The sequence below is a fragment of the Pan troglodytes genome, chromosome X (genome assembly GCF_028858775.2).
Source record: "Pan troglodytes isolate AG18354 chromosome X, NHGRI_mPanTro3-v2.0_pri, whole genome shotgun sequence".
NCBI lineage: Eukaryota > Metazoa > Chordata > Mammalia > Primates > Hominidae > Pan > Pan troglodytes.
Window position 1 is genome coordinate 153,121,945 of NC_072421.2, and position 72,089 is coordinate 153,194,033.

The following is a 72,089-nucleotide window of genomic DNA, read 5'->3' on the forward strand; positions in this document are numbered from 1 at the left end:
TTGCTACTACCTATTCCAACAATGGAAACCATACAGTTCTACCTTCTGCATGGCTTCAATTCTGAATCAGTCTCATGTCAGGGCATCTTACTGGTAGAACATAAGTCATATTCCTACATTGTAGTTTCAACACAGAAGTTTGAGTTTTGACTTCTACATTTAAGAGGTAAATATTATAATGTAAGAATTTTTTCCAAATATAGCAAGGCTATACATGATATGTTGGTCAGACACAAATATGACAAATGTTTACTATATAGATTTTTAAAATTAAAAATACAATTGCCAAAATATTTTCCCCTTACTAAAGGGGTGACTAGTGGTATGTACACAACTGAAAACAGAATTACTTAGTTGAAGATTGGACATAGTGATTCTGCCAGGATGCAATATAAAAAAAGGAAATTGTATGAAAAAAGTAAGAGACATATAGATATTTATGAGAATCCCAATATCTGTTTAATGAGAGTTGGAAAGAAAAGGAAAGCAAGGGAAGGGAAATAAAATAAAATAAAATAAAAGAAAGGAAAGGAAAGGAAAAGGAAAGGAGGGGGTGAAGAAATCAAATAATGGACTAAAATTTCCTTAAATTGAAAAAGGATTTAAGTGTTCAGATTGAAAGTCTCAAGTAGCAACAATGGGAAGAATGACACATGTCTAGACAGATTCTGGTAAAAATTTTAAACTATAAAGTCAAAGTGAATATCCTCTTCCAGGCACCTTGGTGTAGCACATAAGCTACATATCCCTATGGGGTAGCTCTATTGGATCGCTAACTCACCCCTTCACCAAAATTAACTCAAATGGATCAAAGAGCTATCAAAAAATATGAAATCATCAAAAGATAAGAAACACTAAAAAAAAAAGCACAAGGAGATAAGGCACAAAACCTAGATGCTATAATTCCATAATGGAAAACATGATCGATGAGTTTGACTGCATAACAATTTAAAACATTTGCAAAGCATGGAGTATTATAAGTTAATTAAAAAGACCAATGGCAAAGTGATAAAAAAGTAATGTTTATGCTAGAGGTTTAATGTCTTGATATATATATATATAACTATTGATATTTAAATGTATCTATTAAGTTCTTACAGATCCATAATAAGAAAAAATAGAAAAAATGGACAAAGAACAAGAAAATACAGTTCTCAAAATGAGACATATAAATAGCCAATATTTATATTTAAAAGTATTGAATCTCACTCAAATTTTTTAAAACTCAAGATATCATTTTTTACTTCTCAGATAGAAAAAGGTTGAGAAATTTGATAATATACTTGGTTGGCAAGAGTGTGAGAAAATGAGCATTCTCCTAAACTCCTTACCAGTAAGCTTTTTGGAGAGCAATTTGGCAATATTAATCAACATTTCAAAACGTATTTGTCCCAGCATTTTCTCTTTAGAAATTTGTGCTATAGATATATTAGCACAAATATCCAAAATACATGTAAAAGATATTTATTGCAGCATTTTTGTAATACCAAAAGTCTGAAAACAATCTAAATATTTATTAGTTAGAGACAGGTACTTCTGGCAAAGAGAAGAGTCAAATATAACAGGAGTCTGTTTGCATGAGGAGTAAACAGTCTCCCAAATGTATTCTTTAAAAAACAGCTTTATTGAAACATAATTCACATGCAATAAGTCACCCATGTAATGTGCACAATTTAATAGTTTTTAGTATATTCTCAACGTTGTACAACTATCACCACTATCTTATACCATAATGTTTTCATCAACCCAAAAAGAAACCCTGTACCCATTAGAAGTCACTCACAATTTCTCCTTTCCCTCAGTCCCTGAAACCACAAATTGACTTTTCTTTGTGGATTTGCATTTTCTGGACATTTCACATAAATTGAATATTATAATATATGACCTTTTGTGTCTGGCTTCTTTCATTTATTGTGATGTTTTCAAGGTTCATTCATATTGTAGGATGTATCAGTGCTTCGTCCTTTTGTGTCTAGAAAATATTCCATTGTATGGATAGGTCACGTTTTGTTTAGCCTGTCCTACTGAACAATCTTTCAACAATTATTCTGAATAATCCTATTGAACATTCATGTACATGTTTTTGTATAGACACATGTTTTCAACTTTTTTGGTTATATATCTAGGAATGGAATTACTAGATCATATGATAACTTCATGTTTAACATTTCAAGAAAATTCCAAACTGTCTTCCAAAGTGGCTGCACCACTCACAATCTCACCAGCAGTGTATGAGGCTTCCAATTTCTTCACATCCTCACTACCACGTGTGATTGTCTGTTGTTTTGATTTTGGCCATTCTAGTGGGTATTAAGTTGTATCTAATTTTGTTTCTGCTTTGCATTCCCCTAATGACTGATGTTATTGAGCATGTTTTCATGCACATATTGGCCATTTGTGTGTCTTTGAAGAGATGTCTATTCAAATCCTTTGCCCATTTTTCTATTTGTTTCTTTGTTTTAGTTGTTGAGTTGAAGATCTTTATCTATTGTGGATACAAGTTCCTTATCAGATATATGACTGGTAAACATTTTCTCCTATTCTGTGGGTTGCATTTTCACATTATTGATTATATTTTTGGCAGGAAAAAAAGGTTTTGATTTTGAAGAAACGTAATTTATCTATTTCTTCTTTTGTCACTTGTGCTTTTCTTGTTGCGTCTAGGAATACTATGCCTAATCCAAGGTCACAAATATTTACTCCTATGTTTTATTCTAAGAGTTTTGTAGTTTTGGCTCATACATTTATGTCTATGATTTTGAGTTAATTTTTTGTACAGCATATGATTTGAAGTAGGGGCCCAACTTCATTCTTTTGCATGTGGCTATTCAGTTGTTCCAGCACCATTTGTTGAAGAGATTATTCTTTCTCCATTAAATTGTGCTGACTCCCTTGTAGAAAATCAATGGATCATAAACGTAAGGTTTTATTTCTGGACTCTCAATTATATTACATTTGACTATATGTATATCCTTATTCCAGTACTATACCATCTTGATTACTGTAGTATTGTAGTAAGCTTTGAAGTCAGAAAGATTTAATACTTTTATTTTGTTCTTCCTTTTCAAGATTGTTTTGACTATTCTGTACCCCTTGCATTTCCATATGAATTTTAGGGTTCATTCATGAATTTTTGCAAAAAAATCTGGCTGGGACTTTGATAGGGATTATGTTTTCTGTAGATCACTTTGGAGAGTATTTCCATCTTAACAATATTAAATCTTTCAATCTACGAATATGGAGTGTCTTTCCATTTATATAGGTCTGCTTTAACTTCTTTCAACAATGTTCTGTAGTTTTCAGTGTATGTCTTGTATTTTTTTGTTAAATGTATTCCTATTTTATTCTTTTAGATGCTATTGTAAATGGAGTTGTTTTCTTAATTGCATTTTCAGGTTGTTCATTGCTAGTGTATAGATATACAGCTTACTTTTGTATATTGATTAATCTTGTATATTGCCATGTAGCTGAACTTGTGTGTGTGTGTGTATTTTAAATAGAGAATTTGCTATGGAAGTTTGTTACAAATATATACAATTGCAAAAATAATTTTGTGTGCATACTCACACGTGCGCGCGCACACACACACACACCCTGCAGGCTGTTGGGTAACAGCAGTGGAAAAAATAAGTCATTTGTATTGTTGAGTAGTAATCCATTGTATGGATATAACCACTCTACCATTTGCCCCTATAACAGTGCAGAATTTGCAATATATCTACAAAAATTGTAAAAATTGTTTGAGTCCTGGTGAAGTCACATAGTCTAACTGGAGAGTAATGAGATTACTAGTGCCTAAATCTCAGAATTCTTAGTCAAAACTTGCAGTAAAAAGTGAAAGTGAACACATCCCAGTTTAATCTTTTACCCCAATGTCTTTAAATTGCTTCGCATTTTACTTTATTAAAAGCAAAAGTTAATCTTCTTTATCAGCTCAGAGCTATTTTAGATGCTTCCCAATCTTCAGTCTTCCTTCCCCTGTAAGTACTCCCTCTTTATTTAGAAGGCATACAATAGACATTAACCCTAATGTAGAGAAGTAGTGTGGCATGGGAGTTGAGGGTATGGGCTCTGGAGTTAAACTGCTTGGGTTCAAATCTCATTTATGCTATATATTTGCTGTTTTGCCTAAAACGTACCTTTACCTCTCTTGGCCTCGGTTGCCCCATTCTAAAATGTGGGTTATTTTGGCACCTTCCTTAGAGGATTTTTGTGAGATTATGTATATAAAATACCTGAAACAATACACTGTAAATGCTCAATAAATGCAAGGATGTCATTAATATTACATGTCAACCAGTTGGCATATAAGGAGATCTGTCTCCAGCCTGGGAAGATTTTAAAATAAGCAAACAAAGCATCTTATTTTTAGCCTTTGGGCATCTGCTTTTCCTTGGCTTGTTGGAGAGAGTGTTCCTAAGGGATTCCCTTTTTAAAAGTTGGGGGCACGAAGAAGAAAGTGCCAGAGGGAGATAGTGAAAGACTCCAAGAAAGCAGAGAAGACAAATAGAAAGGAGAAGAAAGTTAGAAGGAGGAGAAACCAAAGAGGCCAGGGAGAGGAAAGTAGGTGGCTGGGGAGAGAAAGTATAACAAGAATAAAGTTCATGAAGGTAGGATGGTTGGGGGAGACCTTGTAATACAGAGCTAAGAACTTTATTGAAGTTTAACAGAAAAGAAACCCTTGTTTGAAAGGAAGAGATTGGCTATATTTAGTACTGGGTAGGATGTCAGTTCTGAAAATAAACTGCTCCCAGAACTGAAAGCAATCCTCTGCACTGTTGTCACCTGCAGCATGCTGGCCTCCCTTATAGAGGAGAGTGGAACATGGTCATATCAGCTACCTGAGAGTTTCTGACATTCACAAGGACTTGCCCCACTTTGTCTCCTTGTCCCATTCCTAAGTTTTAAAACTTCTGATTAATGAGAAAATAATTTATACAGCTGAGAAAAGTGAAGTATATGTTGGTGTGTATGTGGAGCAGGGAAGTATCCTGCTAAGTTAATACAGGAATCTAAACACCATGTGGCCAGGTGCTTAATGCAATATTCACCACATCCATGGTACACATCTGGCATACCACTGTAGACACAGGGACCTAGTCAGAAGTATGACAGGCCATATATAAAGATATATTTGAAGCATCCGATAGGTGTCATAGAGGTAAGTTCTCTATGGAGATGTCATGCTTGTGTGACTTAGGGAACTCACATAGGGCATGCAGATAGGCTCAGGTTAGGATACATTAGGAAAAGACAGAGAATTCATGATTTGAGCCATCAAAAACAGAATGCATGTGGAGGAGGATGGAAATGAGGAGAAAGTTTTCCTTTTCCAGTAGGAATAAATATAATTGTGTTCATAAGTACAATGCCATCTACTGCTCCTTTACAAGACACAGAGACTTACAGGTACATTTAGATACATACACACACAAATACAAACAACATATGTTGTGTTGGGAAAATATAGGTGATGCCTTTCACTGAATGAGAAAAAAAAACTAGAAAATGGGTATTTTGATGGAACAAAATATAACTAGAATTCTAACTTCTAACTTTAATTCATCACTTCCACTATTACCACTCTCTCATCTAGACAGTTGCGATAGCTCCCTAATTGTTTTCCTGCTTCCAACATAAACCCCTCTTCTGAATATATACTCTACAGGGCAGCCAGAGAGATCTTTTTAAAATCACAAGTCATATTCTGTCATTCCTCTGCACAAAACCCTACAATATCTTCTCAGCCCACCCTGAGTAAAATGCAAAATATTTAACATGGTCTGCAAGACTCCACGTGATGTAACCCTCTGATACCTCTCTGGTTTCATTTGTTACTAATCTTCCCTCACCCTTCCCACTCTAGGCATAGGCGTGCTGATCTCTTCGCTCCTCCTAGAACACATCAAGTACATTCTGGCCTCAGGGATTTGCATTTACTGTTTCCTCTCTGTGGGAGAAGCCTTCCCCATATAGCTGGATGGCTTGCTCCCTCACTTTGAGAGTCACCTCAAATGTCACTTAGTGAGGGAGACTTTCCATAACCATCATATATAAAATAGCAATTCTCCTCACCCTTTGTCATGTTTGATGGAGAAAGGAAGATAACGAGTACAGCTGTCTGATAGGTAGTTGGATATGTGGGTCTAGAGTTCAGCTAGAGGTCTGAGCCAGAGATGTAGATTTGGTATTTTCCATCACCCCAGGCAAGGAGAATAATGCTTGTAATGGTCTGGAGGTGATGGATGTATCATGCTTTCTGCATGATACATCCAAGGATCATTTGGGACTTTTTGAAAATGCAGCTTCTCTGGGTCTCATTCAAGATCTCTGAACAAAAAATCTCTGCAGGCAAGGTTTAGGAGTATGTAGCTTGATAAAGTTCCATATATAATTCTGACGTGCAGCCCTGCCTGAGAATCACACTCTAAAAAGAAACACGCACCTCCACCAAATTTACTAGTAATCTTCAAATTGCCAAATCCAGTGGATACTTTATGTATCTCATGTGACCACTCTGTTGGAATTAATAGTTAATCATTCTTAACTTCATATTCTACTGCCTTGGCTTCCAGGTACCACACACATGATTCTCCTGCCAGCTTTCTTCCTATTCCTTCTCAGTATATTTTATGGGCTTTGTTCCTGCCAACTCCTTAAATATAGGTGCTCTCCAAGGTTTCAACCTCTACCTTTCTATCACTGTAACATTTTACACACTCTGTCTGGCTAGGGTGATCCATTCACATGGCTTAAATATGTACCCTACTGATGTCCATATTTCTATTCCTGATCCAGATCCTCTTCTAAGCTCAGAAGCCATGTATAATATTGCCTATATTACCATCTAGACATTACATGGGCACCTGAAACCCAGTGTACCCGAAGCTTTCTTATATTTCCTCCATATCTCAGTAAATGGAACTACTAACACCCCACATAAGTCATTAAATCTTGTTTATTCTACCTTCTACCAATCATCAACTTTTCTTCATCCACACAGTCCCTACAATGATTCAGGCCACAATCATCTCTGACTTGACTTATTGACAGATTCTATTGCAGTTTATGTGTTTATATAACTGTATTTCTCTTCAGTATTAGGCCATTTTGGCTAGCCCATCATTATTTAACCCCTCTGTTCTTCTATCCATTTGTTTTAGCAGACTGTGAGTAATGAGAGGATAAAACTATTCATTTATTCGTTCAACCAATATGTATTGATAACCTACTACATGGCATACCATGTCACATTCATTTCCGTATCTCACATATCAAGTATATTGCCTTACCTTAAGTATGTACTCCATATATGTTTGTTTTATATTCAAACTTACTGTGTCACAGATAAGGAAAATAGGGCCTAGAGATGAAGAATGACTTGCCAAAGCCACACAGCAGGTAAGTCCAGTTTTTTCTACATAGAACCACTTTGTCCCTCCCTCACACACTTCCATTATTGGTAACATTGCTCCTAAACTATTTGTCAGCTTCTGTGGCAAAGAAATAATTATCTCCATCCCCATAGGCTTTTCAGTTAAGAATCTATGTTCCCTTGGCATTGCTTACAATGCTGGTGTCACCACTGCTGAATCAGGATGTCCACAGATCAGCCTTTTATCTGGCACTTCTAAAGAGCTCCTGCTGACTTCAATAGAATATGGATAGAGCTGGCCTCCTATAGGAACTTTCAGGCTCTCAAATGGATTTGGGATGTGTCCTGGCAGAAAGAGAATGAGGAAAGACTTTCAGAATTTGTGTGGAAGCATGTGTTTTATAAAAACAAAACATGAGAAAATGAGTTATAAGAGAGAATTGATTGGGTTTATGGATGAAGTTCCTGATAATGATTACTTTTGACACTATATTGGACTATCACATAAAGTTGGTTCTTTATGTCTAATCTATTTCCACTTGCTACAATTTAGTAAAAACCTAAATAAGTTTAGTACATTCTAGGAATATAAATAAATCATGCAATGTGTAGCCTTCTAGAGAAAATTTCTGCTTCTAATTTGCTCAAGCTGAGTGTAAGGGACCCTCTTAGAATGGTTTAGAAACATGTTGTTTTGACATCTTTATATCTTTGTGCATGCCGTTTCTCTGCTCTCAATGGATCTTATTAATTCTTTTTTTTTTTTTTTTTTGACTCCTACACTGTTGCCCAGGCTGGAGTGCAGTGGCACAATCTCACTGCAACCTCTGCCTCCCGAGTAGCTGGGATTACAAGCGCCCACCATCACGCCCGGCTAATTTTTGTATTTTTAGTAGAGACTGGGTTTTGCCATGTTGGCCAGGCTGGTCTCAAACTCCTGACCTCAAGTGATCCACCCACCTCGACCTCCCAAAATGCTGGGATTACAGGCATAAACCATCACACCTGGCCAAATTTATATTTAAATATCACTTTTTCTTGTAAGCATTTTATAATCTCCTCAATTACTGCATTAGGTATATTTCCTCTCTGCTCCTTTCCAAAACACATGTCACCCTTTATTACATTTGTCTATTGGCTAGCTTTCCTACTAAATTATGAGCCCCTTGAAAACAGGGATTCATTTATTAATTATATATTAACTAATAACATATCGCTATATATATCTATATTAATAACATGTAACAAATTCATTTATTATTGTATCTTAATTTATTACTGTATCACCAGAGCCTGGTACAAAGCTGTCCCTCAATATATGTTTGCTGATTGTTGAATGAATCAAGGAGCTCCTAATTTAGTAAAGGAAATAGGCATGGAATCATGTAAATTATATTACCATATGATGACGGCAAAAATAGAAGTATGTTTACCAGGTGAATTTATTTACTAATTCCTTTATTCCTCCATTCAACACACACAGAGGACTTCTGTCCCAAGTCTATTGGGAAACACAGAGAAGTAAGTAAGCCATTTAAATATAGTGCAGTACATGCTCTGACAACACTTAAGTACATCCTCTATGACTCAATTGAAAAAAATACTTCCTCCAGGAAGCCTTCCTTGACTTCTTCAGATAGAGTTTGATTTCTCTTGTCTTTATCTTTCATCTGTATCCCTAAACTTTATGTGCTTTCTTCAAATATAATGAATATTATGTTCTACATCTATTGTAATCACTGGTTTTAATGTGTTTGACTTTTCCACAAGCCAATGAGCCCCTTGAGGGCAGAGCCATTTTGATGCACACTGGAATAGAGTAGTAATCTCTCAGAAAATAATAGTAATGCCTACCATTTGTTGAGTGCCTATATTACTTATTACTTACATTATCTCAAGTCATTCTGTTTTCAACAAAGACTTTATTGTCCCTATTTTACAAATGAAGAAACTGAGGCTCAGAGGCTTAAGTAAGTTAACCAAGTATCACAAAACTAATTTATGGAACTGGTTGTAAGCCCAGGTCTGACTTCCAAGGCCTTAGCGTAAGGATTGGCTTAGCTTTGGAATTGTTTTCTATAGTTACTATTTATTTGAACCTTGAAGTACATTAAACTTAGGGGGACTCAGTTGGCAGATTCTTAACCAGGTTTCAGGTGCTTAGATCCTTTTTCAGCAGAGATAATTCCAGGTAAAACTGTAACAGGGACAAAGTTTGTGTCTTTCTTTGACTCTAAAGCAGAGATCCCTAAACTTTTTGGCACCAGGGACCGGTTTTGTGGAAGACAATTTTTCCACCACGGTGGTGGTAGGAGGGGATGGTTTGGAGATGAAACTTTTCTGCCTCAGATTGTCAGGCATTAGTTAGATTCTCATAAGGAGCATGCAACTTAGACCCCTCTCCTGTGCAGCTCACAATAGGGTTCACGCTCCTATGAAAATCTAATGCCACTGCTGATTTGACAGGAGGTGGAGCTCAGGTAGTCATGCTCCCTCAGGGGCCACTCACCTCTTGCTGTGTGGCCTGGTTCCTAACAGGCCGCCGACCCCTACCGGTCCATGGTCCGCGGGCTGGGGACCCATGCTTTAAAGTACATGCCACGATTTGGTCCAAAATGTCAATCCTTATACATTTTCCTGGAATTTGTCTCTAATATTGAATGCTTTTAAACTTCCTCCTTCATTTATTTTTTCCCACTGACTCCTTCCTTTCACTTGAAAATCCACTGGGTTATCCTGTGTTGAAATCTTATAACTCTGCCATGATTTTTTAGTTTCCTCTCAACATACTGAGATTTGACATTTTACCCCACCACCAAAACCATTTTCAATAAGTCACCAATACCCTATGGGGCTAAATTCATTGAATACTTTAAATTACCTATCCTAATTTCTCTTCACTATTAGCCCATTTTGACTACCCCATCTTTATTGAAACTCTCTCTGCTCTTCTGTGACAATGTGTATCCTGATTCCTTTCTAACATCTGCTTACTCCTTCTCTTGTTTCTTCACTGATTCTTCTTATTTTAATTTCAATTTCATTTTAGATTCAAAAAAACAGAATTTGTTCTTTTTCATGGCTGCATAGTATTCCATGGTGTATATGTGCCTTATTTTCTTTATCCAGTCTACCACTGATGGGCACCTAGGTTGATTCCATGTCTTTGCTATTGTGAATAGTACTGTGATGAACAGGCACATGCATGTGTCTTTTTGGTAGAACTATTTATTTTCCTTTGGTTATATACCCAATAGTGGGATTGCTGGGTCGAATGGTAGTTCTATTTTAAGCTTTTTGAGAAATCTCCAAACTGCTTTCCACAGTAGTTGAACTAATTTACATTCTCAACAACAGTGCATAAGTGTTCCCTTTTCTCTGCAGCCTTGCCAGCACCTATTTTTTTTTTTTAACTTTTTAATAGTAGCCATTCTGACTGGTGTGAGATGGTATCTCATTGTGGTTTTGATTTGCATTTTTCTGATTAGTGATATGGAGCATTTTTCATATGTTTGTTGGCTATATGATTCTTCTTTATCCTTTTGCTCTCTAACTGTTCCACATGGTAACACAGTCCTTTTCACTCTCCCTTTCCTCTACCTCAGCAATTTCATCCATTTTCAAAACTCCAATGATCTCTTTCGTGTTAACAAGCCTTAAAATTCCTCAAGTTCCTCTCCTGTCTTGTCACTCAAATTCTAGTACCATATCTCTAACTTTGTACCAAATATTCCTACTTGAAAATGTCTCATCTTTACCTCAAATTCAACGCTTCTAAAGAATAACTCAAAGATCTCATTATCTTCCCTATTTATGGTATAGTGAAAGGAATACTAGACCAAGTGTCAGGAGACTTGGATTCTACTCCTGGCTCTGCCACTAACTTGGTATTTCCTGGTTTTTCTCAACAAGAGTTTATCTTATGAAAATCACAGTAAACAGTACTTTGAAGGGGTCATATATGAATCTTCAAGGAGCTAATTCTAGTTGCAAAGACAAGATATATACATAAGTTACTACAGTACAAATTAAAAAGTGATAAATACCGTAAGAGAAGTATAACTACATTGTCATGAGAGTTCAGAGGTATTTCTGGATGATAAGACAATGAATTATATTGTAGAGAAAATAATATTTGATGTAGTCTTTGGACTATTTGGAGGCAGAAACAATAATACCTGATTCATTTATGAGTGGAGGCTAACAGAGAGAAAGGTTAAATAGATGCTAAAGCTTCAAACTTGTGTAACTAAAGCATTTGTGATGTCATCTCAAATAAAAGAGAAATCAGGATGAGCAGGTAGCTTGTGGTTTTGAATACAATTTTATAATTGAGGTTGGTCTCATACCTGTCCGAATGGCTATTATTAAGAAGTCAAAAATCAACAGATGTTGGCAAGGCTGCAGATAAAAGAGTATGCTTATACACTGTTGGTGGGAATATAAATATAAATTAGTTCAACCACTGTAGAAAGCAGTTTGGAGGTTTCTCAAAAAAAACTTAAAACAGAACCACCATTCAACCCAGCAATCCTAATATTGGGTATATATCCAAAGGAAAATAAATCATTCTACCAGAAAGACACATGCACTCATATGTTCTTTGCAGCACTATTCACAATGGCAAAGACATGGAATCAATCAACCTGGGTGCCCATCAGCAGTGGATTGGATAAAGAAAATATGGTACACCATGGAATACTATGCAGCCACAAAAAAGAACAAAATCATGTTCTTTGCTGCAACATGGATGCAGCTGGAGGCCATTTTCCTAAGTGAAATAATACAGGAACAACAAAAAAAACCCCTCATGTTCTCGCTTATAAGTGGGAGCTTAACATTGGTACTCATGGACATAAAGATGGCAACAACAGACACTGGGGACTGCTAGAGGAGGGAGGGAGGGAAAGGATAAAGAGTTGAAAAACTAATTGGGTAGCCTGCTTACTACCTGGGTGACAGGATTAATCATACCCCAGCCAAAGTTCTTTACAACTCTGATATCATATATTTATTCCTTTAAACTGACCTCCCCCTTCCAACTTCTCAGTATGCAATGGTATCATTGCCATTACCATATTCAACTGAAAACATCTCATCCTTACTTCCCATTCTCACTGTCAATTCCCTAACCAGGCCCTTATCATTTTCTGTTTAGATTACTCCAAAATACCCCAATTTGGCTGACCTGACTCTAGTGTCTCCCCACTCCTATATATCATGCCCAGTGTATCTTTCTTAAATGTGGCTTATTTTCATATTTTATTCCTTTGTTCTAAAATTTATTTCTAATTCCCAGAGCATTAAGTCTAAATTGCCTGTCATTCGAGTTATTCTCCAGCACTATATATTCCAATCCTCTCTTCAATATACCTCTTACATAAGACAGTTTGAATGTTTCACTCTTCGCAGACTGCATGCACATTGCTACCAATCCAGCTTTCCATGTGAATTCCTTCATGTGAATTATATATGGTTATTCATTTTCTGCCCAGATCTCAATTCCTCTTTGAATCCTTACCTATCTAATTTATTTCAACATTTGTAACTCCTTCATCACTTTCACCCATGCCCTAGTCTCTTTTTCAGTAAGCTCTGTTAGATATACTCTCCCTTCTTTCAATATGTTTTTGAGTTAACTGTCATATCAGAAATGATCTGAACAACCAGTTACTACAAAGCATGGAAAGGTGTATTTTATTCATTACAAAATCATAACTCAGAGGTTTCTAAAACAGACTTAGTAAAGAAGATATTTCCAAGGCAGGGTGACTTTTCTGGTGTCCTTCAAGGTTACTTATTTATTTATTGAAAATCAATGGCTTTCAGAAATAGATGTGTTGATCTGTGCTGAGACAATATATCCAAATTCAACTGGAATTGAATTAATGTCAGCAAGGTGCCTTAAAAAGAGAAAGAAGGCATTGGATTGGGAAACAGGAGACCTGTGTTCACTACTAGGCCCAATGCTGCCACTTACTAGCTGTATGATCTTGGACAACTCAATGAATCTGTCAAAATATGTTTTCTGAAGAGTACACCATTAACTAAGGAGCTAAGAAAACAAATTTTCTGAAGTGCACTGCTACAACAATCTAACAAGTTTGTAAAAGAAGCTGTCTGGCAATACATAGTGAGTTTTGTAATGTCTCAACATCAAATTTCTGTATATAATTGTACTATAGTGATAGCCTATCAAAAATCACGGAACTTCGAGTTGTCTTTTAGAAACAAAACAGCTTAAAGAACAAATAAAGATATTCATGTAGATTTCCAAAAATTGGTTATCCATTCATTCAATAAGTATTAATTTAGTGATCAGTATGCTAGGCCTTGGGGATGTGGCAGTGAAGACAAATATAATAAATATTATATCTGCCCTCAAAGAGATCACTGTCTAAATTGGGAGACAGACAATTATAATAAAGTGTGATAAGTTCTGCAATGATGGTAAGCACAAAGGGGGCCTCTGGAGCACAAAGAAGAGGACAAATCTGTTCTAAACTGGTCTTTTGAAGAGAGAGGTGATTAGGCAAGGCTTTTCCTGCAATAAGTGACTGCTAGGCCTATAGGATATTCAGGAATATTATCTTAGTCTTATTGGGCTACTGTAACAAAATGCCTTTGACTAGATAACTTATAAACAACAGAAATGTATTTCTTACAGTTGTAAAGGCTGGGAAGTCCAAGATTAAGGTGTTACCAGTGTCTGGGGGAGTCCGACTTCCTCATAGACAGCACCTTCTCACTGTGTCCTCACATGATGGAAGTGCCAAGGCAGGTCTTCGGGGCCTCTTTTATAAGACAACTAATCCCATTCATGAGGGCTCCACATACATTATTTAGTCACCTCCCAAAGGCCCCACCTCCTAATATTATCATATTGGTAGATAGGTTTCAACACAGGAATTTTGGAGAGACACAAATATTCAGACCATAGCATTTACCAAATAATTTTTAAAAGTTAGAACAAAAATCCCTGAAGGGATTTGCAGATGGTTGGATACTGTGGTATAGTGGTTAAAAGTACAAGCTCTGGAGTGAGTCAGCCTGAGTTAAAATCCTAGATCTGCAAATTGCCAACTGTGTAACCTTGGACAAGTTACTTAAGGTCTTTGGACCTTGGTTTCTCATTTTAAAAATCAGTATAATTCATTAATATACCTCATAGGTTTGTTGTGAGAATTAAATAGGTTAAAACATGTAAAATTCATAGAACAGCACCTGGCAAAGAGTAAACATGTCACCCTGCCCACTTGAATGTCAATTCCAGGAGCGCAGGAAATCTAGCTGTTGAATTACTAGCCTTTAGTGGGTGGCCCATAGCAGGCATGGTTGAATGAATGAATGATCATCAATTTAACTTTTTTTGTCATGGGTATCATCCTAAGAGGTAAGAAGGCTGAATAATCCCAATTGTTTTCATTGTTGCCTTAATATAGGCCCACAGAGTAAAGGAGGGAAAGGAATTAGGCAACCCAGCTATTCAACTTTAAAGCTGGACTTTAAAACATAAAAGGGCTTCAAATTGAAATCATCTCTTGCCTCTCCTATGGGTTACATTAGAGCAAGAACAATTTCTTAACATTCATAGCTACTATTCATGGGGTGCTTGCTATATGCCAGAGAGGTTAATTGAATTGCCTCAAGTGAGGTAGCTCCCAGGTTGAGGAGCAAAAATTTGAACCCTGATCTATTTGACCTGAATCTAGTTAGTACAGTGCTTGACACATAGTTAATGTGCAATAAATATTTGTTGAATAAGTGGGTGAAAAAATATATCAGCAAGTATATTTTCTTCTGTAGATGAACCTACAGTTTAGCTTTAAGGGTTTTCATGATCTTGATAAGTTCAAGCCAATGTTAAGAGTAAAGAAAAGGTGTGAATCACAAAAGAGAATTTACATAGGAAAATCTCCTGACTAGAAATTCCAAATGGGAAAAGAGAGCTGGATTTGTTTAGAAATTACACACACGCACATACACAGGCATGCACGCATGCACACACACATATACCTACATACATGTCATCACAACTGTTTGGAGCACCTTAAACACATACATACACACAGGAGCATGCAGACCCACACAGCCGTACTTTTTAAAATCTCATTATTTCTTTTGTCTTCTTAACACATCTGAGAGAGGGTAAATGACAGAGTGTCAGAGGTAGAAAGGACGTTAGCAATTACCTAATCAGATCCCCTCATGTTAATGTAAAAATTGACACTCTAGAGGGGAAGAAAATTGCTAAGGTCACACAAGGAGTCAGAATAAGATTAAGAATCTCAGTTTCCTGACTCACACTTTGTTTTACTCTGAACTGTCACCATTTACCATCTCAATTTTATAGATGAGGTAACCAAAGCATCCTAAGAATGCTGATGGCCAAGCTCCTGCCACTTGTCCATTGAAATAGGACTTGAAATCAGATCTCCTTTATTTTAAATATAAAGCTTGCTGTCATCCAAGTTCTTCTGTCTGGATGCCCAGAAGAAAGATCCTTTCCTATTGAATTAAATAGTGGACTGAGGGTAATTTACAGAAAGCTTTGTCCTTGGCTTTAAGAGAAAATGTCCAAGGCTGCTTTATTTTCAGTCCCAGGGAGGCTCCATGAAGGCAGGAATCCACAACACCTAGCACAAAGGAAGGTACTTAATAAATATTTGTTGTTGAATGCATGCCATGCTAAAGGGAAAGTAGGTTGGGTAATGGTTTCCCAGTGGCAATGGATGGACAATCATTAGGGCTGAAAAAGTGGGAACACATGAGGAAGAGGTGGGAGGAACCCTTAAACAAAGGAGAAGCTCTTTCTCTTCATCTTATTGAAGCTGCAATCACTCGGCACAGGCTGAGTAGATTGGTAGAAATGTGATTGGCAAAGATATTTAAATGAGACCTCCTTAAAATTGTTACTCTCCACCCCACCCCCACGTTCCTTTAAATTTTGTTTCAGTCATTACCCAGGGACCGGATACAGAGATTCCTATGGGGAGTTTTAATGGGTCGATTCAATTTCATCTGGATGACGCCACTTAGCCAAGCATTAAGAGCTACAGCTCCGGGAAAGCAAACGACACGCGGGGGGAGGGGGGAGAGAAAGAAATTATAACAAGGAGCAATAAATCCCTTCTTTCCCATCCTCCCCTATAACCCATTCACAAGACCTCCAGAAATCATCTACATTCACAAAACGGCTAAGCTGAACACACTGCCACCTCACTCCCTGCCCCCACTGCAGATTATATACCAACACACCCTGAGCCATATAAATAATCACACACTGGCGGTATCTATTGCTCCGTTGAGATACCCTGTGTCTACAACTGCAGTTTCTGCTGCTTCGGTTCATCTGTCAGATTGGAGGAGAGGGAGACCAAGGTGGAGGCGGAGGCGGAGGCAAAAGAGGAGGGGGAGGAGGTAAAGGAGGAAGAAGGGGAGGAGGGAAAGGGGAGGGCAAGAGGAGGGGAAGGAAAATACTGGAGGAGGAGGGGGAAAAGAAACAGGAGGAGGAGGAGAAGGGGGAGGAGAAAGAGGCGGAGGAGGAGGAGAAAGAAGAGGAGGAGGAGAAAGAGGAGGAGGTGAACAACTTACCCTGCTGAGCTTTCTTTGGGAAATACGTCCATCAAGATTTAGATCTGCCTGTAAAATCTATACAAAGTATATGCCACTACAGGTTTGACTCGCCCCCTCCCCCGTTTTTTTGTTTTGTTTTGTTTTGTTTTGTTTTGTTTTGTGTTTTCTCTGCTGTGTCAAAGAACAAGACAGAACTATCTCTGTTTCTGGCTCCACTGCGTGCCACTGAAGGAGTTTTCATTCAGACTTTCCGAAGAGAGGTGGAGAAACCTAAAGACTGAGGAGAAGAGATCCTTTGAGCCAGATGGGGCATTAGTTCTTCTGCTTTTCTCAGCATGGATAAACCCTTTCCTCAAGGTAAGCCATAGAAATTAGCTCTTTAAAAACCCAGAATTCTTTCTATGCAATGCACAGATTGCCATTCATTCCAGCCATCCTGTGCTGTCTCTGTGTGCGTGTGTGTGCGCGCGCGCTTGGGCGCGCGCGCGCAAGCGCATGGATAAAATAAAATGAAAACCCTTTAAATTATATTTAAATAAATCGGCTCTCGCAGAAAACTATCCACATTGGAAATGTGTAAATCCAAATAGAACTTCAAAATAATATTTTTCTAGGCGAATGTCAATTTAATTTCTAGCCTGTTAACCTTTAAATGCATTTTGGTACTTGCCTAAACCCCTCAAAACGCAGCCTAACCACCCAAGCTGAGGACAGAGAGAGAGCCCGTGCTAAGGCCAGTCTGGCTGCCCAGCGGGCATCCTGTCAGCATGGGGCTAGCCTGCTATTGGCTCACAAGTCTGGGCTGTGCATCGTTCAGATTTCATCACATCACCTTGCCCTGGGTAGACATGGCGCAAGCTGACACGGCATAACCCCCCACTTACATTGAGTCAGAGCAGTGATTTAGAAATCTCTGGATCCGTGCCTGGGTACGTGTGCACATGTCTCTGTGTGGCATATGGAAATTTTGTCAAAAGTGAGAACCTGTGAGCACGTCTAGTTAGCCAATAGGCATTTGATAGGACCTAGGGCAATGGTTTACTGCACACTCACTTCCATGAAGCTAATTATAATTATCATTCTTCACCTCTGCATGCTGCAAACCAAGTTGGATGAACAGAAAACAGACCTTGAACTCTTAAGCGCAGAAAATCTATTTTGAAATGGAAACTATTGTTGCTTTTCTGGGAATATTAAAACCTCACTGTATCATGATGTGTTATCACATGAATTTGGATATACGAGGTGTTAAATCATGTTCCCAAAAAGTCGGCTGCATTCATAAATGCAAATAAGGCACAGGCTAGCCATTTATCCACAATGAAATATTGGTCTTGCTCTCCTTGCCTCTAAACAAACATATACAAAGACATTACTATAACATTCTATATATTTGTCTCTTTGTGTTCTGTTTTTAGGTCTCTCTAGCTGTGAAACAGTCTAGATAGTGATCTGAGTGACTTAGATTTGAAGATATTTATTAAGAGTTGAGGAGTTGAGTAGTGAGGAAGTAAAGAACCTAAAGGAAAGGAGACTAATTCTTCCTTAAAAACTTTTGAAACAACAAACCCAACATAAAATTTAGAGCATCTGGACAAGAAAGGCCTTTAAAAACCCTCCTTTTATTTTGCAGATGAAGAAACTGAGGACCAGAACGGAGGTCATTTGCCTACAGCCACACAGCAAAGTAGAGCTACCATTAGGACTAGACCTTAAATTTCTTGTGTCATATAAAAGAATTTGAGTTTTTAAAAAGAATTCCTACTTCTTAGATGAACAACCAGCTTCTTCTTACATTTTTCCTCAGGATTAGATGTGAATTCATTTGGTATTACAACTTTTCCCTGTATCATTCATCACTAAAAGACCTATATCTTTTAACATTCAAGGTCTTAAAACTGCAAGACTCCCTGGTTTGAAATAAACTGCTATGAGTCTTAATGAAACCATTAAAGTAATGAATAGGACTAGGGTAGCAAAGTGACAAGTTAAGAGTTAAATGTGGTGAGAACCTGGCAGCTCCAACAAGATGTATGCGGTAGGAGGGAGGCCCAGTCAGTGGCAGAGAGGTTAGTAATGTAAACTATATACAACTTGGTATTTGTAAGGGGGGAGTGCTTTGATAGAGATGCAAATGCTTTTTGCACAGAGAGGGATTTTTAGAGAGCCGACTTTGGAACAGTAGAACTAAGAAAACATATAAAGCCAAAGCAGAAATTCCCCCTATGTTTGCTTTCAGTTATTCTGAGAAGGAGTGTATATAACAGCAGAGCATAGAAAAAAGCAACACACCTAAGAGCCGTTACACAGTAGGGTACAAAACAGCATTGAACCCGTGAGAGTGGGAGAAAACAAGAGCCAGGATCTCCTCTTCCTCACTCCACTCTTCTTTGAAATCAACATTGAGTCATACTGTATCGGAAAGGATTTACCATAGAAATCAGAACTGTCTTGCGGTGTTAGCATAGAAGGGCTTTAGATAGGAAAGTTTTCAACTTTATTCTCAACATGGCAGATTTTAGGTTCCAGGGAGAAAATACATTTTCTTTCATTAACAAACATTAGCATTTCTTGAATGGGCTTAGCTTTCTAGTCCCTAAATTGGCATAAGAAAAGAAATTTTTTTCAGGTTGAACATGGCAAATTCAGGGCTACAGAAAAACTGTTTAGAAAGCTATGAGCACCTGGCCAGAGAGACTGTGATGGGAGTGGGTTTACAATGCATCATTCATTACTGCAGAGGCACTACGTGACAAAAATCACTAGATCCCATCAATGTGCAGCCAAGACCTGTAATCACCTTTGCTCTTATTTAATAATATGTGATGTGTACATTCTCTCTCTCTCTCTCTCTCTCTCATTTGATAGACTATGGAATTGGCCAACTGCACAGTTTCTTAACTGTTGCTGCTCACAATGAATGGCTCTTTAGTGGGTGGATTTCTGAATCATAAACATTCATGTAGTGGTAGTTTTTCATCTAGCCTGTGTGCTACAGCAGTGTCTTGCCTGTTCCTTTCTCAACATATTTTTCCCTCTTACCTTCCTGTACAGTATCTATTTCAGTTCATCCTGTTAGCCAGATCAGATTCAGCATGTCCAGAATGGCAAACAATTTATTGTCATTCAATCCTTAAATCCTACTCAACACTCTGATTTTATTCAGGTCCTACTGTCCACTTACTGCAGGTCTCCCACATTAGATCCCAGAGTCCATTTGAATAAAAGATTCTACAGAGCAGGAAGAAACCTTCTAAGTTCATCCTGTCAGTTCCCTTACTTGTAGGCAAGACAGTGCATCATTATTTCAGACTGAAATAATGCCCACAGCTTCTTTTAATCATCCAACCAAGCATCTCAATTTATCAGTCTTGCAGAAATCTAATCAATATTGAAATACAGCTTTTCAACCTAAACACCATGTACCCTTCTGCTCCCCAGACAGGATCCCCTTTGAACATAATTCTCATTATTGTTTCTGAGTCATTTATATTATGACCTAGATTCCTCCCAGATTAGCTTTCAACCTTCTGGGCATGTCCCTGAGGTACCTAGTGACATCCCTAGAATCCTGTCTTTGGAATCTCACCTGTTTATCTCCTGTAACTTTGAGACCTTGTATAACTTCCTTTAAATTATTGCTTCCTGGAATTTTCAATATGTTTTGAGTCTAGTTTCCTTTGGGAAATCAATTAGTCTAAACCGCATTCAGCATGTATATTATTGTTCTTACAGTACAAAGGACTTGCAGGGCTCTACATATTCTTTAGCTGATCAATGGGACATAAATCTATTTCTCATAAATTTGTCAAAAGACTCCTCCCAGTCCCAAGTTCCTACATCTACATACCCTCCAAGCCAAATGAACAATGTGTCCTTTTTTATTTGGGTGTCTACATGAAAGCTGCCAGTTCCTTTCCAATGCTGAGACTATGAATCTATAAAGATACAGCAAAGGTAGAGGTGGCAGGTTGCATGAGCCTTTGAGTGCAAGTAAATAAAGGAAACATACATTTTGCTTTTGAATGCCCCAATAAATAAGGGCACATTGCCCACCTTACCCTCAAGGACTTGAAGATGTAGAAGATACGGATGAAAAGAAATATTTTATAAAATTGTGTAGTTATAGAAAGAAATACAGACCATAATGGCTCAAGGTCCTTCAAGATCACCTTGTTCACGTCACATATCCTTCAGTTTCACATAGATAGTGAAACTGAGGCCCAAAGAAAGCAAGTGATTTGACAAAAGTGACATAAATATTTGAGTCTGAGAGTTTCCATAATATTTATTTGCATTCTCTTATGCTGCATTTATTTAACACCAAAACAACTAGTTAAAAAGTGAAATTTTTGTCAGACTGGTTCTTTGATGTGATATGCCAAAAAGGTTATTTGTAACCAAATTAAATCTTTTCAAGTAATGAGCAGATGTAAATTCAGCTTATCAGGTTTGCATGAGGATATAGCCTCAAAAGTCAACTGAGTCTGCTCATATTATTAGCCACTGAGTCCTTTATGAACTGCATCCTTGTTTTTCCTGTTATTGAGCTTTGGGCCCATTTCAGTGTCATGTTTGCTTGCTTATGGAAACGTAATCAAGCGCCATCCTCTCTCACTTGTTCATTTCTATTACTCATTCAAGCTATCCATCACATACAGTAGTGTGAGTAATTGATCTATTTTGAGAAGGCCTGAAATCTGATGGATCTCAAATATATACTTTATTCATGCTAGTGTTTTGCTACGTCCTAATGCCTCCAGGATGTTTCCTGGATTTGTGTTTAGGTTTCTTCATGTACACCTTTTTGACTCTTCAGTCTTCTAGGTGGTGCAATACAGCAGTCTGCTATTTGTACAGTATTTTCCCCATGGTCATCATTATCAGTTCTAGGCTTGGTAAAATCCTTCAGGGAATGACCAACCACCTCTTCCTGACTGTAGTACAATGGAAATGCAAGCATATGCTTTCTAGACATTCAACTTAGCTTAAATATGGTATAAGAATATCACTTTCCTTTAAGAAAGTCAGTTTATTGTGTAAGGTAGTGATAGAGAAAAGAAGTCCAAGCAGATTCTGCTTGGTAAGTCTCATCAATATGGAGGTGACTTAGGATAGTAATAGGTATAATTACAGATGATTTTTGAAATAATTCAGGACTTGTCTTCTATAGTTCCTTGATCCCCAGTATTACTCCCACGTGTACAAAAGTTTGATTCTGGAGCCTCCATTCCATTTAAAAAGAATCACTTCCTTAGTAAGTTAAAGCAGCCAGTAAGGTGAAGAGAACTGCAAGATGATTAGTCTTGGTTTCCTTATACTCTTGGGAAGCCTTTTTTTTTCCTACTACACTGCAGACAGCTTAATTCTTACCTTCTGTGTGTTTGCTGTATCTCTGCCTTTATTGCATTCTCCTTGCTTGCCTGTATTCACTGAATCAAGTAATGTCCTTTCTTATCTGTTTATTTCTGCTTATCACAAATTCACACTGAAAAGATAATTTTGATTGGTTTTATATATGTGTGTATATATATATATATATATATGAGCAACTTCTCATGGGAGACTTTTGAGGCTTTCTCTTTTCCTTCAGCATTGCTTCAGAAAATAGCCTTTGCAGTTAATATTAGGTTCCATTTGTATTAGAATTCTGATGCCCAAGGCTTGGATGTCTCTGCTAGCAAATACCTGAATGAGCTAGCTGCTCCTATGAAACTAGGCATTTGATGGAATACAAAAAGAATCAACTATCTGATATTTGTTCCCAAACTTCTTTATAGTCTGGAGGGGATGATGAGATTTGCCTATAAAGAAGTAAGTGAGGTTAATTACAGAATAAAGGTGTAGCATGAAGATTACTGTAAAGTAATTGAAGGTAGTGGTGGTGATAGGGCCTGAGCTTTGTTGGTTTCTTGCAAAGTACTTATGCCTGTGTGTTCTCATTTACTGTTTTTATGCCTTCTCTCCTAGGATTTTCTCATGTGCCCTGAGATTCATGTAACTACAAGGGCTCCTCTTTATCACCATAAGTGCCACCCTGACTTAAAACCACTCAGAGCTAAAAAATCAAGGCAAAATGGATGCTGCGGTGACAGATGATTTTCAACAAATTCTGCCTATTGAACAGCTGCGCTCTACTCATGCTAGCAATGACTACGTGGAACGGCCTCCAGCCCCCTGTAAACAGGCCCTCTCCAGCCCTTCCCTTATTGTGCAAACCCACAAGTCTGATTGGTCTCTGGCTACCATGCCTACTTCTCTCCCCCGCAGTCTCAGCCAGTGCCATCAACTGCAGCCCTTGCCTCAGCATCTGAGCCAATCTAGCATTGCCAGCTCAATGTCCCATAGCACCACTGCCTCTGATCAAAGGCTCTTGGCCAGCATTACACCCTCACCTTCAGGCCAATCCATCATCCGAACCCAACCTGGAGCAGGGGTCCACCCAAAGGCTGATGGTGCTCTGAAGAGAGAAGCTGAGCAATCTGCAGGGCACCCTAGTGAGCACCTCTTCATCTGTGAGGAATGTGGGCGCTGCAAGTGTGTCCCCTGCACAGCAGCTCGCCCTCTCCCCTCCTGCTGGCTGTGCAACCAGCGCTGCCTTTGCTCTGCTGAGAGCCTCCTCGATTATGGCACTTGTCTCTGCTGTGTCAAGGGCCTCTTCTACCACTGCTCCACTGATGATGAAGACAACTGTGCTGATGAGCCCTGCTCTTGTGGGCCTAGTTCTTGCTTTGTCCGCTGGGCAGCCATGAGCCTCATCTCCCTCTTCCTACCCTGCCTGTGCTGCTACCTGCCTACCCGTGGATGCCTCCATCTGTGCCAACAGGGCTATGATAGCCTCCGGCGACCAGGCTGCCGCTGCAAGAGGCACACCAACACTGTGTGCAGAAAGATCTCTTCTGGTAGTGCACCCTTCCCCAAGGCCCAGGAAAAGTCTGTATGACCTTCCAACAAGGTGGATCCAGAGCTTTTCTCCTTCTAGTCCCCAACAGCAAAGCATAGGCCTCATCTTTGGAGAGGGGGAGGAGTGATAAACTAGCCAAAGTTAGGGCCTCTCTTTTGTTCCTGCAGTGTCAGGGGAATGACCAAGTACATCCTGGTGCAGGATGCCTTGTTCTTTCTCACAGTATCTATCCCACTCCTCTTCAGTCTTTACACCCCGCCAGCTCAGCCTTTATGGTTGTCATGGCAAATTCAGGTGATATATGGGTATGAGGTTTGAACACTGAGGACTGACAGGGCCAGCAACGTGGAGGTTTAGGGGCTCCCCAATGTAATACCTCTCGATGCAGGCTCTGATCGTCACTCTGTTTTCTGCTGTGCCTTTGGAAGCTTTCTTCTAAGATGGTTTTCACAGGTACATGTGGAACAGCGTTCAACCTTCCAGGGAATACGACCCCTTCTCCCTGTTACTGCCCTTCTCTTCTTTATTCCTCTCTCCTCTTTCATTATTCTGTTCTGTATTCCTTTCCCCTTCATTCTCACCCTGTCTGCTTTTACTTTTTCTCTTTCTTCCTCCCTTTCTCCTTCTCCCCTCCTTCTTTTTCAGACTGATCCTTTCTCTGCCTGTATTTCTATCTCATTTGATCTATATTTGTCTCTCTCTACCTGTCCCTCTTTCTCTAACATGTCCAAAAGTGCTGTTTTTCCATAGATGTTTCCTTAGACGCCAAACTTTGCTATGCTATACTATTTACTAATTTTTATTAAGGGAAATGGATTACTGTAATGAACTGATCACTAGCAATAGTGTGTATCCCGATGTGTGTGTGTGCTCACAACCACTCTCACCTGTTTGTGAGCGCATGAGGCGAAGTTATCTTATATTTCCAGGTTTAACTAGTTGGATTTTTTCTCCCTTTCTCAATAATCAACTTATAGTGCTGACAGATTCCACTAGCATGCTGAGTAGGATAGTAAATCAGGATGCTCATAACTTTGTATGTCTGACCCAAGTGCCAAAGGCAGACGTGCTTTATAGCTAAATGAACAAAGCGAAGGATACAGAGGTATGTTCTCTCTTAGAAGCTAACTTCCCTGAGACTGCATGGCTCAGGCGTTAATAATGGACATAAAAAGTCATAAAACGTTAGAGCTGGAAGGAATCTTAACTATTAATCTAGTTCAATGCCCTTATTTTACAGATGGGAAAACTGAGGCCTGGAGGTAGGAAGGGACTTGCCCCCAAGGCCGCACACTGAGTTAACAGCAGAATTGAGACTGGAATATAGGCCTTCTGACTCCTAGTTCAGTATTCTTACCCCTGTACCACATTGAGTCATGGGACTTTTTCCTAGGGCTCTATTAACAGTGACAGAAAGCCATTCCCATTCAATTACTTTTCAGGAACCATGCCTAGTTAGTGTGGTGGTCTTTCTGCAGTGCATGGTGGGTAGCTAATTAACTATCAGGTGTTGAGGCTGCCCCCAGTGGACATCACCTTTGGCTCTGTCACCTTGTAGAAGCTCAAGTGTGGAAAAGAAAAGCTTAAAGAAGCCCTAACCAAGCTGTATCTTCGCCATTGCATCTACTCTTTGCTGCACACACTGTGCTTGCTCCTGGCTTTGTCTGCAATGGCAGCTGCCTGAGAACTTAAATTTCAGCAACAGTGAAAAACTGAGATGAAAGATGTATAATTTAGAGAACTGACTTCTCTCTTAAAAAGTACAGAGAGCCTGTGCTGTGAACCCCCTTCAATGGGAAAAAGCTGCAGCGGTGATGGCAGGCTCCTAAAGACTGCTGCTAAAAGACACAAGAATTATACAGTTTCCCTCTATAAGTGAATCCAAAATTCACTGACGAATTCAGAGATTGAGGGCACTTGCTTGAAATCAAGGTGCTCCAACTTAGTTTAAGACCTCCAGACTCTAACTTTATAGATCATCTCTTCTAGAGTGTGCATGGATGTGTGTTGCAGGGTGGAGAAGTGGGGAGAAGTGTATAGTCGTACACGGGGGAAGAGGGGACCTCCATGTCCCTTTGTTGGATACATATTACAGAAATATGTGCCACTCACTTTTTGTTGGTTCTGAATCTTCCTGAAGTGTACTGACATTTGGGCTGCACAGAGCCCCACACCTTCACTTACACCTCCTCTTCTAGAATTGCTTTGCTCTATTTTTGTACATATAAATATGTTATGATGATTATTAATAATGTTAATGATATTGCTGCAAATGGTGCCATATATAAGGTTAGGCTTCTTGGAACATTTATAAACCCAAACCAATACCTGTAACCTCTTATGTTGCTTTCAGATCCTTCAATTTTAAGTAACTTTTTAATCTTACAAGTCTGCTTGATTGTACTTTACACTTATCTACCCTGAAAAGCTCTGCCCAGTTCTCTGGGTCAAGCTGGATGGTGATGAGTAGCAACACACACTTCTCTGCTTCTGCCTGAAATGTGCTTAGAGCTCAGTTATCTAAGGATTCTCTGACACTAGTGCATTGTTCCTGGAGCTAAATTATTCTATGGATGTTTGCTTATTAGTTTCAGGCCCCAAAATAACACGAGCCCCTCCTCCTTGATAGCTCCTTGATATCCCAATCTCGCAGTCCTAACTCAGGCAAATTGTGCACTGCCAGAGGGGCCCTGGGTTCTGCCATATACCCACAGGAGCCTTTCTCAGTGTGTTTCTAAATGGCCTTACACTTGGTAGAAGAAATTGAAGGGTTACTCAAATACAGTTGCAATCTGCAATCTGCTGTTGAGTCAGGGCTTTCACTTGTGTCCAAGTTGGCCTGATATGGACTGCATCTGCTTTACGTATAGATGGGTCCTGTTGGGATATGCGCATGGACGTGTGAGTGAGTGTGCATATGTATCCCTTCTGTGATTATATATATATATATATATATATGTAAATATATATTCACACATCTCTATATATTTTAATGTATTGCACATGTATATTTAAAATATATACGAAAGAACTCTAAATCCTGCAGGGAGGCTCTGTTTTCATTATTTTTCTACTTTGTGTCATGTCCTATATAAACAGGAATATTTAGAGGGTGTTTCCTGCTTAGCATTTTTTTGCAGTTAAATCATCTGTTAGCCCCTAACTCTACTGCCTTCCACATATTGGTTCCTTGATACATTTCATATGACATCAGCCAAGACTTTTCCTGTGGTTCCAGCCCATCTTCCCTAATCACAAAAGCAATAATAAATATAGTGAATACTTACATAGCGCTTACTATATGCTAAGCACTATTTTTAGCATATTATTTATATTAGCTCATTCATTCCTCACAATTCTACAACATAGGTATCATTCCAACCTCTGTTTTACAGATGAGAAAACTGAAGCACAGAGAAGTTAAGTGACTTGCCAAAAGGTAACAATTGTAAACAGTAGAGCTAAGATTTGAACCCAGGGTGTCTGACTCCCAGGTCCATGCTCCAGAGTCAGATATAGAAGGCTGGAGCACAATGTAAACCATTCTGGAGTAACAAGCCTCAAATGGTGAATAATTCTTTCCCTAACTCTGGTCCACCTGCAACCTAGGAGTTAAAATAAGTATCTTGCTATGTTAAGAGTAAAGCAATAGTTACAGGCATCATATATTAGCTGTCTTGCTCCCAAAATGGTGACATTACAAACTTTTCCACTATTCCCTTTGAAAACATGCTTGCAGCCAGTTACCATTTCTTAGCTTATGATGTAGAGCTATTAAGGGAGTATTTTCACTTGTGCCAAAGAGGGTAAGCGTTTATTAGCCTTATCTTTATTGGCCAGGGAAAACTAATTCAATTTTTTTTGAACAAAGTATAACTGAGACTATTTTTGGAGCTTAAGATTTGTTAGAGCTGTTAACATTCAACCTTATTGATTATATTGAGAGCGCTCTTCTGATTCAAATGTAAGCAAACCACTGATGACCACTGGTCCGTATAACACATTTTACCAACAGCTCCTTCACACTGAATCCTTTAACTTGGCCAAAGGACCCTTAAAGAACATCTAGTCCAATGTCAACATTTTATAGCTGGAGAAAGGGATGCACAGAGAGGGAAAATAACCTGTCCAAAGTCACACAGTTCTGAAAATTGAGTGGAATTATGACTTTATACCAGAGTTCCTAATTTCCAGGTATCTTAGCCTCAGTTTCTTAAAAAATAGAGTTTGAAGCAAAAGCTATGTACGATCCAGGGTAGTATGAGTAAGGAAAGGGTTAATGAGGGAGGGAAGAAAGAAGAACAAATAAAAAGCATGTCACTGAGTTGGCCACAGTCTGTTCCTTGGCAAGCTAATTTCGCAATTTTTTGTGACAGACCATATAAAACTACTACATCTCCATACAGCCCACGTGGTGGAGGAAAGGAGGTGAATTCATCTGCTAGCTCTCATCTCATTAGTCAAATTCTTCCCCATGTGATATTAACCCTTCTACATTTTTGGGTAGTGCGTGATGGGCACTTAAATATGTACCTTGGCATTTCATGCTTCAGCAATAATGGGAAGGATTGTGGCCCCACTATAAACAGTAAGGCAAGTATATGAATATAGGGAGATTAAATTTAAAGTGCTACACTAGGGTGGTGCTTTTACCTTATGTCTTTAATCACATTCCTTCGAAGTAAGTTAGAGATAACCTACCACCTTTAAAGTAAATAAAGCTTTATTGTGGCTCTTAGAACTGTACTATATTTGCCTTCCTGAACCTATTTATTCTCTAGCTTGCTTTAAAGGGCTTCTTTTTTATATGGAAATTAATTCCCTGTTCAATTAAAGGAGTAACAAACTCTCAAAATATCTTTCTTCTTAATATAAAAAGGAATTTCATATTATTGAACTCCTCAAAAAGCATGTCTAAGTCAAAATATGTATGTGAAGGCACATATGTTCTTTTAGGTTCCATGAGCATAATAGCAGGAAAACTGGTTAAGTCAATAAATGCTGGGGAAAAAATGGCTAAACAAGGTATTCTGTAACATGAAAATAAAGCAATGAGTTGGTTGGCTGGCTTTTTAAAAAATATTTCAGCCACTAATTATGACACAGACACATTATAAGAATTATGCTACCTTTTATTCACATATACAATAGTTCCCTGTGTCCTATAGATCATTGTCACATAAAGCAAAAGCATTAGTGCCCCCATTTGGACCTTTGGCTGAAGGTTTGATAAGATTTTGTAGGACTGAAATTCTTGGTCCCTTTATCCTAGTTTAGGCCCATATCCTTATTTTCACTCTCAAAGATAAGATCATGACACTACCAGTGTTGCTGCTGTTAAAGGCCAGGATAATAAGGAAAGACATTTTGGGAATGACACTGACTAATGTTAGGAATCTTGCTGTCATTACAATCCAAGTTATATATGTTTGCTCCCATATGTATTTGTTGGCCAATCTCCTGAAAAAGAAGAAGGTAATTCTAACTCACACATTGTCATTCCCAAACTAACCTGGCAATCCTTTTGACCATACCAGGTAATAGTCATCGAGGCTCTGGAAGCTGAACACAGAAGTGGTTCTCTTACTGTAACAAGATGGGGTTGACCATATGTGAACCCTGAAGAGTCATTTTGAACCTATGTCCTAAGGCCTAAAGTACTTTAATCCTCATCTTCAAAGTCTTACCACTCTGATAACAAAAAGAAACACTACAAAGAAACTGCAAGGAAAGGGACACTCATTTTTTTAATATCTACCAATTATTTAGTTATTCATATATGCATTTCTTTATATAGAAAATTATTTATATGAAGTTTCCAAAAGACTCTGATATTCAGCTTTATAGTCTTGGATAGAAAATCATGTGTCCTTGGATGGGGATTCACACACCAAGGCTTAACAGAATTAGTTTGGGGAATACTCATTTTTACTCTAGAGATTAGTTGGCTTAAACAACTTTACTCTGTGAATTTTTTTCTTAATGGTCCCCTTCCAATGGAGGTGAAGACCTCCCAAAGAGGAGAAGGCCCCAGGCCTTTCTTAATATATAAACCATATTGAAAGAAAGAAAGAAAAAAGTAATGGGAGGTAATAGTAAATGTGGATCCAGAAAGAAAAACAAAGGTTAAGAAAATGATGTATGTGAAAGGAAAAAAGCTCTATAATCAGTGTGTTTCTCTCACCTAAAACACCATTTACTAACTACTTGGTTCAGTTGTACCCTTTAACTCTATTTTGTCCTTGACTTATATCAACACTCTTCTTTTCCAAACTCCTATAGCTCTCCATCTGGAATGATTCTGGGTGGGGGGGGGGGAGGAGAAAGGGAGACAGCAGAAGAAAGAAAGAGAGAGAAAGATAGAGAGAGAGAGATGGGTGGAGACTTGGCCTCTCTCCTAGAGGTTCAAAGTTAGAATATGCCACTAACACTATCTGCCTTTCAAACTCCCTTCTAGGACATGCTCCATAGTACTTAGATCTTATATCAAATGACAAGGTGTCTCTCCTTCAGAGAGAAATACCAGACTGGATTTGTGGTTTCCCTGGATTGGTTTTTTCTGAGTCAAAGTGGTGTTGTAGAAATCACAGTACCCTGAGACCAATTAAATCAGAATCTTTGGAGGTGTTGAGGAATGGATTTTTAAAGTTCCCAGATGATTATAATATGCAAACAGATTTGAGAAAATCCAATCACTTTATTCCATAAATGCAGATAGTGAGCCTAAGAGAGGGAAAGTGACTTACTCATAACCACACCGTGAGTTAGTGACCAAGTCAGGATAAGAATCCAGGTCTGCAGACTCCTAGGCCAGAATTCTTGTCTTTATACTACACTGCTTCTATCTCTACCCTATTCCTCCTCTGAGCCTTTGCTTTTCTCATCTGTAAAATGACGATAATAAAGCCTAGAGAGTGTATGAGAATCATTAAAGCAGAAGCATTTTTCTTAATGTACAAGGTTCTATACAAATGCAAAGGAATTAATGTATAACATATATGTGGGGCTGAGTCTCTAAAACAACATAATAAAAGTTGTTTTTATTTTAGTCAATCATTTAGGTATTGTGTCTACCTGATAGCATGTAACAAGATTGAACACTTGTGTAGGTCGTATGTGCCTTTAAACTGAGGTTGGCCTCAGTGACAATCAAAATTAGCAGTTGAGGAAAAAGGTCATACATTTTTCTCTTGCCCTTGCTGGAATAGGGATCAAGAGGAATATAAAAGCAGTGGGCTATCTTGATTTCTTATACTCAGTCAACCACAACATGGCCTTAGTACTGAACTAGCCCAGGGTTTCAATGGAACTCGTAGATCTCATTCCCAAGGCTGGTCCTGGTTGAAGGGAGAAGGTCAAAAAAGGACGTGTCTTCTGAAAGCCAAGGGGGAGGGTTGCCCACTAGGAGGAGCTTCTTTTTTAGAAGCCAGAATGGAGGAAAGGGGCTTTCTGACTTGGAGCATCTGAGGAAATAGATTATTTGAGGATCTAGTACTCCCAGAATAATCTGTAACCACAAGAAACACATTTCTTGAACTCCAGCACCCCAGAACAGGATATCCATATCCAATCCCATCCTATCCATCCTGGATGTTATGAATTTCCAGAGAGGGCCACTTCTACCCCCCTAGGAGTCATACATCTGGCTACTTATTTGTTAAAAATAAAATTCTGTACCATTTATAAAATGGGCCTCTTATGTCTTCCTTATTTTGAAATTATAATATACTTTCCTAATTCATCATTCATTTTTGCCAATGATTTTTAAGTATTTATTTGAAAGTTATTTTTAAATACAAAAATATATGTATTTAATAAAGCACTTCTTTATCTTCTTATTTGAACCATACTAAAAAATGTAAAACATGCCATGATTAAACTAGGTAATTCTATATATCACATTACAAGTAAGTTTTAAAAATCTATTTGGTAAATATATTCTCATTTCATCTTGAAATACCTCCCTTTTAAGGGGAGGGTAGAGAGACAATGAATTACTGTAAATCAAGAGGCCTAAAAGTATAATGACAAATATTTATAATTCAGATTCATCTCAGGCAGGGGTTTCTTTTCAGGTAATTAAGAGGTGATGACCTATGTTCAGGAAAAATTGGGTTGTTTAGAGGCCATGTAGGGGCCTATGATTTCCTAGAAAATATAGACCCAAAGAGCTCCTTGCTGGTAATTACACTGCCGAAGAAGTTCTTATACTTTGCCTCACAACAATTAACACAAGAGCGTAGGTATGAGCTGCATAAAGTGCAGGTGAACAGAATGAAAAATCAGACTCAATATGTAGTTCTGAAGGAAGGGTCAAATTTGGTTGTGGTAGGTGTTAATAGTTGAAGAAACTGAAATCTATTTCAAGAGCACTTCAGATAAACAGGATGGAGACTGAAGCCAAGAAGGAGAATAAACAGTAATTACTGCATAAGAGGCTAGAGCATACCTGAAGTCCAAAAGCAGCACTGAATTTAGAATCAGAAGATATAGATAATATACAAGAGAGTGTGCAATGCAGGGAACCATGCTTGATGGGTTTCATCTAAAGGATTGTAGCTGGCTCCACCATGTGTTAAGCCACCTTTAGCAAGTTAGCTTTTCTGTGCCTAGTTTTGAACCCAGGAACCATGACTCTAAAGATTTTGTGCTCTTAACTACTTCAATCTTCTTTTCAGTACAAAAATGGCTACATTAATAGGATTATAATGCATCCTGATTTGCCCAGGACTGTCTCAGCTAATACCTGTTTCTAAAATATTTATTAATAGTGCCTCCTTACACTCTGAGAGCATATCTTGACATGACTTGTATATAATTTTTAATATGATGTTTAATCCCCAATTGTTTATTATCCATCATACCCCCAAACTCTGACCTCCCTTGTTACCCAGATTACATTCCCTCTTTCCCTCTAGCATACTTGCCTGACAAAATCTGAACCTTAAGTATAATCACTTGTTCCACATTTTCATCTAAACAGCTGAATGTGATTGGAGAAAAACACAAAACGGTACATTCAAGCGTGCCCTTAGTACCACCGGGTATTATTTATTTCTCTCTTCAGTTTATTTTCAAATCAACTCTTTAAAAGGACTGCTTCACACTTCTCTCTCATCACACCTCCAATACCCCACCTCCTCCATGCCTCCACTCCCATCCTATGACCTTGCAATATATCACTGGGAAAATAGCCTTTTCTTTTGAACTCACTCTAGCCAAGCTTTTAAACCAATGCTCCACCAAAATAGCTCTTTTCAATGTCACCAATGATCCTACCTTGCTAAATCCAATGGTCAATTCTCAGTCATCTTATTCAGTTTATCACTAGCATTTGTACCAGTCCATCGTGCCGTCTACATTAACAGCTACCCCCACCTGAGACAATGAGCCGCATGCAGTTAGTTTATTTGAGGGAAGTGATTCAGAAAACAGGAGAAGGGACTGAGAAAGGTGAGCCAGGAAAGGAAGGAACATCAGTCCAAGGGCATGTTATTGATCTGTTTACTACTATAGGCAACTGAGGATTATTTCCACTGAAGATTATTCCCACTGAGGACTCTCTAAGGAGCCATGTAGAATGCGCCCCAGAATTTTCCACCAGACATAGAAGAGGAGAGTGTTTTTCTATCAAATCTCATCTCCCATTAATTAAGTGTAATCCTAGAGGGTGCTTACTCACTGGCACTTGCAAGTTGGCACATGATTTGGACTCACTGAGCAGGGTCCTTCAGGTGATCCACATGGTGGTGGCAGAGAAGCCCCACAGCAGGAAGCAATAGTATGAGATAAAGCTGAATGAGGTAGCATCAAGCTACACCTACATGTAGTTACTGCAGCATGGCCTGAACAAAAAGGCGGTCCATATTGAAATATATTCTTTATTTGGCTTACAGCACACCACACTCTGCTGATTCTCCTCTCACCTCATTGATCGCTCCCTCTCCAAGCCGTTTGATAGTTCTTCCTCATTTTCCTGAACTGTAAATATTAGTGTGCCTGAAGTTTCAGTTCTTAGTCCTCTTCTCCATCTACACTCACTCTTGTGGTGATCTCATCTAGTATCCTGGATTTAAACACCATTTATGTACTCACAACTCCAAAATTTATAGCTCTAGCCCAATCTCTCCCCTGAATTCCAGACTGCTCACTTAAAATCTCTACCTACGAGCTTAATAATAATATAAAACAACATATTTAACAGATAAATCTTGATTTCTATGGCATTGAGTTTTCCCTCACCTCAGTAAATGATGATTCTATTCTTCAGAGACTCAAGCTGACCATTTGGAGGTATCCTTCACGTCTATCTTTTTCTCATGTCAATCGGTCAAGAAATCCTGTTGGCTCTACCCTCAAAATAGATCCAGAATTTGACTATTTCTCAGTATCATTACTGCTACTACCTGTTCTGATCTACCATTATCTCCTCCCTCGATAATTGCAGCAGCTCTCTGATTCCACTAATCCCAAAGTCTAATCCCAACAGAGAAACTGCGATGATTGTTCTGAAGATGAAGGCCAGATCTTGTCATTCTTCTGCATAAAATCTTCCAGTGATCTTCCAATTAACTTAGAACCAGACTCATCTAGTTATGACTATAAGGCCCTACATACTCTTCCCCTGCTATTTACATGGCCAGCTCTCTCACTTAATTCAGGAGTTCACTCAAATGTCACTTCCTCAAGGAGGCTTTCCCTGAATACCCTAAATCAGCATTGCTCATCATTTTATCCTCCTGTTTTGGTTCATTTTCCTTCATAGGAATTCTTACTACCTGATTATATTATATGTTACTATTGAATAAATAAGTTAATATGTGGGAGTTTAAATTGGAATGGTCTTTCTTAAAGTCAGCAAATATTGATCAAATGTCTCTTATGTGCCAGACAGACATTGCTGTATGTACTGCTCCAGTCTGTTCCTTCCCAAAACTCTTCTCTTGCCCCTGGAAACTCTACTTCTTTCATTTCTCCATTTTTGGAATTAACTGGGATTACAATGCTTCCCCTTCAGTACTCTCCAGTGGAGACTGTTCATTCTCCCATATATGGCTTCATTTCATTCCCAATGCAGCCTAGACTCCAGAGAGATGAAGATTTGAGTATCATCTTCATAGGAAGTGTTGGTTGAAATTGGAAATGTGTGATATCTCTCTCTGGCAGAAAGTATAAACTGGAGAAAAACAAAATACCAGCAGAATCTTTCCTCTAAAGTGATACCTATCATGATTAGAGAAACCATACAGTTATGCTAGCAAGAATGCCAATTATATAAGAAAGGCAAGTTCACTGGGTCTCTTTACTGTAAAAAATACTTCTAGAAGAATACATTTGGAAACAACTACCATATGAATATAAGAGATAACAATTATTGAGTTCCTACTATGTTTCAGGCATAAAATTAACATTTAATCCTCATGACAACTTTATGATATAGAAATTTTATCACTATTGACAATGGATGTGGAAACAGGGGCTTTGGAAAGTTAAGTTACTTGCATAAGGCAATGAAACTAACAAGTGAAAAGAAGTCCTAGGATTTAAAACCAGGTTTGTCTCAAACACCATGTTCTTTGCACTCTGCAATACCACCTTGTTTGCTAATTATATCAATTTAGAATGTGTGCATGGAAATTAAACATGCATTGTTAAAATTTTTACTAGATCTATCAGCAGCTTTCAACATAATTGACCCTTCCCTCCTTTAAGTTATTTCCTTTCCTGGCTTCAATTAAGCTACATTTTCCTGTTTTCCCTCCTAATTATGTGGTTACTTCCCAGTCTCTTTTTCTAGTTTTTTTTCCTTTATCTGGCCTTTAAATATTGAAGTACTCAGGACTCTTCCTGTCCCTTTTGTTTTACAAGTCTACACACTTTTCCCAAGAAATGTCATCCCAAAACTCTTCCCTGGCCCCCAAGAACCATTTCTTCATTTCTCTACTTCTGGAATTTACACTCTTATGACTTCAACTATACTGATGACTCCCACATTTGTATCTCTAGCACACACCATTTTTCTTTTTCTTTTTATTTATTTATTTATTTATTATTATTATACTTTAAGTTTTAGGGTACATGTGCACAATGTGCAGGTTAGTTACATATGTATACATGTGCCATGCTGGTGTGCTGCACCCACTAACTCGTCATCTAGCATTAGGTATATCTCCCAGTGCTATCCCTCCCCCGTCCCCCGACCCCACAACAGTCCCCAGAGTGTGATGTTCCCCTTCCTGTGTCCAAGTGTTCTCATTGTTCAATTCCCACCTATGAGTGAGAATATGCAGTGTTTGGTTTTTTGTTCTTGTGATAGTTTACTGAGAATGAGGATTTCCAATTTCATCCATGTCCCTACAAAGGACATGAACTCATCCTTTTTTATGGCTGCGTAGTATTCTATGGTGTATATGTGCCACATTTTCTTAATCCAGTCTATCATTGTTGGACATTTGGGTTGGTTCCAAGTCTTTGCTATCGTGAATAGTGCCACAATAAACATACGTGTGCATGTGTCTTTATAGCAGCATGATTTATAGTCCTTTGGGTATATACCCAGTAATGGGATGGCTGGGTCAAATGGTATTTCTAGTTCTAGATCCCTGAGGAATCGCCACACTGACTTCCTCAATGGTTGAACTAGTTTACAGTCCCACCAACAGTGTAAAAGTGTTCCTATTTCTCCACATCCTCTCCAGCACCTGTTGTTTCCTGACTTCTTAATGATCGCCATTCTAACTGGTGTGAGATGGTATCTCATTGTGGTTTTGATTTGCATTTCTCTGATGGCCAGTGATGGTGAGCATTTTTTCATGTGTCTTTTGGCTGCATAAATGTCTTCTTTTGAGAAGTGTCTGTTCATGTCCTTCGCCCACTTTTTGATGGGGTTGTTTGTTTTGTTTTGTTTTGTTTTTCTTTGAGACAGAGTCTCGCTCTGTCGCCCAGGCTGGAGTGCAGTGGCGCGATCTCGGCTCACAGCAAGCTCCGCCTCCCAGGTTCACGCCATTCTCCTGCCTCAGCCTCCCGAGTGGCTGGGACTACAGGCGCCCGCCACTACGCCAGGCTAATTTTTTTTTTTTGTATTTTTAATAGAGACGGCGTTTCACCGCGTTAGCCAGGATGGTCTCGATCTCCTGACCTCGTGATCCGCCCTCCTCGGCCTCCCAAAGTGCTGGGATTACAGGCCTGAGCCACCGCGCTCAGCCACACCCCATTTTTCTAAGCTCAGTGCTGTATCCAATTGCATAGTCTATATCTACATATATTATAGATACCTCAAGTTCAACACATTCAAAATTGAACTAATTAACTTTGTTCCTCAAATCTGCTCATCTTTGATGGTTCTCAAACTCAATAAATGTTATTACTATCTACTCAAATGCTCAAGCCATAAGCTTGTGAATCTTCCTATCTTCAGTCTCTTCATCTCCTATATGCAATGAATCAAAAAGTGCTGTCAATTCTTCTTTCTTAAGAATCTCTCTAATTCATTAGCTTTTCTACATCTCCACAATCATAATTAACCAAAAAGCTATTAACAATGCCTTATTGTATTGCTCCAATAGCTCCTTAACTAGTTTCCTCATAAAACCTTTTATCCCCACTCCAATATTTTCTCCACATAGCAAATAATAATATTGTTAAATGTAAATTTTATTATGTCATTTTCTTACTCTCTATTGCTATTTGTAGTTCCCTAATTATTAAATCAAACTTCTTAATATTGCCAGGCCTCTGCCTACTTCTCTCCTACCTCATATTCTACCTTCTCCTCCTCACTGTATTCCAAGTATACTATCCTTCTTTCATTTTCTTAAACATACAAAGTTTTATCCTGCTTCAGGTAATTTGCCTATATTGGTCTATCAGAGCAAACCCCTTTACATAGCTTACCTCTGCTCATTCTTTACATCTCTTAACCATCACTTGCTCAGGAAAACCTTTTGATTTGCTCCCTTGAAGACTAGATTATGTCCTTCGTTATACACTTCTATAGCACTTGGTGCTATCTCTGACTACACTACTAATTATTTAATTACAGATTTATTTCTGTCTTCTGCTAAAATATAAACTTTATAAGGGCAGGAATAATTATTGTGTTGTTAATTCCTGTATGTTCACTACCTGGCATATCATATAAAGTTATTGAGGGGGAAGCACATATTGATGCACTACAGTGTATTCTACTGAGAAAAATAAGTTTCAGATTATTTTTCATTATGAATCATCAATGTAATTGCTCCTTTATACTGACTTAAAAATTGAGAGATGTATGTATTTTAATTATGTCTATTACTTAAGCCTATACTTCACTCTGTATTGCAAACCTATTATAAAATGTGCCTAAGCTGTTGGCTAGAACATTTTAAATTTATGTTATATACCACTTGAAAGTCATACATTTTTTCAGTCAATGCCAAAATACTCAGAAATACTGTTAATTCTTCCTTACTGCCTACCTTTGTCATATCATGCTGGGTTAGGCAGGGTTGATTCATCTTGGAAAATATATTCACTTGACTTCATTTACTTTTACTTTCAAATGGGAGTTCCTTACATTACAAAAAAAAATTTTTTCTTCTCCTCTCTTGGATGCAAAAGTAAGACCCAATTTTATTTATAGTTTTATTATAAAGACATAGATAAGTTAAAAGGAAATATGTGGAAAGTGATATACAATACAAAAAGTAATCCAAAGAAAGCTAGAGTGACTATACTAATATCACATAAAGTAGACTTCTGAATAAGAAATATTTTTCAGGAATAAAGAGGAACATCTCATAATGATAAGTCAATTCTCCAAGAAGACGTGGAAATTCTAAATGTGCATACACCTAATAGATTGAATATGCATGAAGCAAAAACTGACAGAAAAGAAGGCAGAAATAAACAAAACGTGATTAGACTTGGATATTTCAACACCCTTCTCAGTAATTGATAGAACAAATAGACAGAACATCAGTAAGAATATGAAAGATTTGGAGAACCTTATTGACCAACATGCCTTAATTGACATTTATAGAAAACTCCACCCAACAGCAGCAAAATACACATTATTTTCAAACGCACATGGAACATTCACCAAAATAGACCATATTCTGGATGACAAAACAAGTCTCATAAACTTAAAAAGAGCAAAATCATACAAGGTATATTCTCTGGCCACAATGGAATTGAATTAAGATTCTATAACATATCTGAAAAATCTCTAAATATTTGAAAATTAACAACATATCTGTACATAACACATGGGTCAAAGAAGAAATCACTAGTTAATTCAGAAAATATTTTGAATGGAATGAAAATGAAAACACAGCATATCAAAACTTGTGGGAGGACTGGGCACAGTGGCTCATGCCTGTAATCCCAGCACTTTGAGAGGCCAAGGTGGGAGGATCAACTGAGCTCAGGAGTTCAATACCAGCCTGGGCAATATAGTGAGACCCCATCTCTTAAAAAGAAATATGTGGGAGAGTGGCTACCCAGACTTCATCAGTACACAATGTATCCATGTTAACAAAATTGTACTTTTTTGTTATAATCACAAAGTAGTGAATATGAGGATAAAATAAAGGAATTGGCAGGGTAGATATCTAAAGAGATAATTGAGTCAAATATCACTCAGAGGCTTGAGTCTAAGTCACTAGAAGTATGAAATTCGAAAAATTAGAAATGAGAGAAATATCACTCAGAGGCTTGAGTCTAAGTCACTAGAAGTATGAAATTTGAAAAATTAGAAATGAGAGATTTTGGTTAAATTTACAGAAAAAAAAACTTGTGAGGTGTAGCTAAAGCAGTGCCTTTAGAGGGAAATGTATGGTATTAAGTGCTTATATTAGAAAAGAAGAAAGGATTCAAATCAACAATGTAAGTTTCTACTTTAATAATTAAAAATATAAGAGCAAAATCAACCCAAAGTGTAGAAGGAAGAAAGTAATAACAAAGAGAATAAATGAAACTGAAAATAGAAAAACAAGAGAGAAAATCAGTGAAACCAAGAGCTATTTGGAAATAGCTAATCTGATCAAGAAAAAAAGAGAGAAGACACAAATTACGTATATTAGAAATGAAAGAGGGAACATCACTATGGGTCCTACATATATTAAAAGTGTAATAAGGAAATACTATGAACAATTTTAAGCCAAGAGATTTTACAACTTAAATGAAATTGACAATCGCCTTGAAAGACCAAATGACCAAAATTTATTCAAAAAATAGAAAATCCAAATAGCATATTTTGTAAAGACATTGAATTCATAATCAATTAAAAATACCATTAAGCCAGATAGTTTTCACTGGTGAATTCTATAAAACATTTAAGGAAAAAGTAACATCAATCTTACACAAATTATTTCAGAAATTAGAAAAGAAAGAGACAGTTCTCAATTTTTAGGCCAGTTCTCAATTTTTAGGCCAGTTTTACTCTGATTTAAAAAGCAGACTAAGTTATTGCAACAAAAGAAGGCTACAGAGTAACATCCCTTATGAACAAAAATACAAAAGTATTTAACAAAATATTAACAAATTAGATCCAGCAAGATATATAAAGGATAATGCATCACTACCAAGAGAGGTTTATCCTGGAAATGCAAGGGACAAAGACATTAACATTTGAAAATAAATTGTTGAAATTCACCATATCATCAGAATAAAGGGGGAAACCATATGATCATCTTAATAGATGCAGAAACAGCATCTGCAAAAAAAATTCAAGGCCAATTTATAATAATAATTTTTTTAAAACCCTTAGCAAACTAGAAATTTAGGGGAACTTCCTCAACCTGATAAAGGGCACCTACAACAAAAGCCCTACTGCTTTACCCTTAAGATTAGGAATAAATGGACATAGAAAGAAGGATGGCTACCAGAGGCTGGGAAGGGTAGCTGGGGGTTGGGAGGAGGCGGGGATAGTTAGTGGGTACAAAAAAAGTAGAAAGAATGAATAAGACCTACTATTTGATGGCACAATAGGGTGATTATAGTCGATAATAATTGCATATTTTTAAATAACTTAAATAACGTAATTGGATTATTAGTAACTCAAAGGATAAATGCTTGACAGGACAGATACCCCATTCTCTATGATGTGCTTATTTCACATTGCATGCGTGTATCAAAATATCTCATATACCTCATAAATATATACACCTATGTACCCATAAAAATTTTTTTTAATTAAAAATATATTAGGAACAAGGCAAGTATGTCCACTCTTGTCATTTCTAGCCAACATTGTACTGAAAGTCCCAGCCATTGCAATAAGGTCCATATAAGAAATAAAAGACATTAAGATTGGAAAGGAAGAACCAAAACTGTATCCACAAGTGACATTATTGTGTACATGGAATATCCTAATGAATCTCCAAAAGGGCTATGAAAATTGTAAGTGAGCAAGGTCACAAGATACAAGATCCACATATAAAAGTCAATTGCATTTCCATAAACTAGCACATAACAATTGAATATTGAAATAAAAAGCAATTACTTTTAAAATAACATTCAAAAAACATGGATTACTTCAGGTTATATTTAACAAAATACATTGAAAACCTGCACATTTAAAACTGTAAACTTTGCTGCAGAAATTGAAGAAAAATAAATGGAGGCATATATCATATTCATAGCTCGGAAGACTCAGTAGTGTCAATCCTCCCAATATTAATTCATAAATTTAACTTGAAAGATACTGACAAGCTGGTACTAAAATTTATATAGAAATACAAAGGATCTAGATATCAAAATGAATTTTCTAAAATAACAAATTGGTAATACACTACTTGAGATCAAAACTTACTACTAAACACAGAGGAAGCTGTCAGGATAATTGCACAGGAAGAATGGTATATATGAAAATAAACATATGAGGGCAAAATGCACTGATCAAGTAAATGAGATGCTCTATCTGGAGTGAAGAGTTTAAAATATATTTTTGGACTAGAAAAATGAATTGGACCCAAATTGAAGATAATTTTAAATGTCCTGATGAAAGTTGTTAGAAAATTAGTTGTCTATAATATATAGAATGATACTTCAAAGAGGCAGGGATACAAGTTAAAATTGTTTTCATGAACCCATACACAAAGTAGTGAATATGAGGATAAAGAAAAAAATAGGCATGGTAAATATAAAAAGAGATAATTTAGTCAAATGTAATTCAGAGGTTGGAGTTTAAGTCACTAGAATTATGAAATTGGAAAAAAAATAGAAGTGAGAGATTTAGTTTAAAAATGAATTCCATTTATAAATGTTTAATTTTATATCATTACAGTGTCAATCTGTTAATATAGAACAAGTGCTTTTCAAATATAGATAGAAAGAATGGATTTGAGATATAGACTTGGAAATCGTGCACATAAAGGAGATAGTTGTTGCTGTGAGAAGGGAAAGTATAAAGAGAGATGAGAACAGAAGTATTTGACCTAAGGTTTAAAAAATACCAACTTCTGAAAGAATGAATCAAGTAGAAAGGAAGGAATCCTGGATTGTCTCTGTGTTAACTTACACTGCTGTATGTTTCCAGGACTAGGAAAACTGGAAATGAGCAGGTGAAAATCAGGAAACTAAAATAAATTACTTGTTTCTTTCTAAAATGTCTAGTCAACCTTCGCCTGTTTTCCTTGACCTAATATTTACAGAGATGCTCAGTAAGTTCTAGTACTTAGTATATGGTCTAAGGTTTTTCTTGGTCTAAGGACATGAACTATCGATGAATGTAAGCCAAGGACTTCACAAGGCATATAGTTCTTTGCTCATCATAAGTTACAATAAAACTAAACAAAAAAATATGTTCCAAAGACTATAAAACTACAGAAATCAAGACAGTTTGGTGTTGGCAAAAAGATAGTCATATAGGTTAATGGCAGAGAATAAGGTATCTAGAAAGAGACCCATATATTCATGCTCAATTGATTTTTTATGAAGGTGCCAAGGCAACTAAATGGAAAAAGGAGAATCTTTACAGCAGGTGGTGCAGGAACAACTAGATGTTCATATGAAAAAAAAAAAGCTTAACAACTTGACACTTACTTCATGCAAATAAAAATTAACTTGAAATGGAAAATAGAAAAAAAAGAGAAAAATCTTGACAACCTTTGGGTAAGTAGATTTCTTAGGACACAAAGAGCATAAGCCATAAAAGAAAAAACACTGATAAATTGATTTCATCAAAATGTCAAAGTTTTATTCTTCCAAACATACTGTCAAAATAGAAAGACAAGTCGCAGATTGTGAGAAAATGTTTACAAAACAGTTATCTGACAAAGGATTTATATCCAAAGTATATAAAGAACTCTCAAAACTCAATAGTAGTAATAACAGTAAGAATAGGAATAAGAATAAAAGAAAAACAGCCAGAAGAAAAGGTGAGCTAAAAATTTGAATGGGCCCTCTGTATAACTGCCATTTGTATATTTTCTTCTTTGTATAAAAGATGTACATTCAGTATTGCCGTCATTGGAAGAAGAAAAAAGATATACAAGTAACAAATAGGCACATGAAAACACTCTCTACAAAACAGTAGAATAGATAAAATAAAGGATGTAATGATACCCTCTATTGCTAAGGATGTGGAGAAGCTGAAACTCACATCTTATCTGTGAGAATATTAAATAGTACAACCACTTTGGACAATATTTCAGCAGTTTGTGTGTGTGGGTTTTTTGTTTGTTTGTTTTCGTTTTTGAAACGGAGTTTCACTCTTGTTGCTCAGGCTGGAGTGCAATGGTGCGATCTCGGCTGACTGCAACCTCCACCTCCCGGGTTCAAATGATTCTCCTGCCTCAGCCTCCCAAGTAGCTGGGATTACAGGTGTGTGCCACCACACCCGGCTAACCTTTATATTTTTAGTACAGATGCGGTGTCACCATGTTGACCAGGCTGGTCTTGAACTCCTGACCTCAGGTGATCCACCCACCTCGGCCTCCCAAAGTGCTGGGATTACAGGTGTGAGCTACTGCACCCGGCCAGCAGTTTGTTATAAAAACTAAACATATGCTTTTCATATGACCTTGTGATTCCACTCCTAGGTATTTATTCCAGATAAATACAAACATAGTTCCATAAGAAGATATGTACTTGTTTATATCAGCTTTATCTATACTAGCCCTAACTTGGAAACAACCCAAGTTTCCAGCAACAGATAAAATGGATAAACAGGCCAGGTGCGGTGGCTCACGCCTGTAATCCCAGCACTTTGGGAGGCCGAGAAGGGTGAATCACTTGAGATCAGGAGCTCGAGACCAGTCTGGCCAAGATGGTGAAACCCTGTCTCTACTAAAAATACAAAATTAACTGGGTGTGGTGGCGGGTGCCTGTAATCCCAGTTACTTGGAAGGCTGAGGCAGGAGAATCACTTGAACCCGGGAGGTAGAGCTTGCAGTGAGCTGAGATCTCACCACTGCACTCCAGCCTAGGCAACAGAGTGAGACTGTCTCCAAAAAAACAAATAAATGGATGAACAAATTGTAGCATATCCATACAATGAAATAGCACCCAGTAGTAAAAATCCTGCCTATGTAATGAAGTCTCCATAAAAAGTGAAAAGGACTGAGTTTAGAAAGCTTCTAGATTGCTGAACACCTGGAGGTTCCTGGAGGATGACAATCCCAGAGAGGGCAGGAAGCTCCGTGCCTCTTCCCCAATACCTTGCCCTAGGCATCTCTTCATTGGTATCCTTTGTAATATCCTTTGTAATAAACCAGCAAAAGAGTAAGTGTTATCCTGAGTCTGTGAACCACTCCAGCAAATTACTCAAACCCAGAGAGGGTGTCATGAGAACTCCTGATTTATAGCTGATCAGTCATGGGTCACAACTTGGAGCTTGCAATTGGCATCCGAAGTAGAGGAGCAGTCTTGTGAGACTGAGCCCTTAACCTGTGGGATCTGATGCTAACTCCAGGTAGATAGCATCAGAACTGAATTAAATTGTAGGACACCCAGCCTAGTGTCCACTGGAGAATTGCTTGGTGTGTAGGGAAAACCCCACACACATCTGGTGTCAGAAGTTTTATGTTAAACAACTGTATATGAGTAGAGAGAAACTTTTTTCTTCAGATTATCACCTGGAGCAAGTCATTTTTAAATGCTCTCCTTCTTTGTATGAGAAAATTATTTTCAATGATAATTATGTACATAATCTGTACCTAACCTGTAAAAATTGTTATTTTGTTTTTATTTAGTTTTAAACCAAAAATTAATTTTAAAAGACTAAATTTCAATCTTAAACATATGCAAGAAGTAAAATATATCATGTGTGAACTAAAAATTTCACTTATCTAGCAAAAATAGTCTATCTCACAGCTCATACTGTGTTCTATTGCTTTGATTTTTTAATGTTTTTACTTTTTTTTATTTCAATAGCTTTTGGGATATACAGGTTTTTGGTACATGGATGAATTATATAGTGGTAAATTCTGAGATTTTAGTGCACTCATCACCCGAGTAGTGCACATTGTACCCAATATGTAGTTTTTTTATCCCTCATCCGCCTGCCCCCTCCCCTTTTCTGAGTCTTCAATGTCCATTTTACCACTCTGTATGCCTTTGCATACCCATCGCTTAACTCCCACTTGTAAGTGTGAATATATGGTATTTGGTTTTCCATTCCTGAGTTACCTCACTTAGAATAATGACCTCCAACTTCATCCAAGTTGCTGCAAAAGACATTATTTCGCTCTTTTTTTCTGGCTAAGTAGTATTCCATGGTGTATATATACCACATTTTCTTTATCCATTCACCAGTTGATGGGTTGGTTCTTAGGTTAGTTCTATATCTTTGTAATTGTGATTGTGCTGTGATAAACATACAAGTACAGGTGTCTTTGATACAATGACTTCTTTCCCTTTGAGTAGATACCCAGTAGTGGGATTGTTGGATTGAATGGTAGATCTACTTTTAGTTCTTTGAGAAATATCCATACTGTTTTCCATAGAGGTTGTACTAATTTACATTCCTACCAGTAGTGTTAAGCCTTTTCTTTTCACCATATCCACACTAACATCTATTGTTTTTTGACTTTTTAATAATTGCTATTCTGGCTGGGGTAAGGTGGTATCTCATTATGGTTTTAATTTGCATTTCCTTGATGATTAATTATGTTGAGCATTTTTTTCATACATTTCTTGGCCATTTGTATATCTTTTTTGAGAAGTGTCTATTTATATCAAAACTCCAAGTGACCAAACAAAATTATGAAATTGAAATAACTCAAGTTTTTTCTTAATCTTTACAATCACTGTGCTGTCATTGTTTCAGATCCACAATTTAAATGCAGAAATATGTAGTACTAAAGAGGTTGGATGACACAAACTGCCCTCAGTGGGCTTGAATGATTAGAGACCACTGTAAACTGACTCCCTGTATTAGGAAGTTCTTGCATTGCTACAAAGAAATACCTGGGACTAGGTAATTTATAAAGAAAAGAGGTTTAATTTGCTATGGTTCTGCAGACTTTATAGGAAGTGTGGTGCTGACATCTGTTTGGCTTCTAGGGAGGCCTCAGGAAGCTTTACAATCGTGGTGTAAGGTGAAGGGGGAACAGGCACGTCACACTGTGAAAGCAGGAGCAACAGCAAAAAGGGGGAGGTGCCATACACTTTTAAATGCCCAGATCTTGTGAGAACTCACTCACTATCACAGTACCAAGGGGATGGTACTAAACTATTTATGAGAAAACCACCCCCATGATCCAATCACCTCCCACCAGGCCCCACCTCCAACATTGGAGATTACAATTCAATATGAGATGTGGGTGGGGACACAGATCCAAACCATATCACTCCCCAAATGAATGTGTGTAGCTGAGTCTACATAAGTCATGGGCTGACTGCAGAATTGGCCTTACTCTGAATTAATTTATATCTAGAATTAAAGGTTAAATGATCAAAATATGCTAACTTGAAGGTTACATTTAAATTGTTAATAGTCAACAATAACAGTATCGAATGTCCACAATTTAGCCCAACAAAAGAGTTTTAATCAACAAAAGGGTAGGAAAGAATCATATTAAGCAAATATTAGGAAAAGAAAACTGGTATACCTACATTAATTTCAGATAAAATATACTTTTCTACAAAAACACTATTAGGTATAGAGAGGATCACTACCTAATGGTAAATGTTCAATTCACTGCAAAGTTAGAGAAATTTTAAACATATTAGTACCTAATAAATAGCCTCAAAAATATGAAGCAAAAAATTGATAGGATTGCAGGGATAAATGAACAAACATACTACATAGAGAGAGATATTAATACTCCTCTTTCAGTTAGGTCAAGGCAATAAAAAATTCAGAAGAATATATAAGATATCTTTATCGCAACTAAGAAGTTTGACTTAAACTTACTAATGCTGACCCCCAACATATAAAGAGTTTGAATAGTCTTTGAAACATAAAATGAATTAAAGCAGTATTTTAAAATAGTCCTACAAAGAAAACACCTTTTTTGTACAGGCAAGTTCAACTACATTTTGAGAAGATCATCTAAATTTTAATCAAACTCTTCTAACAATAGAAAAGAAGGAAAGCTTCTAACTTATTAAAGCAGCATAATCATGATATGAAAACCAAAGATACTACATGAAAGGAAAATGACATGTCCACTTTATTTATGAATATAAATGCACAAGTTCTACATGAAATATTACTAACTGAATTTAATGGTTCATTTTATGTTAGGGATGTAAACGTAGCTTAATATTAGAAGGCGTATAAAGGTAATTGACTAAACTAACAGATTAAAAGAAAAAACTGCATGATAATTTATTATAGAAAAAGTTTATGATAACATTTTGACTGTGGAAAACAATGCAGTTTATTTTCCACTGGTCAGGAACAAGAAAAATATAGTCCTGATGAGTGCCATCAGCCGTCCTATGACTTTAAAGACAGCCGTTCTTAAAATGATTCTGACTCTGTGGATGGCAGAATTCAAGGGAGAGATTTAAACAAGAGATATACATTTTGTATTATCAGCATATAGATGGTATTTAGAGCTATAAGACTGATTGAGGGAGGGGAATGAATGTAGATAGAGAAGAATAGAGATGCAAGGATGGAACCCCAACGTTTGTAAGTTACTCAGTGAGCCTTATGGGAATCAGCTGAAACTTATCTTAAAGGGCCAGAGTGAAAAAAGAGAATAAATTCAGTGACCCTAACAAACAAGCAAATCCCAGGTTCTCTAGGAGTCAGAACCATATAAAACGAAGGGTTCATAAATGCCTAAAGATATATGCTCAGGCATGCTCAGGTATTGGATTTCTGTAATCCAGGGGAGGATGCTATTTCTGAGAAAGACTAGACTAAGTTTTCCTCCAGGGGAGGAGAATATCTGTCACCTAGGCTCAAAGGGATAAATTGGGTAGGTCTGAGGATGGGGTTAAAGTCAAAATGGTCATGTCATTTTATAGGTTTAATTTTCAGTATTGCCTATACCTAAGGTTGGGGTGGAAGAATAAGTAGATACAAGAAAATTTTCCCTAGGGATTACCAGGAGTGCTGATTGAAAGTAAATTAAGGAAAAAATGAACTGCATTTTCTACCATATGTGTTTCCAAAATTAACTGCCCTATGGATATCTTATGTAAAATGGTAGCCAGAGGACAAAGGTGAATTAGAACAGTTCCACAGGGAAACATAGGGACCCTGATATATGTTTATTTTTAATTAGACACCACAAGGGTTAATTATATGGGGTCATTAGAAGAATAACTGCTCCAGATTATCTCTCTGGTATGTGCAAAAGTGATGAGCCACAATAGCAGATGTACTTTCCCAGCAACAAAAATACTAAACCCTACAGTTTAAGTAGAACACCACTAAACTGGAATTGGTCCAGAATATAAGGAAAGTGATAGGATGGGAAATCAAATAGGTGCAGGAGTTTTTAGCCTGAAGAAAGAAATGATTCCAGGGTAGCAGGACCATTGTCTACAAATATTCAAAAAGTTGCCATGTAAAAGATGAGAGACAATTGATTTGTGTATCTTTAGTGGCAAAAGGAACCAGTTGAAGTTGTGAAGTTGATTATTTAACATCAACATAAGGTACAGTTCTAGTTGTCCAACAATTGAATAGTCTGCCTCATTAAGTAATGGGCTCCCATTCAAACAACACTTAAGAAGATATAGAATGATTCTTACTTGGGATGCTGGTGAGCTTATTACAGCATTGAATAGCTGTTGGATGAGAGAAACTTTAAGATCTAATTTCAGACTCTTTTACTTTATGAAAAAATACTCTTTCATTTTATTGAATTCAACCCCACATGTCATCAATGGAATTTGTATTCCCTTGAAGATTTATGTCATCGCAGTTTTCTTTTCCTTTCTTTCAAATAATTAACAAAACCATTGAAAGACACAATATGGCCTTTCAGACATTTAGCAATCTATGAAGGAAAACAATTTGGACACAATTGCACATGATAAGTATGCAAAGTGTTTAGTGAATTAATCTGCTATGACTTTCTTTAAAAATACCATTCAGCTGGGCACGGTGGCTCACGCCTGTAATCCCAGCACTTTGGGAGGCCGAGGCTGGTGGATCACCTGAGTTCGAGACTAGCCTGGCCAACATGGTGAAACCCCGTCTCTACTAAAAATACAAAAAATTAGCTGGGCGTGGTGGTGGGCACCTGTAATCCCAGCTACTCCGGAGGCTGAAGCAGAAGAATCGCTTGAACCCAGGAGGAAGAGGTTGCAGTGAGCCGAGGTCATGCCATTGCACTCCAGCTCGGGCATCAAGAGTGAAACTCCGTCTCAAAAAAAAAAAAAATACTTTTCAGCCCCACATTCATTATCTTATTCACAAGAATAGTATCCAAATACATTTAATATACCAAACCAGAAGCCTATCAAGAAATGGAAATAATAACAATAAAAACAGCTAAGACAGTAATAATTTACCATGTACCAGGTAATCTTTTAAACCTTTTGCATATATGACTTTACCACACCCCCTGAAGTAAATAATATTGTTAGCTTCATCTTAAAAATGAGGAAACAGAAGGATAAAGAATGTATGCATCTTGCTCAAGCACAGACAGCGACTAAATTGTAGAGCCAGGATTCAAACCCAGGAAGTCCTGCTCCCCAGCCGGTGTTACTAATAACTTCACTCTATAGTTTGGCATAACTTGGTTCAAGATGGTTACATGTAATTACTCCCATTCTTTTAAATTAGAAAAAAAAGATGATTTTTACAAGTAACATGTAAATATCTTTTCATTATAAAATTAAAACATTACTTATAAAGCTAAAAAGTTATCTTGATTAGCCTCCAAACCCAGTATCCTACCCAAATATAGCCAATGTTATCTGATTGTTCTATATTATTTGAAGTATTTTTAAATTTTTATACATATATACAAATATATGCATACACATGTGCACAGACACAGGTTTTTTAAAGGTATAAAATAGAAATAAAAGTATTCCTCTGCAACTTGCTTTCCTTATTCAACAATATATCTTGAAGACCTTTTAGTTATAGTACATAGAGCTATCCCACATTCTTTTTAACTGTTGCATAATATTCATAGTATGGAAATATTTTTAATTTAGCCATTCCCATGTTGATGGACATTTAGGTTGCTTCAATTATTTTGCTGTTATAAACAAGGTTGTGGGAGAGTCCTTGTGTATGTCTGTTTTTGACCATGTGCAAATATTACCTTAAGGTAGACACAGAGAAGTGGAATTGCTTGGCCACTTGGGGATGTGCATTTTAATTTTAAGGCATATTGCTAAGTTGTCATCCAAAATAGCTGAACAAACTTACACTCCTTTTAGGAGTGGGCGAAACTGCAGAAAACAGAATAGCATCTACCTAATCTAGGAAGTGTTGAAGAAATAGATTAAAGATGACATATTAAAGACATATTAAAGATAAGATCACATAGCGAGTGTGTAAACTATGGAATCTGGTGACATCCAAAAACATATCTCCAATCTGACCTCTCAGCTGAATACCTGACTTACGTGTCCAACCATCTGCTTGGTATCTATTCTTCTATGTCTAGTAGGCATTTCAAATCTAATGTATCAAAAACAGAACTTGTAATCTGCCACACTCCCCTTGGCCTGATAAAAACCTGTTTCTTTCTCTGGCTTTCCTATATCACTAACTGGTATCACCATGCACCTAATTGCTCCAGCCAAAAACCTAGGTTTTTAGCCAATAGTGCTCCCTCTACAGCCACCACCTACCACCCCACATTTTGAAATAAAACCAAGATGTATCATTTCATCCATAAATATTTCAGCAAGTACCTCTAAAAGATAGGGACTAATTTTTAAACATAATCACAATATCACATCTAAAGATAACTATTCCTTAATCATATCTAAAGATACTGTATCTAAGGGTAAGTATTCCTTAATATCATATAACATCCATTTACTATCAAAATTTCTCTGGTTGTCTCCTACATTTTTTACAGTTGGTTTGCTTGAATCAGGATCCAAAGAAGGTGGATATATTGGAGTCGATTATTATATCTCTTTAATCTTTTAATTATAGGTTTCACTTCTCTTCTCCTTCCTTTTAATGTCTTTGTGGAAGAACCAGTTGTTTGTCCTGTAAAATTTCCCACACTCTGGATTTTGCTAATTGCTCCTTCCCCAAGGTGTCTTCCTTAACTCAGTAACTGATATCACCACTCACCAGTTCCTCTGACCCTGTATTTCCTATAGGTTGGTGTAGAGGTTTATCAGATACAAATGCAAATTTTAGCAAGAATAAATCATACGTGGTGTCCTTTATACTTCCTACTGCATCACGTCAGGAGGCACATATGTCTGGTTGTCTCTCTTTTTTTGTTAGGTTAACACTAATTAGTTTGTTCATGTATTGTTGCCCTGATCTATCTATTATAAACTTCCCAATTAACTTTTCACCTAATAATTTTAGCAGTTTTTGATGATCTTTGCCTATAGCTGTCATTTCATTTTAGTTTGCAAAGTGGTACTATCCTGTCATCCTTCCTGCATTTATAAACTGGGATTCCTCTATAAAGAAGAACTTTTCCATATCAACTATTTGGTTACCCTGAAGTACTTTCGTCAAGAAAGGCAGAATAAATGTTTGATTCTTTTTTATTTACCCATTATAATGGATGGTTATTTCTGAAATAATGGGATGTAACAAATAACCTCCCAAATCTCAGTGACTTACAAGTATTTATTTCTTGTTCTTAGTCATTTGTGGTTTCTGTGGGCTCTACTGGGCTTGGCTAGGCTTGGCTCCAGAATAAGGGTTGAATTCAAGTCTGCCCCGTGCATCTTATTACTGTGTGATCGCATCGAAGGCTACCCAGGGCATATTCTTTTCATGGAAGATAACAGAAGTACAAGAACAAACAAGTACATCGAAAGCCTCTGCTTGCACCACGTCCACTCACATTCCAATATACAACATAAGTTATACAGCCAAGCCAAATATACTAGAATGTTGTATTGTCTACCTTTATACTAGAGTGTTGAGCTCAAAACTGTTGGGGTGATCGGACCCAGCACCAGGTTGTGGGGGTGATGAAGTCCAGTGGAGTCAAAGGAATGAGAAAAGACAGTTTGAGAAAGTGGGTCCAGGCGGCCATTGCTAAGTATGGAGGCTGCAAAGGCCCCGAGCTCTGGAAGTCCAGACGATTTATTAGTGATCAGACAAAGAAACAGGTGGTGAAAATGTGGGGGTCGAAAGGATATGTTGCATTAAGCACATGATTTACAGCTGTGATGGTTTAGCATTGATATGGCCAATTCTAAGACACAATCAATCTAGGAGCCTGAGAGGGCTAGAAGCAAGGAGCCAGCAAGTCTAGACACATTCCAGAGGCCATGAGGGGTTTTATGCCCTGGGCTTAGATTATGGTGCATCAGGGTAGCCTTCCAGCCTTTAGCACAGAGCTTGGTGTTCCAAAGGCCACGAGAGGTTTTAGACCCTGGACCTTGGACATGTTCCAAGACTCTTTTACATTATTTCAGACATGCAAGCCCTGCCTCTGTTTCTCCCAACACTCAGCTTCTCCCAACATGCCCCCTTTTTCTTTTTTGTAAAACCGCCACAGCTATCATTGCTTGTTCTTGATGGCAGCTTTCTCTTCGGAGGTGGCTTCCTCTTCAGAGGCGGCTTCCTCTTCAGAGGCAGCTTCCTCTTCAGAGGCAGCTTCCACATCTGCAGACTAAAAGGAGACAGCACAAGCACACAACCACCAGAACAAAATCCACAAACGTAGAGCCTCCAATGGCCTTCAACTGTAAATCTTTTGGAATGGGATAAGAGTTTTTAAGGATCTCAGTTGCAATATAAATAGAGGGCGATGTCTCCCATGGTCTATTTAGAGACACAGGGATCCAAACTCCTTCCCTGGCTTTAATTATCAAGATAATTTGGTTTTTATCAAAGGTTGAATTAATGCAGGTAAACAAGCGACATTCGGGGCATGTAATAAAGCGTGTATTTATATCAAGAGTAACATTTCCTATTGCTAGCGCAACTTTGAATCCAAAAGGTCCTGTCGGAGAGAAAAGAAAGAGCATCTTTATCCTTCCTTGCCTCCTCCTCTCTATTCCTTTTATATTTGCCCTCTCAGATTTTGATTGGACTTTGAGCCATAGCTAATTTCCATAATTCAGAATGTTCCTGTCTGTCCCTGCAAATCTCTGCTAGTCTTCACTACTCACTACTCTCTACTTTTGTACCTCTTTAAGGCACTGACCAGAACCTCTTTAGGGCACTGACCTTATATTACTAGTCTTTACTTTTGTACCTCTTTAGGGCACTGACTTTATATTGCTAGTCTTCACCTATCTCTATCTGTCCCTGTCTGTCCCTATGGTACCTGTTAGTTCCTGCAAGTTCCTGTCTTTCCCTACTTAGCTGTACTTACTTAGCTCTACTTACTTAGCTCTACCTCTTCCTGGAAACCTTTTTTATGACCCTGGATAGAGCTCAGAAATCCACCCTTTAAGCTTCAGCAGGAGACAAAACAGGGACCCTGGACCCGGCACCAGATTGAAAGGAACAGGAAGTGCTCTCCCCTCCCCAAAGCAGGAAAACCAGAGTTTGGCCCTTGCAAATTTCCACTCCACATCAGCATCATCCTCAATTTCCTGGAGTGAACTGTTGATCATTGCAACTAACATATTTAGCAAAACAATGACCATTGTAACATCATAGACTCCATAAAGAACATAACCAATGTTTTCAATGAATTTGTGGCTATAGTTGATGACCACTGATTTCACTGCAGAAAGTCCAAATATAGCCCAGAACAGTGTCTTAAAACTCTCTTCAACTGTTGTGAAGGCTTCATTTTGTTTTACATCAATGTAGTAGGAGTAGAGGTTGAACATTCCAATCATAAAGGCCACAAACACCATAATGAATATGACCATGAACCTGAAGATGTCTTTGACTGCTCCTCCAAGCGACATCTGCAGAGGTCCAAAGCTTTCATTTGCTGGCAAAATACAAGCTATCCCAGAGAAACTCAAAACCACAGCAACTGCACAAAGACCTTCAGACACCATACGAGGATCCAAGGGGTCCCACTCCCTCCTGGCCAAACTGTAGTATTTCACATTATCTCCCAATGTTACTTTTGTCAAGTCCTTCAAAGTATCACTTGCATCAGTGATGCTCTGGGCTTTGGAAGCATGCCAGAATGCCCTGAATCTTGCAATGAATGATGCTGATAAAATTGCTAACATACCAAAATCAAGCATATTCCACAACTCAAACAAATATTCCTTGGGGCCTTGAGTCCAAATTTCTTTACATTCAGCCCATATCATGCCTCTGTGCTCATTAAATCTGTTTTTCTCTAGCAGAGGCAGGTTAACCGTGAAACTGAAGCTTCAAGATGACTTTACTTGCCCAGGCTCCTTCTAAGTCCTCACTTTGTCTTCTGTTTCTCTAAATGGGGCCCTCTGAATAAACAAGCCTCAGATTCCCCTGGTCTTACCCCATGCCTCACCCTCTTCGTAATAAGTGCCTTAAGAAATTCAAGTAAGCAGAATGTTTGCTTTCACTTTGTCCCATTGTTACCCTGGTTCTTCCGAGTGCTCAGCTTTCCCACCGAACTTCTTTCAGTTATCCTCGGGTGTCCTTTGACAATGCATCCTCCGCTTTCACACGCTGTAGCATTCCTTCACCGGGATCTTTGTTGCCTCACGTTGGGCAGCCAGGAATGTTGGGGTGATCGGACCCAACATCAGGTCATGGGAGCGATGAAGTCTGGTGGAGTCAAAGGAATGAGAAGAAAGTTTGAGAGAGAAAGTGAGTTCAGGGGGCCATCGCTAAGTATGGAGGCTGTGAAGGCCCCGAGCTCTGGAAGCCCAGACTATTTATTGGTGATCAAAGAAACAGGTGGGAGAATGTGGGGTTGAAAGGGCGCATTGCATTAAGCACAAGATTTACAGCTGTGATGGTTTAGCATATGCTCTGCTACTTGAGATAATGGAGAGCAGGTTCTTTTAACTCAAGATACAATCAATCCTGGGAGAGCAAGGAGCAAGGAGCCAGCAAGTCTAGGCACATTCCATAGGCCCCTGGGGGATTTTGTGCCCTGAGCCCTGGATTCTATCCAAGCCACGAGGGGTTTTATGCCCTGGGCTTAGATTATGGTGCATCAGGGTAGCCTTCCACCCTTTAGCACAGAGCTTGGTGTTCCAAAGGCCACGAGGGGTTTTAGACCCTGGACCCCGGACATGTTCCAAGACTTTTACATTATGTCAGACATGCAAGCCCTGCCTCAGCTTCTCTCCCAACACTCAGCTTTTCCCAACAAAAACTACATTTACTGAAATCCCTTTATTTGAATGGTTTCATATTAGAAGAAACTGTGTGATTAGGAGGTAAAAGTAAAACAATGGCTATAATTCTTGGAGGGTCTTCATGGTCAGATACTGCTGATTATCCATTGTTATGTAGCAAATTGTCCCAAGATTTAGTGGCTTAAAAATTTATTATTATCTCTAATGGTTCTGTGAGTTGACTAGGTTCAGCTGAGTGGGTCTTACAGTTTGTCAGATGGTGTCGGGGGGCTGGATTTCTCTAAATAGTCAGCTGGACTGGGCCTCCAAGATGGTTCATGCACATGGCTGGATGTTGGCTGGGAATTCAGCTGGTGCTATAGACTAGAGCACTTACATGTGGCCTCATCATGTGGCTAGGGCTTCTACAGCATGGAAGCTGGATTCTTTGAGGAAGCATTCCAATAGTGAGTGTTCTAAGTGGCAGGAATCCATTTTCATGCCAGGTAAGTGCTGTGCCCAGAACTGGTATTGTACCATTTACACCATCATCTGCTAGTCAAAGTATTCACAGTTAGTGCCAGGCCCAATGGGATGGAGAAATAGACTCTACCTCTTGTTTGGGGAGTGGCAAGTCATATTGCAGAAGAGCATGTAAGATGGAATATATTATTGCATCCATCTTTGAAAAATACAAATATACCACAAATATGGTGATGAACAGATGCAAAGGTCCCTGACAGATTCCAATTTGTCATCACTTCCTCTGCTCAGCATTTAGCTCATCTTTCCAACTGCTGACCCTGCTGACCAAAAGCAGCTCTAGATTCACAATCAAAAGCTAGGTCCCAAAGAGGTGATACCATACACAGAGACAAAAGCTTCCCATAGGCCTCTAAATGAGCTTCCACTTCATAGTCCTACTTTTTCTCAGCATTTTGATGTATAATTGACAAATTCAAATTGCATATATTCAAGGTGTACAATGTGATGAGTTGATATAGGTATACATTGCGTAGTGATTACTACAATCAAATTCATTAATACATCCATCACCACACAGAGTTACCATATGTAACATATGTGCATGTGTGTGTGTGCAGTTAGGGCACTCAAAAATCTGCTCTTTTACTGACTTTCAACTAAACAATAAAGTATTATTAACTATAGTCACCATGCTGTACATTAGCTCTCCAAAACTTATTAATCTTACAACCAAAAGTTTCTACCATAGTCCTACTTTAGTAAGCTGGATGTGATTGGCTTCTCAGATTACCCTTAAAACCCCCAATTTGCAGCCGGGCGCTGTGGCTCAGGCCTGTAATCCCAGCACTTTGGGAGGCCGAGGTGGGCGGATCACTTGAGGTCACGAGTTCCAGACCAGCCTGGCCAACATGGTGAAACCCCGTCTCTACTAAAAATACAAAAATTAGCTGGGCATTGTGGCACTTGCCTGTAATCCCCACTACTTGGGAAGCTGAGGCAGGAGAATCGCTTGAACCTGGGAGGCGGAGGTTGCGGTGAGCCGAGATCTTGCCATTGCACTCCAGCCTGGGCAACAGAGCGAGTCTCTCCATCTCAATAAACAACAACAACAACAACAGCAACAACAACAACAACAAATTAGCCTCAACTCCAGAGTCACAGAAACGATACAACAATAAATTTGTGTTGTCCTGAAATTTGTGTTAATTTATTACAGAATAATAGAAAACTAACACAATATCTGTAAAATATTCAGTCTTCCGATACATGACCATGGTATATCTTTCATTTATTTACATCTTCTTTTATTTCTCTCAACAAAGTATTGTACTTTTACACATATTTAATTTATCCATCCATGTTTAATGATTTTGTATGCTTCTGTAAATGGTATTCTAAAATTTTAATTCCCAATTGTTCATTGCTTAGTACACAGAACTACAATTGATATTTTATCTTGTGAACTTATTCGCTCAAATAGCTTTTTATGTAGATTCCTCAAGACCTTATACATAGATGATTATGTCATTCGTGAATAAGAACAATTTTATTTCTACTTTTGCAATCAGTATGCCCATTATTTCTTTATTTCCCCCACCACACTGGCTAGGATTTCCAGTACTATGTTGAACAGAAATTGTAGGAATAGGCAGCCCACCTTGTTCACGATCTTAGGGAAAAAGCATTCACTTTTTCACCCTTAGATATGATGTACACTGCAAGATTTTTGTACATACTTTTTGTAAGGCTGAGTTGCAGGAAGGCTTTTATTTTTTTCTCCTTTGGCTTCTTCACCCAGAGTTGGTGCTGTCTCTTCCCCATATACCTCTGGAGACCAGCAAGGGCCCAGACCCAGGGACCCTTTTTGTGCCCACACATGCTGCTGCAGCTTTACCCTGCAGTCCTCAATGTTTTGGGCCACATCTACAAGATCAAGTAAGATGGTGACTTGGAAACACTGCATTTTGGGGATACCGAGCAAGAAGTTGAAAGGATGCTCAGGGCCCATCATGAATTGCTTATATCCAACAGAGCGATAAAAATTTTTAGTCCCTCCTCTTCCCAAAATTTCCCAGCATATTTCATTTTTTTCTTAAAATACTTAAGATCAGAGTAGAGGGGAAGAGAATAATCAGGAAGTGCAGTGAGAACTAAGTTCTGCACCAAAGCTTTATATTTACTTTGGGTTTCCAGTGAACAACTGCTCAAGCCTAACAAATTAACTTCTAATGTTTTGCTCTGCTCAAAGCTCTATATCCTCACTGCTGATGGTATTTTAGTATTGTCGGTTCTTTGATTCAGCATTCACCCCATTGCCATCATGACATGCCTTCATCCTCCCACCCAGAGGTAAATGAACAATAATCAAAGCACCATTGGGATTTTTTTTTCCAATTCTTAGCCTCATTAACAGCTAGAGAAGTGGAGGACCCTTATTCCCACCCTGGTCTGTCCATCACTGGGTAGAAACCGTTCACTATTAGATTCCGAGCAGTCTTCTCATATCGACTAACACAGCCTGCACCTATACTCATTTTCAAAACTGTCAAGAACTGTGAAGGATCTACAATTTTACCCTACTTACAAGGTAATGAGATAGCCTATTACTGTTCAATGGATGCTGGCAGAAAATATGAGGCTCCTCGATTGATACTTGCACATGTAATGGGTTGCATTATAGGAGAGAAACACTACAACTGGAGTATTCATTTTTACAGTGAACCCCTGCATTTTGTCCAAAGGAGAGACATAATGTCATCACTCTGGGTTGCTCACTGCAAACACAACCCTGAGAAACAGCAAAGGTAAAAAGTATTCAGGACTGGTCAAGCGCAGTGGCTCATGCCTGTAATCCCAGCACTTTGGGAAGCCAAGGCAGGTGGATCACCTGAGGTCAAGAGTTTGAGACCAGCCTGACCGACATGGAGAAACCCTGTCTCTACTAAAAATACAAAATTAGCCAGGCATGGTGGCGCATGCCTGTAATCCCAGCTACTCAGGAGGCTGAGGCAGGAGAATCGCTTGAACCCAGGAGGCGGAGGTTGTGGTGAGCCGTGATCGCGCCATTGCACTCCAGCCTGGACAACAAGAACGAAACTCCATCTCAAAAAAAAAAAAAAGTATTCAGGACTTTGCATTTTTGGCATACCTAGCAAGAAGTTGAAAGGATGCTCAGGGCCCATCACAAATGTTAGTTTGCTAAGGACAATGGCTTCCAGCTCCATCCATGTCCTAGCAAAGGACATAATCTCATTCTTTTTACGGCTGCATAACATTCCATGGTATATATGCACCACATTTTCTTTCTTTAGTCTATCATTGATGGGCATTTAGGTTGATTCCATGTCTTTGCTATTCTGAATGGTGCTTCAATAAATATATGTATGCATGTGTCTTTATAACAGAACAATTTATATTCCTTTGGGTATATACCCAGTAATGGTATTGCTGGGTCAAATGGTATTTCTGTCCTTAGCTCTTTGAGGAATGACTACATTATCTTCCACAATGGTTGAAATAATTTACACTCCTACATACATTTGTATAAGCGTTCTTTTTTCTCTATAACCTTGCCAGCCTCTGTTATTTTATGTCTTTTAATAATGGCCATTCTGACTGGTATTAGATGGTATCTCATTGTAGTTTTAATTTGCATTTCTCTAATGATCAGTGATATTGAGCTTTTTTTTAAATGTGATTGCTGGCCACATGCATGTCTTCTTTTGAAAAGTGTTAGTGTCCTTTGCCCACTTTTTATGAAGTTGCTTTTTTCTTGTAAATTTGCTTAAGTTCCTTATAGATGCTGGATATTAGACCTTTGTCAGATGCATAGTTTGCAAAAATGTTCTCCCTTTCTGTAGGTTGTCTGTTTACTCTGTTGATAGTTTCTTTTGCTGTGCAGAAGCTCTTTAGTTTAATTATATCCCATTTGTCAATTTTTGTTGTTGTTGCAATTGCTTTTGGTGTTTTCATCATAAAATCTTTGCCCATGCCTATGCCCTGAATGGTATTGCCTAGGTTGTCTTCCAGGGTTTTTATAGTCTGGGGTTTTACATTTAAGTCTTTATCCATCTCGAGTTAATTTGTGTATATAGCATAAGGAAGGGGTCCAGTTTTAATCTTCTTCATATAGCTAGACAGTTATTCCAGCGCCATTTATTGAATAGGGCATCCTTTCTCCATTGCTTGTTTTTGTCAGCTTTGTCAAAGATCAGATAATTGTAGGTATCCTGTCTTATTTCTGAGTTCTGTCTTCGGTTCTGTTGGTCCATGTGTCTGTTTTTGTACCAGTACCATGCTGTGTTGGTTGCTCTATCCCTGTAGTATAATTTGAAGATGGATAGCATGATGTCTCCAGCTTTGTTCCTTTTGCTTAGGATTGCCTTGACTAATCGGGCTATTTTTGGTTTCATGTGAATTTTAAAATAGTTTTTTCTAGTTCTGTGAAGCATCTCAATGCATACTACCTGATTTTAAGAATTACTGGGGTCCGTTCCAGGATGGCCAAATAGGAACAGCTCTGGTCTGCAGCTCCCAGTGTGATTGATGCAGAAGACGGGTGATTTCTGCATTTCCAACTGAGGTACCTGGTTCATTTCATTGGGACTAGTAGGACAGTGGGGACAGCCCATGGAGGGTGAGCAAAAGCAGGGCGGGGCATTGCCTCACCCAGGAAGCGCAAGGGGTCGGGGGATTTACCTCTCCTAGCCAAGGGAAGCCGTGACAGACTGTACTGGGAAAATTGGGACACTGTCACCTAAACACCAAGCTTTTCCAACAGTCTTAGCAAATGGCACACCAGGAGATTATATCCCGTGCCTGGCTCAGTGGGTCCCACTCCCACGGAGCCTTGCTCACCGCTAGTCTGAGATCAAACTGCAAGGTGGCAAGCCTGGCTAGGGGAGGAACGTCCACTGTTGCTGAGGCTTGAGTAGGTAAACAAAACGGCCAGGAAGCTTGAACTGGGTGGAGCCCACCTCAGTTCTAGGAGGCGTGCGTGCCTCTGTAAACTCCACCTGTTGGGGCAGGGCATAGCTGAACAAAAGGCAGCAGAAACTTCTGCAGACTTAAACGTCCCTGTCTGACAGCTCTGAAGAGAGCAGTGGTTCTCCTAGCATGGTTTTGAGCTCTAAAAACGGACAGACTGCCTCCTCAAGTGGGTCCCTGACCCCCACGTAGCCTAACTTGGAGACACCTCCCAGTAGGGGCCAACTGACACTTCACACAGCCGGGTGCCCCTCTGAGACGAAGCTTCCAGAGGAAGGATCAGGCAGCAATATTTGCTGTTCTGCAATATTTGCTGTTCTGCAGCCTCTACTGGTGATACACAGGCAAACAGGGTCTGGAGTGGATCTCCAGCAAACTCCAACAGACCTGCAGCTGAGGGACTTGACTGTTAGAAGGAAAACTAACAAACAGAAAGGAATAACATCAACAAAAAGGACATCCACACCAAAATCCCATCTGTAGGTCATCATCAAAGACCAAAGGTAGACAAAACCACAAAGATGGGGAGAAACCAGAGCAGAAAAGTGGAAAATTCTAAAAATGAGAATGCCCCTTCTCCTCCAAAGGATCACAGCTACTCACCAGCAATGGAACAAAGTTGGATGAAGAATGACTTTGATGAGCTGACAGAACTAGGCTTCAGAAAGTCGGTAATAACAAACTTCTCCGAGCTAAAGGAGGATGTTCGAACCCATCGCAAAGAAGCTAAAAACGTTGAAAAAAGATTAGACGAATGGCTAACTAGAAAAAACAGTGTAGAGAAAACCTTAAATGATCTGATGGAGGTGAAAACCATGACACAAGAACTACATGATGCATACACAAGCTTCAGTAGCCGATTCAATCAAGTGGAAGAAAGGGTATCAGTGATTGAAGATCAAATTAATGAAATAAAGTGAGAAGAGAAGTATAGAGAAAAAAGAGTAAAAAGAAACAAACAAAGCCTCCAAGAAATATGGGACTATGTGAAAAGACCAAATCTACGTTTGATTGGTATACCTGAAAGTGATGGGGAGAATGGAACCAAGCTGGAAAACACTCTTCAGGGTATTATCCAGGAGAACTTCTCCAACCTAGCAATGCAGGCCAACATTCAAATTCAGGAAATAACAGAGAACACCACAAAGATACTCCTCAAGAAGAGCAATTCCAAGACATGTAATTGTCAGATTCACCAAGGTTGACATGAAAGAAAAAATGTTAAGGGCAGCCAGAGAGAAAGGTCGGGTTATCCACAAAGGGAAGCCCATCAGACTAACAGCGGATCTCTTGGCAGAAACTCTACAAGCCAGAAGAGAGTGGGGTCCAATATTCAACATTTTTAAAGAATTTTCACCCCAGAATTGCATGTCCAGCCAAACTAAGCTTCATAAGTGAAGGAGAAATAAAATCCTTTACAGACAAGCAAATGCTGAGATATTTTGTCACCACCAGGCCTGCCTTACAGGAGCTCCTGAAGGAAACACTAAACATGGAAAGGAACAATCAGTACCAGCCACTGCAAAAGCATGCCAAATTCTAAAGATCATCGATGCTAGGAAGAAACTGCATCAACTAATGGGCAAAATAACCAGCTAACATCATAATGACAGGATCAAATTCACACATAACAATATTAACCTTAAATGTAAATGGGCTAAATGCTCCAATTAAACAACACAGACTGGCAAACTGGATAAAGAGTCAAGACCCATCAGTGTGCTGTATTCAGGAGACCCATGTCATGTGCAGAGACAAACATAGGCTCAAAATAAAGGGATGGAAGAAGATCTACCAAGCAAATGGAAACCAAAAAAAAAAAAAAAAAAAAAAAACAGGGCCTGCAATCCTAGTCTCTGATAAAACAGACTTTAAACCAACAAAGATCAAAAGAGACAAAGAAGGCCATTACATAATGGTAAAGGGATCAATTCAACAAGAAGAGCTAACTATTCTAAACATATATGCACCCAATACAGGAGCACCCGGACTCATAAAGCAAGTCCTTAGAGACCTACAAAGAGACTTAGACTCCCACACAATAATAATGGGAGACTTTAACACCCCACTGTCAACATTAGACAGATCAACAAGACAGAAGGTTAAAAAGGATATCCAGGACTTGAACTCAGCTCTGCACCAAGTGGACCTAATAGACATCTACAGAACTCTCCACCCCAAATCAACAGAATACACATTCTTCTCAGCACCACATCACACTTATTCCAAAATTGACCACATAGTTGGAAGTAAAGCTCTCCTCAGCAAATGTAAAAGAACAGAAATCACAACAAACTGTCTTTCAGACCACAGTGGAATCAAATTAGAACTCAGGATTAAAAAACTCACTCAAAACTGCACAACTACATGGGAACTGAACAACCTGATCCTGAATGACTACTGTGTACATAATGAAATGAAGGCAGAAATAAAGATGTTCTTTGAAACCAATGAGAACAAAGACACAACATACCAGAATCTCTGGGACACATTTAAACAGTGTGTAGAGGGAAATTTATAGCACTAAATACCTACAAGAGAAAGCAGGAAAGATCTAAAATCGACACCTAACAACACAATTAAAAAAAACTAGAGAAGCAAGAGCAAAGAAACTCAAAAGCTAGCAGAAAGCAAGAAATAACTAAGATCAGAGCAGAACTGAAGGAGATAGAGACACAAAAAAACCCTTCAAAAAATCAGTGAATCCAGGAGCTGGTTTTTTTAAAAGATCAACAAAATTGATAGACTGCTAGCAAGACTAATAAAGAAGAAAAGAGAGAAGAATCAAATACATGCAATAAAAAATGATAAAGGGGATATCACCACCCATCCCACAGAAATACAAACAAACATCAGAGAATACTACAAACACCTCTACACAAATAAACTAGAAAATCTAGAAGAAATGGATAAATTCCTCGACACATACACGCTCCCAAGACTAAACCAGGAAGAAGTTGAATCCCTGAATAGACCAATAACAGGCTCTGAAATTGAGGCAATAATAGCCTACCAACCAAAAAAAGTCCAGGACCAGACGGATTCACAGCTGAATTCTACCAGAGGTACAAGGAGGAGCTGGTACCATTCCTTCTGAAACTATTCCAATCAATAGAAAAAGAGGGAATCCTCCCTAACTCATTTTATGAGGCCAGCATCATCCTGATACCAAAGCCTGGCAGAGACACAACAAAAAAAGAGAATTTCAGACCAACATCCCTGATGAACGCTGATGCGAAAATCCTCAATAAAATACTGGCAAACTGAATCCAGCAGCACATCAAAAAGCTTATCCACCAATATCAAGTTGGCTTTATCCCTGGGATGCAAGGCTGGTTCAACATATGCAAATCAATAAACATAATCCATCACATAAACAGAACCAATGACAAAAACCACATCATAATCTCAATAGATGCAGAAAAGGCCTTGGACAAAATTCAACAGCCCTTCATTCTAAACACTCTCAATAAACTAGGTATTGATGGAACGTATCTCAAAATAATAAGAGCTATTTATGACAAACCCACAGCCAGTATCATACTGAATGAGCAAAAACTGGAAGTATTCCCTTTGAAAACTGGCACAAGACAGGGATGCCCTCTCTCACCACTCCTATTCAACATAGTGTTGGAAGTGCTGGCCAGGGCAATCAGGCAAGAGAAAGAAATAAAGGGTATTCAATTAGAAAAAGAGGAATTCAAATGGTCCCTATTTGCAGATGACATGATTGTATATTTAGAAAACCCCATCGTCTCAGCCCAAAATCTCCTTAAGCTCATAAGCAACTTCAGCAAAGTCACAGGATACAAAATCAATGTGCAAAAATCACAAGCATTCTTATACACCAATAACAGACAGAGAGCCAAATCATGAGGGAACTCCCATTCACAATTGCTTCAAAGAGAATAAAATCCAACTAGGAATTTGGGAATCCTAGGACTCCAACTTGCAAAGGATGTTAAGGACCTCTTCAAGGAGAACTACAAACCACTGCTCAATGAAATAAAAGAGGACGCAAACAAATGGAAGAACATTCCATGCTCATGGATAGGAAGAATCAATATCGTGAAAATGGCCATACTGCCCAAGGTAGTTTAGAGATTCAGTGCCATCCCCATCAAGCTACCAATGACTTTCTTCACAGAATTGGAAAAAAATACTTTAAAGTTCATATGGAACCAAAAAAGAGCCCACATTGTCAAGACAATCCTAAGCCAAGAGAACAAAGCTGGAGGCATCACGCTACCTGACTTCAAACTGTACTACAAGGCCACAGTAACCAAAACAGCATGGTACTGGTACAAAAACAGAGATATAGACCAATGGAACAGAACAGAGCCCTCAGAAATAACACCACACATCTACAACCATCTGATCTTTGACAAACCTGACAAAAACAAGAAATGGGGAAAGGATTCCCTGTTTAATAAATGGTGCTGGGAAAACTGGCTAGCCATATGGAGAAAGCTGAAACTGGATCCCTTCCTTACACCTTATACTAAAATTAATTCAAGATGGATTAAAGACTTAAATGTTAGACCTAAAACCATAAAAACCCTAGAAGAAAACCTAGGCAATACCATTCAGGACATAGGCATGGGCAAGGACTTCATGACTAAAACACCAAAAGCAATGGCAACAAAAGCCAAAATTGACAAATGGGATCTAATTAAACTAAAGAGCTTCTGCATAGCAAAAGAAACTACCATCAGAGTGAACAGGCAACCTACAGAATGGGAGAAAATTTTTACAATCTACCCCTCTGACAAAGGGCTAATATCCAGAATCTTCAAGGAACTTAAACAAATTTACAAGAAAAATTCAAACAACCCCATCAAAAAGAGGGTGAAGGATATGAACAGACACTTCACAAAAGAAGACATTTATGCAGCCAACAGACACATGAAAAAATGCTCATCATCAGTGGTCATCAGAGAAATGTGTATCAAAGCCAAAATGAGATACCATCTCACACCATTTAGAATGGCGATCATTAAAAAGTCAGGAAACAACAGGTGCTGGAGAGGATGTGGAGAAATAGGAATGCTTTTATACTGTTGGTGGGAGCCTAAACTAGTTCAACCGTTGTGGAAGACAGTGTGGCAATTCCTGAAGGATTTAGGACTAGAAATACCATTTGACCCTGCGATCCCATTACTGGGTATATACCCAAAAGGTTATAAATCATGCTACTATAAAGACACATGTACACGTATGTTTATTGTGGCACTATTCACAATAGCAAAGACTTGGAACCAACCCAAATGTCTGTCAATGAGAGGCTCGATTAAGAAAATGTGGCACATATACACCACGGAATACTATGCAGCCATAAAAAAGGATGAGTTCATGTCCTTTGTAGCGACATGGATGAAGCTGGAAACCATCATTCTCAGCAAACTATCGCAAAGACAGAAAACCAAACACCACATATTCTCACTCATAGGTGGGAATTGAACAATCAGAACACTTGGACACAGGGCGGGGAACATCACACACCAGGGCCTGTCGTTGGGTGGGAGCATGGGGGAGGGATAGCATTAGGAGAAATACCTAATGTAAATGATGAGTTAATAGGTGCAGCAAACCAACATGGCACATGTATACATATGTAATAAACCTGCATGTTTTGCACATGTACTCTAGAACTTAAAGTATAATAATAAAATAATAAGTAAAAAAATAAATAAAAATAAAAATAAAGAATTACTGGCCAAGCATGGTGGCTCACGCCTGTAATCCCAGCACTTTGGGAGACCGAGGCGGGCGCATCACAAAGTCAGGACATCGAGACCATCCTGGCCAACATGGTGAAACCCTGTCTCTACTAAAAATACAAAAATTAGCTGGGCGTGGTGGTGGGTGCCTGTAGTCCCAGCTACTCGGGAAGCTGAGGCAGGAGAATTGCTTGAACCCAGGAGGCAGAGGTTTCAGTGAGCTGAGATTACACCACTGCACTCCAGCCTGGGTGACAGAGTGAGACTCCATCTCAAAAAAAAAATTACTATAAAGCTACAGTAATCAAAACAGTGTGGTTCTGGCAAAGGGATAGACAAATAGATCAATGGAGCAAAATGAGACCATAAGTATGCCCACACAATTAGGGGTCAATTGATTTTTGGCAAAGATGCAAAAGCAATTTAGTGGAGGAACAACAAATGATGTTGCAACAATGTTACATCAATATGCAAATGAGAAAACAAAACAAAAAGCCCTCAAGCTTAACCTCATACCTTATACAAAAATTAACTCAAAATAGACCATAGAAATAAAAATGTACAATGCACATTTATATGCAGAACCGTATTCTCTTATACCACTTGAATTTTTAAAGTAACAAAAGGATAGTCGTATACATCTATATATGCTCATGAATGAGTTAATACTCTGGAAGGATACACTTGAAACCATTAGCAATTTCCTCGTGGTTGGGAAGAGAATGAATGATTTTACTTTACATTTTATCTGTTTCTGGGATATTTCCTTCTATTAAAAAAGCATCTTTTTCTCTTATAGCAAGAAAGAAACATCTTAAAATTTTTAATTAGCAAACAATAATAATAGTATACATTATACATTTATGGGGTACAATATGATGTTTTAATTTTTTTTTTTAAAATTGACAATATCAAGTGCTGGGCAACTGGGTCTGTCATACATTACTAGGGGAATAAAAAATGGTGCATCCACTCTACAAAATGGTTTGGTAGTTTCCTACAAAGTTAAACATAGACTTACCATGTGACTCAGCAATTCCATTCCTGAGTTTCTGTCCTAGAGAAATGAAAACTTATGTCTGAACACCAATGTTTATACCTGCACTATTCATAATTGCCCCAAACTAGAAAGAATCCAAATGTCCTTCAATAAGTGAATACATGAATAAACTGTGGCACAACCACACAATGGAATACTACTCAGAATACAAAGCCCAAACTATTGATACACACAACAATTTGGATGACTCTTAAAGACATTATGTTGCATAAAAAAGCCAGTCTCAAAAGACTGCATACTGCATTATGTCATTTATATAACGTTCTGAAAAAGCAAGACTATAAAGATATAGAACACACTTTGGGAGGCCGAGGCGGGTGGATCACGAGGTCAGAAGATTGAGACCATCCCGGCTAACATGGTGAAACCCCATCTCTAATAAAAATACAAAAAAAATTAGCCAGGCATTGTGGCGGGCGCCTGTAGTCCCAGCTACTCGGGAGGCTGAGGCAGGAGAATGGCGTGAACCCGGGAGGTGGAGCTTGCAGTGAGCTGAGATCGTGCCACTGCACTCCAGCCTGGGCGAAAGAGTGAGACTCTGTCTCAAAAAAAAAAAAAAAAAAAAAAAGATATAGAAATAGAACAGGTTGCCAGCATTTATGGGTGGGAGGAGGGATGACTATAAAGTGGTAGAATGAGGAAGTTTTATGTTAAAATTATTATATGTCCTGATGTAGTAGTGATAACATGTCTCCATACATGTGTTAAAATTCATAAAACTGTACATCAAGATATTTAAAAATCAATTTTTCTGGTGATTTAAAATAATGTTAAAAATATTTTAGGTTAAAATCCATTTTTAATGTTAAGTGATAAAAAGTCCACTGCTTTTCTTGCTACACCAGAAATTGAAAACACAAGTTATTTCCAGAGGTCAAACAGGTAAAATAACTTTAATAAGTTTTCCAGGTATAAGAAAATAGGGAATGGTAAAGACTGTGTTTGAATTACAGTGTGTGTCCTAACCGAAGACATTCAAAACCAATTAAAAACAAAGCAAGACTGTGTGTACACACACATATGCACACACACACACTCTGAAGCCCCCCACACTGTATGTTGTTTTTAGATTATTTTATGTAATCCTATAACTTCAACTACCATGTGAATTTTCTTTTAATGACTGCTACCCAGATCTTACCTTGAAGTTCAAACGTATTATCCTCACATGCCTTCTGGATATCTCCAACTATATTTTTCATTGGTATTTAAAAGCTTAACATGACCAAAAATGAAGTAAACTGTATGGCCATCTTTTGGGCCTGAGAAACAGTCCCATAGGCTATGCCCAGTCTGAGGCTGGTAAGCAACCATGGGTTCATGCCCCCAGCCGGAGAAACAACCCTGTAGCTCCATCCCCAGGGAGTCAGACTCTAAGTTGGCTGACCCGCCATGTGCACACCTCACCACTGACCTGAGAAACAGCCTGATGAGCTGTTTCTAAAAAAGCAAAGCCACACCAGTACTGCCAGTACAAACTCTCTTAGCCTAGACCAAATGAGACCCTTGCAAACATCACCGGTGTGGATTACAGCTAAAGAAACTACATGGAGACTATATGACTGCATCCACCTAGAACCAACCCAACACACCCCACTGACCTGATCTATATGAATAAGATTATATCTTATTCAAGACCTCAAGACTCATCTATATGAATATATCTTTCCCTACAAAACCTACTCCATAAAATTGGAAGAGGTGACTTTTCCACCAGATGTGTACAAATTGATATAGGGACACATCAAACATGAAAAAGCATAGAAACATGACACCTCCAAGGGAACATAATAATTCTCCAGTAACAGACCCCAATCATAAGGAAATATATAAAATGTCAGAAAAAAATTCAAAATTATAATCTTAAGAAACCTCAATGAGATATAAGAGAATACAGGTAGACAATACAAAAAATCAGGAAAATAATTCATGTCTTGAATGACAAATTCAACACAGCGATAGATATCATAAAAATGAACAAAACAGAAATCCCAGAGGTGAAGAATTCAATGAATAAAATTTAAAAAAAGACAATTGAGGGCTTCAACAACAGATAAGACCAAGCAGAAGAAAGGAGTTTAGAGGAACTTCTGAACTTAAAGACAGGTGTTTTCAAATAACAGAGGTAGACAAAAAAAAAAAAAAAAAAAAAAAAGAGAATAATGTATGGGACAGTATTAAGCAAACAAATATTCAAATTATTGACATTCCATAAAAAGAAGGGAGGGGAAAAGGTGTATAAATATGTTTCATGAAATAATAGCTGAAAACTTCACAAGCCTTGGGAGATGGCCATCCTGAACCAGGAAACTCAAAGGTTGCCAAACAGATTAAACCTAAGCAGATTCTCTGCAAGCCACATAATGTTCAAATTGTTGAAAGTTAAAGACAAAGCAATAATTCTAAAAACAGCAAGAGAAGAACATCAAGTCACATATAAAGGAACCCTCATTAGACTAATAGTGGCTTTCTCAGCAAAAAATCTCACAGGCCAGAAGAGGATAGGATGATATTTTCAAAATACTGGAAAAAGAAACTGCCAGGAAAGAATAATATACACAGCAAAGCTATCCTTCAGAAATGAAGAAGAAATAAAATCTTTGATAAACAAAAATTAAAGGAGCACATCAACACTAGACCAGTATTAAAAGAAATGCTCAAGGGAATCTGACTTCTAGAAATCAAAAGACCATAACCACCATTATGAAAACATGCAAAACTGCAAAACTCACTAGTAGAGATGACACACAGAGAAAACAATCAAACTTTATAACTACAGAAAACCACCCAACCACAAAAATAAACAATAAGAGAAGTAAAGAACAAAGGATATACAAAACAACCAGAAAAAAATCAATAAAATAACATAAGTCCTCATCTACCAATAATAACCTTGGATGTAAATGGATTAAATTCCCCACTTAAAAGATATAGACTGGCTGAAGGAATTTTTTAAAGACCCACCTGGATGCTACCTAAAAGAAACTCTCATCACCAGGAAGACACAGACTAAATGGGAAGAGTTGAAAAAATATATTTTAAACAGCTTGAGAAGGCAGAACAAGATAGCCAAATATAACCCTCCAGCAATCATCCTCCTACCGGAAAACCAAATTAAATGACTATCCATGCAAGAAAGCATCTTCATAAGAACCAAAAATCAGGTGAGCAATTATAGTACCTGGTTTTAAAATAATATCAAGAAAAGAGGCACTGCAAAAGATATAAAATACAGTCTTACATTGCCTACACCACCCCTTCTCCATCCCCCAGCAGCACACGAAGAGAGAATTTGTGTGCTTGGGGAAGCAATAAAGAAGTGATTGTGGCACTGAGTTCCCACACTGAGTTCCAATGCTGCCCTGTTACAGCAGAACACAACACAGAGCAGAATCCTTCCAGTGCCCATGGAGGGAGCATTTAAACTAGCCCCAGCCAAAAGGGAATTCTCTGCCCCAGTGATAAAAACCCAAGTTTTGGCTAGCTCCACCGCTGGCCAATTAAAGTACCCTTCGCTCCTCAATAGGTTTAAAAGGCAGTCAGGCTACAAGAACTGCAGCCCTTGAGCAATTTCAGGTGCTGCACTGTGCTCAGAGCCAGTGGAATGGGAGTGCATATGAACCAGTGAGACATTAGCTGTGGCAGCCAAGGGAGTGCTTGTGTCAACCCTCCCCCAACTCCAGGCAGTGCAACTCAGGGAGTGACTCCTGCTTCCATAAGGAGAGGGAAGAACACAGAGGACTTTGTCTTGCAACATGGGTACCAGGAAAGCCACAGTTAAATAAAGCACAAAGCAGATTCCTGAAGCCCCTGATTCCAGGCCCTAGTTCCTGGATAGCATTTCTAGACCCACCCTGGGCCAGAAGGGAACCTACTGCACTGAAGAGAAAGACCCAGTCCTGGCAGGATTCACCACCTGTGGAATAATGAGCCCTTGGGACTTGAATAAACATCAGTGTTAGCCAGGCAGTATCATCATGGTCCTTGGGCGAGACCCAGTACTATGTTGACTTCAGGTGTGATCCAGCGCGGTCTCAGCTGTGGTGGCCAGAGTATTGCTTGCATCACCCTTTCCCCAACTCCAGGCATACCAGCATGGAGACAGAGAGAGAGACTCCTTCTGTTGGGGGAAAGTGAAGGAAGAGAACTAGAGACTGCCTGGAGAATTCTCCTGGATCTCGTCCAAGTGCACCAAGGCAGTAAGAGCCTGCAAAAGTTGCAGCATTGCTG

At 38.3% G+C, this 72,089-nt stretch overlaps 1 protein-coding gene across 1 annotated transcript; it reads left to right on the forward strand.

Annotated features, from left to right (window-relative positions):
* Positions 1-22,927: 22,927 nt before the first annotated feature.
* On the forward strand, positions 22,928-23,991 carry SPRY3 (sprouty RTK signaling antagonist 3). The gene has a single exon (XM_063804705.1). The coding sequence runs from the start codon at positions 23,028-23,030 to the stop codon at positions 23,892-23,894; it is 867 nt and encodes a 288-aa protein (XP_063660775.1). The 5' UTR covers positions 22,928-23,027; the 3' UTR covers positions 23,895-23,991.
* Positions 23,992-72,089: the final 48,098 nt, after the last annotated feature.

Excerpts from the sequence above, each read along its gene's own strand:
- SPRY3 (XM_063804705.1), top strand. The coding sequence starts at position 23,028 with ATGGATGCTGCGGTGACAGATGATTTTCAACAAATTCTGCCTATTGAA.